This window comes from Mytilus galloprovincialis, chromosome 6, assembly GCF_965363235.1.
Source record: "Mytilus galloprovincialis chromosome 6, xbMytGall1.hap1.1, whole genome shotgun sequence".
NCBI lineage: Eukaryota > Metazoa > Mollusca > Bivalvia > Mytilida > Mytilidae > Mytilus > Mytilus galloprovincialis.
In genome coordinates this window covers 12,967,409-13,028,356 of record NC_134843.1, presented here as the reverse complement: position 1 = coordinate 13,028,356, position 60,948 = coordinate 12,967,409, and the positions used below count along the sequence as shown (strand labels likewise).

Here is a 60,948-nt window from a genome sequence, read left to right as displayed (position 1 = left end):
ACCAAAATACCAAATATATTTAATGTCAAATATAACCTACCAGTGGTTTTATAAACCAAATGGTGCATGCTGACCTACTGGCCTGGGTAACAAAGAAAAAAAAGTCACAGTTTTAAATGAATTTGGTATGTTTCCTGGGCTTACCCAAGATGAATTAGTTGTCACCTTTGAGATGAATTAAAATTGACCTTAAAATTTCACAAGAGAAATAATTCTTGATGACTAACAAAAAGGTCAGCATGACCTCACCTAACAAGAGCATGAGTGAACTTCTTTAAGGTCAATTAGAAGTCAATTGAAAACTGACCCAACATGAGAGGTGACGGACAGACCTGGTAAAGAATGGAAACTTTGATTTCCCTTAATACTGCAGGTTGAACTTTTCAACCAGGAAAGAGTCTTGAATAAATGACCTTTTAACCATGGTGGTTTCTGAGAAGCTGTTACTAATAAGAAGAGTCGGGAAGTATATAATAAAAAATATCAACAAAACCAAATTCATCATTAGTTTATTTGTAATAGAATAATTTGTTAAGAATTTTGCACCATTATAATAAATAAAAACATTTATTTTTTTTGCATCATGAAAGACTTTACATAATATTTAAGAATGTCAGATTTTTCTTCAATTAGATCTTTTAACTGTCATATTTCTTTAATATCACTAGGTTAATTGCACAAATCAAGCATCTTATTAATGAGATTAGCCAGAAATCCAGCAAAGTACATCTTATATAATCTTACCAGGTACATGCTAAAATTTCAAGTTATTATTTGAGAATAACTTACATATTGTCATTGCTTATTGAGGCATTTGATAAAGAAATACAATGAATACATTCCAACCTATTTCTTTCAAATTGCAATTAATAATATTAAAAATATTCATTTGTAAGAGTCCATCTGCTATAAATATAGAATGATTTAACGATAATTGAAACTAATCAAAACACATTTCTTTGTATCAATGTTGTACATTTAAAACATTTTTCAACAGTAAATTGTAACAATCTTACTGCATATCTAAAATGAACAAAATAATATGAAAACAGTCAATCTTAATAAAAAAAGTTATATCAGGTTAAAATTTCAATAAACATCCATACATTTAACTTTACAGTACATGATTGGAAAATGATCAGACATTTCAATAAGATATATCATATTTGAAACTTACATTGCAGCAATAAAATCACTGAATATCTAACCTTATTACTTTAACATGTTAAAAATATTGTGTCAAACTGCAGTTCTGTGGTATATTACAGAAAAAGAAAATTTCAAAAATTTACTGTAATATTTTCCCTCTGTTCCATTGATATCAATTCACATTAAGACGGCCATTTTCCATGAGATAATTCATTGCACATTCCAGAACAAGATTCCACTCATTTCATCTATAATTCTCCAAAACTAACATATACTACTACTAGTGAAGATATTCAGCATGAAAATTATTCTAATTTGATTTCAGTTCTGTTGCTTATAATTATAATTAGCCACAAGATTAAATTCTCGTAAAAGGTTAGACAGTTTACACTATATTGATCTATGCATTGACTGTAACCAAAGATTAAACCATAAACAAACAAGTTTCCAATAACAGAAACTGTTAAATTAGAATAAAAATAACTTTAAATAATGCATGCTCAAATAATTTTTCCTCCAAATTTATTTCATAAAAAAAACCCAACATATTTAAACATTTCAAAAATTAATGCACTGACAATTTAAAATGTCCTAAATTAGAAGGCAAAGAGATTAGTTTACATAACTTTTGATGTAATTCAAATAAACAACAACAATAGAAAATGATAAAAATGACTGGAATCTTGTGTATTACTTTAACATGAATAATTGAAATTTGTATACTACAATTACATACATCAAGAAGCAGCACCTATTGTTAAATTGTCCTTGTGAGTAATTATTCCTTTCTGTATTAAGTCTGGTACTTCTACGGCTAACCATGGTCCAAGCTGAAGTAAAATAAGTAAAATACAAATAAAGTCATATGATTTCTACCTACTGTACAATCACTACTGATATAAAATATAAAAAAAAAACTTTTTTACCAATTGTTAATTTTTAATCAATCCACTGTGGTGCTGAGAATTTAAATAATGCATTAAAATCCATTAAAATTTCAAACTCATAATTGGTAAAAAAAAAAAAAAAGTATAGAAAATAATCAAATAAATAAAATTTTTAATCCTGACACAAAGAGGAGAAATATTTTTTCTGATGCTAAGTTCACACATTTTATTCGAATTTGATTCGCATTAACTGATTCTAATAAGTTTAATTCGCATTTGAAATGTTTTACGTCCAAACGTAAATTTTAATTCGATTTGCAATGCGCGTCAAATTCACTTTACTGTCCAACGTTAACTTTTAATTCGTATTCCCAAAAACGAATTTCTAATGCGAATTGGATAATGCGATATAGCCACTTTGAATCAATTCAAATTAAAAAAGAGGGGTGTGTAAAAGCGATTAGCAAATTTGATTTGCATTTAATTCAAATTAAATGTACCTGTGAACGAGGCATAAAATAGTTATCTAAACAACTTACCCCTAATGCCATGGCATGTGCTATTCCAAACTTGGGTACATTTCTGGCCCATAATGGTTTAAAATGGTCTGTTAAACAAATCTTTCCACCTCTGAAGTATAACAGAATTTCTTCAATTTATTTTTGTTTTTTTATTAGAATAATTGATAGAAATGTACAGTGAAGAATAGTTAACAATAGTGTTAGATATGGCATGCTGTAAACTCTTGCATGAATATAAGAGATAGTGAATTAAACCATAAATCAATTACATATTATAAGTCAAACGATATGAAGTGTGCACTGTGTGCTGTTTCCTAAATGTAAACCAAATTTTATTATTGAATCAAGATATTATTAGAATATGTGACAAACCTGTTCCTATTCTGAAAAGACACAGAGAAGTTTCATATTGTAAATTATAACACAATTATGTTAACCTTCAAGTTTAATTTCTAATGCATATACATATTGTTTTTGTTGTAATCATCTCTCATAGATCTGTACAGATTGGCTTATATATAATTATATCTTTTATGATTGTATTGAATAACTGAATGCATAAGATGATCACAAGATGTAAGTAAAATATTGAATTGAATTGAATACAAAGACTGCAGAAAAAAAACTAAAAACTATTTGACATAAACAGTACCTGTACATTTTGGCTGTTTTACCGTCTAATTCGGGGATTGCTAATTCTGGCGCTGTGGTGGGATACATAACTGGAACCTGAAATGTACCAAAAAAGTGCATAGTTTGTTACAGTTGATTCACACACTTATCATATTATTTACATGTATCATAATACTGTAATAATTATCTAGAAACTTTCATAGCAAAAGTGTAAAAGTCATGATAAAAACTTTATTCAACATAATTTTTCACTGAAATTTGAACTTTAGTTAGCTTTCCAGATAAAACTAAAAACAGGTGTTTTAGAGAAATAACATAATATTAAATGTAATATCATTATAGCAAACCTACTTCCAACATGTTTAAAAGTTATGATGAAATGCATGCATCTTGGAGATATTTCAAGTAGCTTTCTGACTCATAAATGGAGAGTGTATGAAAAACTAAATAAATATCACATCATAGAGTTGGTGTATGATTAACCAAATATGTAACGGAGTCATACATTGTCATATGTCATGTATGTGCTTACAACACTGAGCAATGTTCATCAATTTTCTTTTATCATCTTTTAATCTTAATTTTCTGCATCCTAAGGAACAATATTTTCAATAACCTTTTACCTATAATAAAACCACTTCTAAACTACAGTTCACTTACATCAAATTCTAGATCAAATTCATACTTGAGTAACTCATGTATATACCAACACTTTCCAAACCATCTGGTGCCCTCTTTATTAGACTCCAGTCTAAACCAGTCATTATCTGCTCCCTTGTTGTTCTGAACATACTGCAAATATATAATGCATCAGAATAAACTACATGCAATGCAAGAATTATATGTATTTACTCAATCTTATAATAGATTTATTTGTCAAGTTAAAGTCTTTAGTACACTTATAAATCCATTGAATTTTGGTTGTGTACCGATTGATATTTTAGTTTTAGATGCTTGATTTTTTATGTTAGTTGTTATTGGCCTCAAACTAGCTGTCAGTAACTGTGAGTAATCTCAGATCTGTATTGTTGATGGGTTTTATTAATGGGTCAATATTCGCAATTGATTCTCCAAAGGCACTTTTCTTCTGTACATGTAGCTCAGTCAATGTCATGTCTGATGGCTCGTTTGGAAACTGGGACATTTTCACATATGTGGTAAAATTCAGGATATCAACATGACCAAGTGTGATTCTTTTTTCTGTAAATTACAATACCCTGAAAACCCTTTCGTGATGCAGCTTCGTATGGTTAAAAAATCCCTTTTTTTCGCACAATAAGTTTTTTGAAAATTAAATACATAAAATACATTTTATATCTCCATAGTTTTTAAACATTTATTCTACAGTCCTCTACTTTCCAAATAAACACTAATAGTTAAGCGCAGTCATTTGTTAAAAATAAAAACCTGTCCGTTATCACTACTCAGAGATTTTTTTTGTTTACACACAACTTTTCATTTCCTCATTCACTTGAAGTGCATTAGGGATATTGACCTAAATACCCTGCCATAACCAGTCTATTTTTAGATAAAAAAAAATCAGCTTTGTATCAATCTGTTGTGTTAAGCCCATTTCAACTAATTTTTTTTTCGAACCTATGAAATTGATTTTGTGAAAGCTAGACATACATGTAGCAATCTTTGATTCCGTTATCAGCCTCAGCAACATTTAAATCTGTGGATAATTTTTGTTTAAACATCAACCTGCATGCATCATATGGGTTATTATGAACATTTGACAGAAGCTGATCTTCAAGACTATGAAATACATGTAGCATCTGAATTCCAGAGCTCCTATTCTGAAGACAAAATTTTAAATGGATAATATTTGTGGATTAATGAGTCAATGATACAGTTTTCATTGGAAACTGAAAGGAGTGAAACACATGATATAAATTCATCACCTCTTATTGCAATTGCAAGATCTTTAAGTTCCAATTCTGATTTTGACCATCGATACTGAACACTTATTTTTTGTCATGATTATATTTCAGTTGTTAAAAAAATTAAAATGATTTTGTGTAAAATTAAACTAGAGGCTCTAAAGAGCCTGTGTCGCTCACCTTGGTCCATGTGAATATTAAACAATGGACACAGATGGATTCATGACAAAATTGTGTTTTGGTGATGGTGATGTGTTTGTAGATCTTACTTTACTAAACATTCTTGCTGCTTACAATTATCTCTATCTATAACAGTACTTTCTGTGGAAAATGTTATTGAAAATCTTCAAATTTTAAGAAAATTGTTAAAAATTGACTATGAAGGGCAATAACTCCTTAGGGGGTCAATTGACTATTTTGGTCAGACTGACTTATTTTTAGTTCTTACTTTGCTGTACATTATTGCTGTTTACAGTTTATCTCTATCTATAATAATATTCAAGATAATAACAAAAAAACAGCAAAATTTCCTCAAAATTACCAATTCAGGGGCAGCAACCTAACAACCGATTATCCGATTCATCTGAAAATTTCAGGGCAGATAGATGGTGACCTGATGAACAATTTTACTTCCTCTCAGATTTGCTCTTAATGCTTTGGTTTTTGAGTTATAAGCCAAAAACTGCATTTTACCCCCATGTTCTATTTTTAGCCAAGGTGGCCATCTTGGTTTGTTGGCCGAGTTACCGGACACATTTTTTTAACTAGATACCCAATGATGATTATGGCTAAGTTTGGTTAAATTTGGCACAGTAGTTTCAGAGGAGAAGATTTTTCTAAAAGATTAATATTTACGAAAAATGGTTAAAAATTGACTATAAAGGGTTATAACTCCTAAAGTGGTCAACTGACCATTTTGGTCATGTTGTCGTATTTGTAGATCTTACTTTGCTGAACATTATTGCTGTTTACAGTTTATCTCTATCTATAATAATATTCAAGATAATAACCAAAAACAGCAAAATTTCCTTAAAATTACCATTTCAGGGGCAGCAACCCAACAACGGAATGTCCGATTCATCTGAAAATTTCAGGGCAGACAGATCTTGACCTGATGAACAATTTTACTGTGTGTCAGATTTGCTCTAAATGCTTTGGTTTTTGAGTTATAAGCCAAAAACTGCATTTTACCCCTATGTTTTATTTTTAGCCATGGCGGCCATCTTGGTTGGTTGGCCGGGTCACCGGACACATTTTTAAATCTAGATACCCCAATGATGATTATGGCCAAGTTTGGTTAAATTTGGCCCAGTAGTTTCAGAGGAGAAGATTTTTCTAAAAGATTTCTAAGATTTACGAAAAATGGTTAAAAAATTTACTATAAAGGGCAATAACTCCTAAAGTGGTCAACTGACCATTTTGGTCATGTTGACTTATTTGTAGATCTTACTTTGCTGAACATTATTGCTGTTTACAGTTTATCTCCATCTATAATAATATTCAAGATAATAACCAAAAACAGCAAAATTTCCTTAAAATTACCATTTCAGGGGCAGCAACCCAACAACAGAATGTTAGATTCATCTGAAAATTTCAGGGCAGATAGATCTTGACCTGATGAACAATTTTACTGTGTGTCAGATTTGCTCTAAATGCTTTGGTTTTTGAGTTATAAGCCAAAAACTGCATTTTACCCCTATGTTCTATTTTTAGCCATGGCGGCCATCTTGGTTGGTTGGGCGGGGCACCGGACACATTTTTTAAACTATATACCCCAATGATGATTATGGCCAAGTTTGGTTAAATTTGACCCAGTAGTTTCAGAGGAGAAGATTTTTCTAAAAGATTACTAAGATTTACGAAAAATGGTTAAAAATTGACTATAAAGAGCAATAACTCCTAAAGTGGTCAACTGACCATTTTGATCATGTTGACTTATTTGTAGATCTTACTTTGCTGAACATTATTGCTGTTTACAGTTTATCTCTATCTATAATAATATTCAAGATAATAACCAAAAACAGCAAAATTTCCTTAAAATTACCATTTCAGAGGCAGCAACCCAACAACGAAATGTCTGATTCATCTGAAAATTTCAAGGCAGATAGAAATTGACCTGTTGAACAATATTACCCCCATGTCAGATTTGCTCTAAATGCTTTAGTTTTTGAGTTATAAGCCAAAAACTGCATTTTACCCCTATGTTCTATTTTTAGCCATGGCGGCCATCTTGGTTGGTTGGCCGGGTCACCGGACACATTTTTTAAACTAGATACCCCAATGATGATTGTGGCCAAGTTTGGTTAAATTTGGCCTAGCAGTTTCAGAGGAGAAGATTTTTGTAAAAGTTAACGCAGGACGACGACGGATGACGACTACGACGACGGACGACGACGGACGCCGGACGCCAAGTGATGAGAAAAGCTCACTTGAGCTAAAAAGGGATTTTGGTTTTTTACTTTTGAATAAAGGGTATACACTGTACATGTATGTATGTATCTTTTTTATTTTTTTTTCATACCTGAGTGTACAATTAAAGAAACAGTTCAAATTCAAAGCTGTACAAGTTTATCATTTCTTGTGGGTCTGAAAGTGCAAGTTTGTCAAGGCAGGTTATTATTTATTATTATTATAATTATTTACAATATTTATATAGTGCATTATCTAAATAAAATTACTGTAAGCGCTTAACATAAAACAATAAATGCAGTTAATAAAAAGGTGTTAAACATTAAATCAATCAATGCAGTGAATGAAATAAAATTTTGAAACACATATAAAAAACAAAAGGAACAGAATAGTTAAAAAATAAATAATCATAATTAAAAGGCATTATACTACAAGGAAAAGAACATTTAGTTAAAAAGTCATTGTCAGTATAAAAAGTTACATGTAATCACTGAAAGCTAGTCTAAATAATGGGTTTTCAAATTTTTCTTAAAAATTTCGATTGAGTGCTCATGTCTTAGATGGGACAACATCCCTAATGCACCTCGAAATGAGGAACTCAAAAGTCACGTGTAAAGAAAAAATCTCTGTGTAGTGATATTGGACATGTTTCTATTTTTAACAAATGACTGAACTTAATTATTTGTGGTGATTAGGAAAGTAGAGGAACATAGAATAAATGTGTTAAAACTATGGAGCTATTGAATATGTTCAAAGTATTAAATTTTCAAATAACTTATTGTGTTAAAAAGGGGATATTTTACCACAAGGAGCCGCATCACAAAAGGATGTTCGGGGTTTGCTAATTTACGGAAAAAGTAATCTCACTTCGTACCCCGAAAATTTAACCACATATGTGAAAATGTCACAGCTTCAAAACGAGCTATCATACATATTCAAGTTTACGATATGGACTGAACTACAGGAAAAAAACGTTACCATTACCACCTATGTAAAAACAATTACAGATATTGACCCAAATTACAAGAAGATTATCAGAAGTTTTCAGAGTGATCTATGGATGATTTCACCTTGTACACCAGAGAAAATTGTGAAAATGATGGTTAGTACTTTTTTATTTATACCTAAATGTCCCAGATGTTTTTAGATAAACATTATCGATAAATACCAGCAAATACTCAATGAAATTTTCGTTTTTAAAATGCATTACTGGCACGGGGCTGAACACTTTTTTTAGGCACAATTCTAACTTTGTTTACACCCCGAGAGATCCGAAAGGAATTTGTTTATTAATTGAAAAAGGCATGAACTAACATAATATAGTTTTAGCTGTAAGTAAACATGACACAATACAGTCTTTGTTATGTAATTATCACTTCGGTTTACAGGAATAACTGATAATCAAGGGAGATAACACACTTCATACGAGTAAAGTGAGATACATCATCACATGTGCTTTTATCCAATAATTTGACCCCTGGTCAGCAGATATCATATGCAAATGAATAAACAGAAAAACATGTACATGTATTAATAAAATCATGAATTATTATTTCTAATGCACACTAGCAAATCACAAGATATTGTCTTTTCTCAGTGAAAAAGGGGGAGGGTCAAACCTTTTGAAACCCAACATTGCTGCACCTTTTCAACTATTAAGCTAGTTAGCTACCACTCATTGCTTCTAATATAAAAGATTTAAATGAAGGTTGATAAGCCACAAAGGAGAAGCATTTTTCTATATAAAAATTTGCGATAAAACTGTCAAGAATTTGATTTTTGCTCTCTCAATAATACTTATGTATCTAAACCAAATAATAACACAGCCTGAGTAATTTTTTTGTCTTATTTCAGTTCCAGACATATCATTACTTTTTAATCTGAGATGGCAAACCAGAGGTTTTAAAAAGTCCTGATAACTGGTTAGCATTTTGTTTTATTTGGCAAGCTCTAAATTGTTTATTTATGGTATTCATGCAATAGAAATTACAGTCAGTATGTTAAAAATATACTGATAAGAAAACTGTTGCTATGGTCTTGGTATTAAATGAAAATGCTTGGTTACTGATCTTTTTCTACTCCATATTTCAAGTTAAACCTTGCGGCAACTGTTCCTCATGTAACACTGCAAACTATAATTAGCATTATTTTGATATGTCGTTATTTAATGACGCCATATTACGTGTGATGTCACAATGTTTCCTTTAAAACCTCATGTCGATTTCTCACTGATAAAAGATTTTCACTGAAATACATGTAAAAATCATTTTTTCTCAAATAGAATTATGTGAAAGAACAAGTTTTGAAAATTTGCACTTCATTGCACTCTAATTATATGATTCAAATGACTTTTACAGTAGTTTATAGTGGTTTCTACAGTATAAAATACCAGGTTTCCACTGGCTAGAATAATCAAGTATTTTGGTGGGTTTTTTTTTTTAAATCTTCTTTTTTGCATTATTTCTCTGTCAAAATGCACTTTTCCGCATTAGAAAATTTTATTGAATGATTTAACAGGATCTGTGTATTGTAATTTAAGGTTACATTCAGATGTTTTGTCCTTCTTTTGACTAGTGAAGGTATACTGGAAGAAATTAATTATGCATACACATTGTATTCAAAATAAATAAATATAGCGATAAAAGTGTCATTGCCTTATACATGTAGTGCTGAAACAACTTTATTTTTTTTCAGAAATGGACAAAAATACACAGATTTATTCAGAATGTCATACCGATGAAGATCACATAAAAATATTTGGAAAAATCAGAACTATGGATTTCAATATGGGACAACATCCCTAATGCGCCTCGAAATGAGGAACTCAAAAGTCACGTGTAAAGAAAAAATCTCTGTGTAGTGATATTGGACATGTTTCTATTTTTAACAAATGACTGAACTTAATTATTTGTGGTGATTAGGAAAGTAGGGGAACATAGAATAAATGTGTTAAAACTATGGAGCTATTGAATGTGTTCAAAGTATTAAATTTTCAATAGCTCCATATATTTTTTAATTTGGGCTGGATTGACGTGTGGCTGAATCAACATGAAAGCGGTGAAACATACATAACTGAAGAGATAAATGAAAAACAAATTGAGGCCTGATATAGATGGATCCAAGGCTGTCAGTTGGATCCAGAAGCCTCAAAGCAGCGCATCCATTACAGTGTTCCAGCTAGGCCGTTTTCAGAGGGCGCGGCGCCCGCCCTTTTCCGAGTGGCGCCCTGTGCCCTTTTTACAGTTTCCAGGGCGCCCTGCCTTTTTTGAAGATCGATTGCATATTAATTTGCGTATTGGTATGATACGCTAATTACTAAATTTTACCTGGGGAAAAGATTATGACTTTGTTTACCACCCCAAGCTAATCAATGGTTACAACTGGTGTCATAATCTGTTGTTATAGGTAATCCGTTGATCGGATGGGTCATTATGATCATCAACATTAATTCGTTCAAATAGAATCGGTCAGTCGGCAATTATCTTTGAAGAAATGTGCATACAACAACTTGGGCACAATTTGCGATGTTTACCATAGTTTCATGGAAGAAACGTAATGACAGAAAGTTGGAAAACCATTATAAACTCGTTGAAGACATTGTTTTACTTGTTTTCTGTAAAATAAACAGAAAATTCAGACGTATTTGTCATTGACTGCCTTCATTTTTGATACGAAAATAACAAAATCATCCGCCATATTGTGATCATATTTACATCATATTTACGTACTGTTTATAATCCTCCAAAGAAGGAGCACACCCGAATAAAGAAAGATAACTCAATCTGATTTTTTTCCTAGCATTAAGTAACCCATTTACATATTCTAAAATGTGTCTCCATACTTCTTGCTTGAGAATATATATGTTTAGGTATTTATTTTGAGTTATGGGAAAAGTTAAAGAGGGTCTTAGTAGCAGTGTTGGTAGGGTGCCTTGGTCATCTTTTTCTGTAGTCTTTATTTTTGATACTATTTTTCACTGTTGCTTTATATCCTAAAATTGTGAATTTACTGAGCACAGCTGTTTTGTGCTGTATTGCCATCAAGCACAGCAGGGGTAGAAAGGTGAAACTGGTAAAATGTGGTAGACCATAGAAACAGTATGAAACAGATCTCCTTTCAAAACATACTGCATATAAAGTTCAACTGTGCCAAGCAATGATAAAAAAACTTGTGTGACAAGCTGCTTGACAAGTTTTTCAGCCTTAAAAGTAGAAAGATAGAGTTCTATATGGGCTAAAGATGTTGTTCTTGTATAACCTGTGATTCAACGAATAAACACAACTGTTTGATTAACATCTTTTATTAAAATATGCCCTTTTCATATTATTATATCGCGCGTTAAATGCCCTTTTTCGGGATTGGCACCCTGCCCTTTTGAAAACCTAGCTGGAACACTGCATTATGGACAGGCAAATATCTCCTTTTAGATATTGGACGAGCTCTGACGCCCCCGCGTGTCTCCCAATACAGCCATCAGATGTCAGTGTAATCTCAGACTATCATCACATAATTATAAATTAATATTCATAGATATCGTTTCTTTGTTTTACATTGTAAATTTAGTACTATTCAAAATTGCAAATAACAAACACATGATATGTTTCCATATGGGGCACAAACATGAACAATATGCCCGACATATGGAATGGTCTTGGTCAGTTCAGTAAGGGCTGTAAGTGAATACTTTCTCAGACCTGTATAAGGGACTGGTATTCTTCTTTAAGTCTTTGAACCCAGAGTTCTCCATCTCTTGGTCCAGCTTTAGTTTTCAGAAGAGGAATCTGAGCAAGAGTTCGCTTCGTGGCTTCGTCCACCATGATGTTTGTTTTTAATTTGTAAGTCAATTGAGCGCTTTTTTATCCAGAAATTTACTCGTTAGTGTCAAGCATCAATTAGAAAGGAATTTCATAAACTGGTTTCTACCTATAAAAATTAACCTTTTGAGCAAAGGATAAAAAGAACAAATACCAAAACCAGGCAATAAAATAAGTAAACACCAATCAAAATATTACTTGACTTTATGTGCGTGACTGTTGTGCGTGTTTGACAACACCGTCAACAGTTATCTGTAGTTTCAAAAATGCCTCCCAAAAAGAAGAAGGGGAAGGGGAAAGGCAAAAAGAAAAAGAAGGATGGTAATTAAAGGTTCATGACCCCTTCTATAGGACTGTACATAGCGAAATTTTAAGTACAAAAAATACCATAGGGAACCACCTAAAAAAAGGGGGGGTATATGTTTTTTTTTCCCTTAACAATATTCTGAAAAACTAAGAAACACATGTATATATATTAAAAACATTTTTGATCTTTTTTTGTAAATAGACATTACCAGCACTATAGTAGAAATAATATGACGTCTTGAAAGGCTTTTATATAAATCTGATCCGTTCGCCCCAAAATATGTTTGTGCTCATACACGTTAGCCCTTTCACTTTCACGTTCAAGCTCAAAGTCCATTCACACCATTTTTATTTTTTTTAATAATTTTGTAATCGATTTTTCGGCAGGTGTACACAGGCACTTGTTTCTGTCAATGTGGGGTTTCATACCTGCCAAGGGTTGAAAGTGCCCATGGGGGTTTTAGTGCGCGACAACAATTTCAAAGGTTAAATTCTTTGCGCGTGCTGTTTTGTGGTCTTAAAAAAGCGTCATATTTGTATGATGATTGAGCTAATTACAAATGTACAAGCCTTTTTAGCTCACCTGGCCCAAAGGGCCAAGTGAGCTTTTCCCATCACTTGGCGTCCGTCGTCCGTCGTCCGTCATCCGTCGTCCGTCGTCGTCGTCGTCGTCCGTCGTCGTTAACTTTTACAAAAATCTTCTCCTCTGAAACTACTGGGCCTAATCAAACCAAACTTGGCCACAATCATCATTGAGGTATCTAGTTTAAAAAATGTGTGGCGTGACCCGGCCAACCAACCAAGATGGCCGCCATGGCTAAAAATAGAACATAGGGGTAAAATGCAGTTTTTGGCTTATAACTCAAAAACCAAAGCATTTAGAGCAAATCTGACAGGAGTGAAATTGTTTATCAGGTCAAGATCTTTCTGCCCTCAAATTTTCAGATGAATCCGACAACCCGTTGTAGGGTTGCTGCCCCTGAATTGGTAATTTAAGGGAATTTTTGCTGTTTTTGGTTATTATCTTGAATATTATTATAGATAGAGATAAACTGTAAACAGCAATAATGTTCAGCAAAGTTAGATTTACAAATAAGTCAACATGACTAAAATGGTCAGTTGACCCCTTTAGGAGTTATTGACCTATATAGTCAATTTTTAACCGTTTTTCGTAAATCTTAGAAATCTTTTACAAAAATCTTCTCCTCTGAAACTACTGGGCCAAATTAATCCAAGCTTGGCCACAATCATCTTTGGGGTATCTAGTTTAAAAAATGTGTGGCGTGACCCGGCCAACCAACCAAGATGGCTGCCATGGCTAAAAATAGAACATAGGGGTAAAATGCAGTTTTTGGCTTATAACTCAAAAACCAAAGCATTTAGAGCAAATCTGACATGGGTTAAAAGTGTTAATCAGGTCAAGATCTATCTGTCCTGAAATTTTCAGATGAATCAGACAACCTGTTGTTGGGTTGCTGCCCCTGAATTGGTATTTTTAAGGAAATTTTGCTGTTTTTGGTTATTATCTTGAATATTATTATAGATAGAGATAAACTGTATGCAGCAATAATGTTCAGCAAAGTAAGATTTACAAATATGTCAACACGAACGAAATGGTCAGTTGACCCCTTTAGGAGTTATTGCCCTTTATAGTCAAATTTTAACCATTTTTTCGTAAATCTTAGTAATCTTTTACAAAAATCTTCTCCTCTGAAACTATTGGGCCAAATTAAACCAAACTTGGCCACAATCATCATTGGGGTATCTAGTTTAAAAAATGTGTGGCGTGACCAGCCCAACCAACCAAGGTGGCCGCCATGGCTAAAAATAGAACATAGGGGTAAAATGCAGTTTTTGGCTTATAACTCAAAAACCAAAGCATTTAGAGCAAATCTGACATGGGGTAAAATTATTTATCAGGTCAAGATCTTTCTGCCCTCAAACTTTCAGATGAATCCGACAACCCGTTGTAGGGTTGCTGCCCCTGAATTGGTAATTTAAGGGAATTTTTGCTGTTTTTGGTTATTATCTTGAATATTATTATAGATAGAGATAAACTGTAAACAGCAATAATGTTCAGCAAAGTTAGATTTACAAATAAGTCAACATGACCAAAGTGGTCAGTTGACCCCTATAGGAGTTATTGACCTTTATAGTCAATTTTTAACCATTTTTCGTAAATCTTAGAAATCTTTTACAAAAATCTTCTCCTCTGAAACTACTGGGCCAAATTAAACCAAACTTGGCCACAATCATCTTTGGGGTATTTAATTGAAAAAAATGTGTCCGGTGACCCGGCCATCCAACCAAAATGGCTGCCACGGCTAAAAATAGAACATAGGGGTAAAATGCAGTTTTTGGCTTATAACTCAAAAGCCGAAGCATTTAGAGAAAATCTGATGTGTTAAATTGTCTTTCAGGTCAAGATCTATTTGCCCTGATATTTTCACATGGATCGGATAGCCTGTTGTTAGGTGACTGCCCTGAGTTGGTAATTTTAAGGAAATTTTGCCATTTTTTGTTATTATCTTGAATATTATTATAGATAGAGATAAACTGTAAATAGCAATAATGTTCAGCAAAACAAGATCTACAAATAAGTTTTCATGACCAAAATAGTCAATTGACCCCTTAAGGAGTTATTGCCCTTTATAGTTAATTTTTAGCATTTTTCATAAATTTTTGTAAATTTTTAGAAAATATTTTCCACTGTAATTACTGGGCCAAGTTCATTATAGATTGAGATAATTGTACCAATAAGAATGTTCAGTAAAGTAAGATCTACAAACACATCACCATCACCAAAACACAATTATGTCATGAATTTATCTGTGTCCCTTGTTTAATATGCACATAGACCAAGGTGAGCGACACAGGCTCTTGAGAGCCTCTAGTTCTTAAGTTTATTTGCATGATTCTAGTTATTATATCAGTAGAAAAGATGAACATGTAGCTATAGACCAGGATTTATTTTCATGTGTAAAGATATTAAATGATTGTTGGCTTTTCCAATTTAAAATTATGCACAAAGAAGGACCTTTATCAAGTTGGGAATCAATGTAAGGCCATTAAAACCCACTTTTTAACAAATAAGCACATATTCATACTATCTGAAGAAATTTTCCCATTGAAAGAACTACAAATGTATGTATACATATTTGATCTACATCTGGTATTATATGGTTAACACATGTACAATAATTTTGAAATGTTCTCAGACTTAAAATAATTGGACCCCTCATTTAGAAAAGTTTTTCCAAATATAATGAATTTTCCCATTTTTAAGTTAAAATTTTCTAAATAACACTGTAATTTCCACTGGAATTCCAGTGATTATCAGTGGAATAATTTGGCTGGAATTCCAGTGAAATAACACTGGAATTTTAACTGTAATTCCAGTGGAAAGCCAAAGTAGTTCCAGTGGAATTCCAGCCAAATTATTCCACTGATAATCACTGGAATTGCAGTGGAAATTACAATGGAATATTAGTGGTATTCCAGTGTAATTCCACTGATTTTTTACTTTAGGGTTGGTCAGGTACATGTACATGAAGACTAAATGATCTAAACTTTAAATCAAATCTTTAGATTCAGACACTAAATTTGATTAATGTTTAGAATATAGGTGTCCATGCATTATACAGAAAAAGAAAGAAATAAGGGATTCTGATCAATGTGGAATATTATAAATGATAACATACAAAAATGCTCCAAATATGAGTACCTCAAAACCTAGTGGATGTGGATAAGACAGTTTTTATCTTAGTCCAAATAAAAAGATGTGTATTTCCTTTTGCCCTATTTTCTAAGCTAAAAAATAGCCTACATGTACATGTACCATAGAGTTTTTTTTGTTTTTTTTCCAATAAGCATATACATGCATGCATGGTTAAAGTCAGAATGTGCCTCGTGTAGACTCAATGTAAAAAAATGGTAAAATAAAAAAAAATCCCTACCTACATTTGTACATGTACCTACCATATTTTTTATAACAGGATGTAACAAGAAATACACATTATTTTTTTTTGGTCTAATAAAAACATGACAGTTTTACAGTTTTATGCTCAGACAGTAAGCAACAGGGACATTAAGTGCTGCACCTGTCCTGTCCATCCATCCTTTTGTCTATCCAAAATTTAGATTCAACACTCTAACTTACACACAATGCTAAGATCCCCGACATATAGAAAGAACTTCAATTTAGATTTTGAGTAATACACTTTTTTAACTCGGGGAATATTTCAAAGCTTGAGTCTGTCTTTTATTTCTTGAATATATATGAATGTTATTTCCTAATATTTTCCCTATTATTGACAGATCCCATGGCAATGGAGCTTGATGACAAATACAAGAAGACTGTACATGAGATTGAAGCTTTAAAGGACCAGTTAGGTAAATATTGATAGTACATTTGTATCTGTTACATTTAATTACTTTTCTTTCTAGAAAGTTATATGTAAGCTTCAAGTATCAGCATGATCATCAATATTATATAGATATAAGAAGCATGGCTTTCAAAACGTTACAAATTCCAGACAATTGTAATTTTACCAGACATTGTCAAAAGGAGTAGGTCCGGTAAGGCCCCTTTTTGGCCCAAAAATATAACAGTTTTACAAAATTGTTAAAATGCAAACTTTTAGTTATTTATTGGACAGTTGAATGCTTCTGCTACATAAATATGGGCTGTTTTTGACAATACAATGCACATATATGGGGTTGTAGCACCATTAAGTCATGCTAAATTACTGAAATCTTCAAAATTCTATCATTTTAGTTAAATTTTAGACGGTTTCCGTGTAAAACGAAAGTGGCCGCATTCGTGTTCATCCTTAATATTGCAATGTAAGTTGTATTTTATGATAATACATAACATATATAAAGGTTGTGGATGAACACAGATGCGGCCACTTTCATTTTTGACAAAAACCATCTGAAAAGTGACGTTTTTTGGCATATTTGAGAGATTTTTCATATTTGAGCTTCAATCGGTCATCGTTTTTAATGACTTAATCAGTTAAAATCTTTCACATAAACTAATTGAATCAAGTGAAATAGACACTTAAGTGTTTAAAAAGTGGTCAAAATATTTCGTCAGATGAAACTGAAATTTGAGGCCAAAATATGTCCTTACCGGACCTACTCCTTTATATCAAAGTGGAGTTTTAAATATGATAATTTTTTTAATGTCAATCATTTGTTACATAGGATGACCAACTGATTACCATAATTGCCTTTTGTTACTTGGTCTTAAGAGATGGATTAAAATAGGGTTAATTAAGACATAAATGTCCATCTGGCTCAAATATTTTTTTGCAGCCCTGACAAGAAGATGTGGTATGAGTGCCAATGAGACAAAGTTACCGCAATTATACTCACTACCTTAAAATTATAGTCATTACACTTTTAAGAAAACTCTTATTTTATGACTTTATTTTTATAGAATTGTTCTAACATAGTGCAAACTTAAAATATAAGGCATTCAGTATAATAAAAAAACCATAATGCCAATGGATGAAGGTGTAAGGATGATTAACACCCTCTGTGAAAAATTCCTCTTGGATGATAGTTTTTTCTCTCATGTGTTATATAATCTACTGTAACACCTTCGTCCAAGGACAGCATGTTTAAAAAAGTTTATTTTTTTGAATGACCGGATTATGCATTTGTATTTAAGTGTTAGATTATATCTGAATTTCTTGATCATGAATAAAAAATATTGTGAAAGTCAATATATTATTTTTATAACAATTCTTCAAGGATATGTTTTGATTATTTTTCAGCTGTAAGGAAAGAATTAGCTCGCCGTGGACAAGGGGATGGTGATGCTATGAAAGCAAAGATGAATGAAACAATGGTGGAATTAGAGAAACACAAAAATGACCAAAAAGACATTACTGCTGGTAAATATTAAATTACTGCTGGTAAATATTAAATTATACTCCATTACTGCTGGTAAATATTAAATTATACTCCATTACTGCTGGTAAATATTAAATTACTGCTGGTAAATATTAAATTACTGCTGGTAAATATTAAATTATACTCCATTACTGCTGGTAAATATTAAATTATACTCCATTACTGCTGGTAAATATTAAATTACTGCTGGTAAATATTAAATTACTGCTGGTAAATATTAAATTATACTCCATTACTGCTGGTAAATATTAAATTATACTCCATTACTGCTGGTAAATATTAAATTACTGCTGGTAAATATTAAATTATACTCCATTACTGCTGGTAAATATTAAATTACTGCTGGTAAATATTAAATTATACTCCATTACTGCTGGTAAATATTAAATTACTGCTGGTAAATATTAAATTACTGCTGGTAAATATTAAATTATACTCCATTACTGCTGGTAAATATTAAATTATACTCCATTACTGTTGGTAAATATTAAATTATACTCCATTACTGCTGGTAAATATTAAATTACTGCTGGTAAATATTCAATTAAATGTTTAACTTGATTCATACTCCATTACTGCTGGTAAATATTTAATTAAATGTTTAACCTGATTCATACTCCATTACTGCTGGTAAATATTAAATTAAATGTTTAACTTGATTCATACTCCATTACTGCTGGTAAATATTAAATTAAATGTTTAACTTGATTCATACTCCATTACTGCTGGTAAATATTAAATTAAATGTTTAACCTGATTCATACTCCATTACTGCTGGTAAATATTTAATTAAATGTTTAACTTGATTCATACTCCATTACTGCTGGTAAATATTAAGTTAAATGTTTAACTGGATTCATACTCCATTACTGCTGGTAAATATTAAATTAAATGTTTAACCTGATTCATACTCCATTACTGCTGGTAAATATTAAATTAAATGTTTAACCTGATTCATACTCCATTACTGCTGGTAAATATTAAATTAAATGTTTAACTGGATTCATACTCCATTACTGCTGGTAAATATTAAATTCAATGTTTAACTGGATTCATACTCCATTACTGCTGGTAAATATTAAATTAAATGTTTAACCTGATTCATACTCCATTACTGCTGGTAAATATTAAATTAAATGTTTAACTTGATTCATACTCCATTACTGCTGGTAAATATGAAATTAAATGTTTAACTTGATTCATACTTCATTACTGCTGGTAAATATTCAATTAAATGTTTAACTTGATTCATACTCCATTACTGCTGGTAAATATTAAATTAAATGTTCAACTTGATTCATACTCCATTACTGCTGGTAAATATTAAATTAATTGTTTAACTGGATTCATACTCCATTACTGCTGGTAAATATTTAATTAAATGTTTAACTTGATTCATACTCCATTACTGCTGGTAAATATTAAATTCAATGTTTAACTGGATTCATACTCCATTACTGCTGGTAAATATTAAATTAAATGTTTAACTGGATTCATACTCCATTACTGCTGGTAAATATTTAATTAAATGTTTAACTTGATTCATACTCCATTACTGCTGGTAAATATTAAATTCAATGTTTAACTGGATTCATACTCCATTACTGCTGGTAAATATTAAATTAAATGTTTAACTGGATTCATACTCCATTACTGCTGGTAAATATTTAATTAAATGTTTAACTTGATTCATACTCCATTACTGCTGGTAAATATTAAATTCAATGTTTAACTTGATTCATACTCCATTACTGCTGGTAAATATGAAATTAAATGTTTAACCTGATTCATACTCCATTACTGCTGGTAAATATTAAATTAAATGTTTTACCTGATTCATACTCCATTTTACATTATAACTTCAGATATCAAAATTAAATGTTTTACCTGATTAATACTCCATTTTATATTATAACTTCAGATATCAAAATTAAATGTTTAACTTGATTCATACTCCATTACTGCTGGTAACTATTAAATTAAATGTTTTACCTGATTCATACTCCATTTTACATTATAACTTCAGATATCAAAATTAAATGTTTTACCTGATTCATACTCCATTTTATATTATAACCTCAGATATCAAAATTAAATGAAATCAGTTTGTTAATTTCTTGCATTTTAATAAATCTTTGAGTATGATTAAAATATATATTGTTAATAAACATCATTGAATTCCAAAACAGGTTCAGACCTGCACCACAAATTGACATGTAAATACATAAAGACAGCCAATTCTGAACATTTGAGCTCTCTATTGCAAATAGTTAATCAATTCAACATGAACAACTAAATGAGTTTATTTACTCTGAAAGAAGTTGACCTTAGATGAATTCACTATTCTTATTAGGTCTTATAACTGACCTCACTAATTTAGTTATCTTTATATATCCTTAATTGTATTTTTTGGGGATTTGATGTTTCATGATGAATGTAAATTTAGGAAAATTGCTTTAAATGTTCCAAATTTATATAGTGTTATTTTCATAAATTAATGATAAATATTTACGTTGTAAAAATTAAATAAAAACACCTTTCCTTTTTAAGACATGACAAGACAATACAAGTACATGATGACAGGGCTCCAGTTAAAACTTCATCAAATGGAAAGAGACTATCAGATAACACAGAAAGCTCTCAGTAAGTATAGACCGGACCCCAGTTAACTTCATCAGATGGAATGAGATTTTATTTCATCATTAGCTATTAAACAGAACACTATCAATCTGATACTTGTATATGTGTCAGTCAGATCCAAAGAGTGCAGAACATACAAAGTATCAGACCACACCTATCTTCATTTATTTATAGACCCTGTGTGAATGCCAATATAAATTCTCCTAGTAGAGTGGGGTGCTCATTTTCGCCACATCTTTCCATGTTTTCTACAGTTTATGTTCAGGTCTGAATGTTTTTGAAGTATACTGATATTTCTATATGAAGATAACTTCAAATGCAAAATATACTTAAGCTTGAAAACCGGTTTGTTTTAAGAAAATCATCTGAAAAGTTAGATTAAAGGGTGTTTGAAATTTCTGGATGTTTTGTCAATGGGGGACACATATTCGCCGTTTTTTCACATCTATTTAAAACCAAATAACCGCAGCTTTTAACAATTTTTATCAAATCAATTGCATTAAAGATGAATAGCAGACATTTCAAAGGTATAAAAAAATCAAAATTAGGGCATTCAGTCAAATATTTACTTAGAAATACTTCTTTGAAATCGTGTTTTTTATTCAGGAAATTGTGAAATCGTTGTCCGTTTTTCGGTCATTTTCGGTAGGACCCGCAATTTTGTGTCAGTTTAAAAAAATATTATATTTGTTATAAAAATATAATTTACGGGTACATTTCTTCCATTTCAGCCATCCTTTGAAGTTTTTACACCTCAAAATCCTTAAACGGCGAAATTGTGTCCCCGGCGAAAATGAGCACCCCACTCTAAATAAACTGAGGATAAATCAAAGTTTTGACTTTTAAAAATTTTAGAAACCCTGTTCTGATGTTAGAATCAGAAAAAGTCCATAAAAAAGAGAGACACAATCTTAGAACAACCAACAATGTAAAACTAAGATCTACGAAGCCATCTTTCAAATCCAATATTTTTTTTTTAATTAGACATCCTTAAATTGGCTGGGGCTTAAAAATATTTTTAAGTGACACTTTGTACTCTCTAATGACGATGAAGCTACAATAAAGCTGTAAAATTGAGTTCTGCAACTTTGAATCATAAAAAATTCTATGTAAGGATTCACTCTTATGAAAATAAGAAAATGTGGTATGATTGGCAATGACACAATTCTCCACTAGACACAAAAATGACAGAAATTGACAACTGTACTGTACTCTGTAGGTCACTGTACAGCCTTCAACATTGAGCAAAACCCATACCACATAGTCAGCTATAAAAGCCCTGAAATGATTAATGTAAAACAATTCAAATGAGAAAAAAATATTATACACAGCAATAAACAACAACCACTGACTAGTTATATTGGTCTAATGACAGATCTGGAACAGTTCTAGAATATTCTGTGAGGATATATCTCACGAAATTTGTCCCTATTAGCAAAATAACTATATAGATAAGTAACTGGCATTCCCTGTTATCAGGTATATATGTTTGTTGTTTAGTGGGTCAACTAGCATTATTTTTTTTAAATAAATCCCCTTGTTATTTATAACTTAAAAGTCAAATTTTGTACATTTGGGGTTCTCTTGTTAGGACTAGTTAAAAACAGTTGAATGATAAATAATGAATGAAAGCAAGAGATCACATAACCTTTAAGAAGTTGAGCTTAACATTAAATATTGTTAGATAATGCATGAGGTATATGTATTATTTTTTTTTCAGGAGATACAGAACAGAAACTTAAAGAAACAGAAGAAGAAAGAGACCAGATAATAAAAGACAAAGATGAAAAGATTGATGAATTGAACAAAGAGATACGCAAAATGGAAAAGGATTACAAAAGAATACTTGATGTAAGGCATTATATAATAGATGTATAGTAATCTAAGTAATAGTAAATTTCCACAGTGTATTATAATAATTCTTTTATTTTGTACATTGAATATTACTGGCAATTAAAAAAGATGAAAAATTACAATTTACAAGAGTATCATAAATACTATTATTTATATTTAGGAATTATACACTATGTCTCAAAGTCAAAAGTGTCCATCTATGTCATCTGATATCATCCTTAAATAAAGATAATCCTACACAAAAAAACTTTTATTATTTGTTGAAATTACAGTTGGAACCCTGAGAGTCCTTGAATAGGGGAGATAATTAAACTGGATATTACTGAACATCGACAAGTTCTACTCATTTTTGTTTACAGAACTGAATTATGTCTCTCAATCAGTGTAACAATTTTGCATATATTTTTTTTTGTTTTATGTACACAAAATATATTTTCTCCCTATATAATCTATATAATATTGTTTAATTTTGAACCTTGTATTTTAGTAAAGTAAATTAATTAATTCTAATTTTAGTGTCTTTCAACCTTAAAAAAAGAGAAGAGTTGAACAAAGCACAACTAATTTTACATGAACACTGTAAAATCACAGTAAACCTATAGTCAGACATGTTAACATAATAAAAACAATTACAAATTTAGTGCTTCTTCATATTTTATATTGCTTCTCACTTTTTTACAGGATGCCTTAAATAAACTGATAGACAAATTAGAGGAGGAGAAAGATAAATGGGAAAAGAAAGCAACAATGCTACAAACAGAAAATGTCAACAATTTACGTGAATTTGGTCTGACTGACCAGTGGACATTCCACAGTGTTAAACCAATGAGAGGCTACAGTGGACCAACTAAAGGATTCTAACTGAAAGAGACTATAGTTTACATGTACTCAAGATAACAGTGTTAAATAAAAGATTCCTATTGATGGATATTATAGATTTAAATGCATTCACATGCTAAAGTGACCAATTAAAAATTATTTGAAGAACAAATTTATATATACCCTTTTATATCAAGCTTCGTTGAAATATTTTACATTAAATACTAGTTTCTCTCAATTTTTATTCAAAATAGCATTTATTTGTTTGACTGTGATATATTTAATTATTTATTTACATTAGATGGTTTTCTAAGCTATTAAAATGTTTGTATTCATGTATTCTTTTAATCTTTTGCAAATTTTAAAATCCTCACTTTTAATCTACCTAAGCAAATTGCTAACCATTACTATCTACTATGTTGGTTTGTTCTTTGGTGTAACCTGTGAATACTGTTGCAGATGCTAGACCATAGAATACTTAACCATCATTGCCACTATACTTTTCTTTCGATATATTGCAAATTCAGGAGGTAGAAGAGCTATATCATACATATTTGCTATGCAGATCATGAGATGTCTAAAGATCTGAATTCTTTTTTACCCTATGATTATGGTTAAATGTATCTTTAAAAAACTTTTATTTTGTATCACTTTTTTTAGGATTTATGAATAGTATGACAATTATTTGTGGTTTGTAGAATCATTTCAAGGCATATATACATGTACCTGTCAGACATGCTTCACCAGTTTATGGTTCATTGATCAACACAAATTTTTTATTGTATAAATCTTCCTTCTTATATGATACATTAAACTTATCGTCTTGTTGTGTAGAATAATTGTATGGTTTACACATCCTTCTTAATGTTAATCTAACTGTGTCTTCTTTTTCATGTTCATAGGTGCCCTCGGAAGTGCATACTGTCATCTGGGCAGAAGGCTGGCTTGCTGCGAAACAGTGTTTATGCATTTACTCATGAACTGTTCAACCAAAGCTATTCAAATTTTAATATGTTGTTACTGATGACAAAATGGAGGTCAAGGTCAATATTGACGATTTTAACTTTCACTGTTCAGGATTTATGGTTCTTGAAAGATTGAAAAATGATCTTTCCAGTCTAGTCCTTGCTTTAACTAATGAACTTTTCAAACAATGTTTTTCAAATTTTAAATGTTGTTACTGATGACAAATTGAGGTCAAGTTCAATATTGATGATTGTCACTTTAACTGTTCAGGAGTTATGGTCCTTGTGATATTGTAAAATGCCAGGACACAATTTTAAAATGTTAAACAATCTAGTTTGCTGTCGCTCTTACAGCCTCTTGTTGTGATTAGATCTGTTTTTTAGATACTAAAAGTATTCAGATATCTATAATTGGTGCATTAATGATTGTTAGGTGATCACCTTTGTCAGAAATGTTTCATTAGATCTTAAATTTATTTTCATGTTTATTGATAAGTTTAGGGATTGTGATATTTATGGTAACTCCATGAAACTATAAAGGCTTTAAAAACAAATTTCAATTATAATCAGTAAAAAAGAGAGACAATTCAGCATTTGATATTATGTTCTTTTCATTATTCAGATGTTTTTCTGTTTTAATATTTAGGCTTATGAATAGAATTACATGGACTTTCCTTTTATTCATTTACTTCATTACTATTTTAACCCTTTTTAGTTAAAATAGAGGAAATATATATTCTGACTGAGAAATACTGAAGAACTATACTGATAGAATGTTCTACTTCCAGTTTTGGACCTCCATGCAAGGGCTTAAATATTTTGTTTAAAAAGTCTGGAATAAATTTATTATGAATTTAACTAATTTGCAATCAAAAATTTTTTTTTATAAAAAAAGTCTTAAATTATCTCAACTGATCCTTGATAAGGCCAAATGAATAAATACATTCACTAGGCGTTTCTGTCCTCATTTTTCCACCTGGTCTTAAACTTTTGATTAGATCTTCTTATCCTTATGAACTCATGTTAACCAAAATTTTGGTTTATGACTTTAGGATATATTTAGTCATGTTCTTTTATTTTTGTTATGTCAAAATAAAAGAAATAAAAAGACGAACAATAGTCTGCAAAACATAGCATAGACAACTAAAGAATGGCAATATTAACCCCACCCCCAAAAATGGTGTAAATGCCCAAAAAGGGTACACAGATCCTGCTACAAATGTGGCAAAGCAGTATTGCTCATGTAAATACAAATGTTGTGCTCAATCGTCTCTGTGATATCACATTCAAGAGAAAGAGGACGGGATTGTTGTATCTATAAACCGGGGCCGCGTTCAATATTGTACATGCTACGTTGTGCTACGTAGATTTTGACTATTGAAAGTGTAGCTATAGACTAGCTGCTTCATAAATATTGATAGCAGATACGCAGCTGCTATGATATTGAACTCAACCCTGATATTTCATATCGGTAAACTCGATGGCGTTTTAAAAGCTTCCTTGTAAAATATATCACGAAATCATGATCTGAAATGAAAGCTCTCAGGCAGGCCTGAATATCATATCAACTGGGAGATTTTCTCCATATGCAGATGATCAGCCTGATGGAATGTTGCTACATAGAATTGGGAAGCTAAATTCATCTCTTGTCGCAAATTTTTGTCACAACCAACCCTCATTATACAAATATATGGAGATGTTGGATGATGTCAAAATCGGTAGCAATTGGCATAACACAACAGATTGTTCCGAGATACAAAACTACCAACAAAAAATTTAAACACAAGACACTGAAATATGAGGACTTACAGTTACTGGACCTTATTTCAAGGCAAGTTACAACAACGAACCAATCAATCGGGTTCCCCTAATCTTAAAAATCCATCAGTTCACATCCAACGGATTTAGGAAAAAGGAGTCATAAACGTTGTCAATTTCTAGATGTTAGTATGAGGCAGACTTAACTATATATAATTATGGCCATAATAAAAATTAATTATTAGTATCCAAAATAATTTATTTGAGGAAAGGTTATTTTCCTCATAATGAGGCCATGATTTAACATTCCTTACAGATGCAGTTTAATATTTTGTTTGTTAGAGACTTGAAAAACTAAAAAAAACCACACCAATGGTATAAGGATATATGCCAGGATTAATTGGCTATTCTGCAATATAGTCATGTTTAACTAGTGAGGGGGGATAGGAGGGGTCATGATCCCGAAATCCCGGGCTAAAAAACACGAAATCCCGAGGTCCCGAATTTAAATAAATAAAAATCCCGGATCCCGAAATTCGAAAAAAAGAATTCCCATGCGCGTAGCTACGTTTACGCCAAAACGCCCGGGCGTACACTTGAATTTGGTAAAAAAAAAATATATTTTCATCTAAATAAAAATGAAAGAATTGGTTAACAGTACATCAACCTTCTATGTCTTTCTTCAATTGCTTGTAATTGCGAATAAAAGTGACGAAAATTAGTGTCGTATTTTATATATATTTGTTCATTTTCTGTCGAAGTCTTAATCTACCGTGAATTCTACTTCACTTTCCTTTTTATACGACCGCAAAATTTGAAAAAATTTTCGTCGTATATTGATATCACGTTGGCGTCGTCGTCCGAATACTTTTAGTTTTCGCACTCTAACTTTAGTAAAAGTGAATGGAAATCTATGAAATTTTAACACAAGGTTTATGACCACAAAAGGAAGGTTGGTATTGATTTTGGGAGTTTTGGTCCCAACATTTTAGGAATAAGGGGCCAAAAAGGGCCCAAATAAGCATTTTCTTGGTTTTCGCACTATAACTTTAGTTTAAGTCAATAGAAATCTATGAAATTTTGACACAATGTTAATGACTACAAAAGGAAGGTTGGTATTGATTTTGGGAGTTTAGGTCCCAACAGTTTAGGAATTAGGGGCCAAAAAGGGACCCAAATAAGCATTTTTCTTGGTTTTTGCACCATAACGTTAGTATAAGTAAATAGAAATCTATGAAATTTAAACACAAGGTTTATGACCATAAAAGGAAGGTTGGTATTGATTTTGGGAGTTTTGGTCCCAACAGAATAAGGGGCCCAAAGGGTTCAAAATTAAACTTTGTTTGATTTCATCAAAATTGAATAATTGGGGTTCTTTGATATGCCGAATCTAACTGTCATGACTGTGTATGTAGATTCTTAACTTTTGGTCCCGTTTTCAAATTGGTCTATATTAAGGTACAAAGGGTCCAAAATTAAACTTAGTTTGATTTTGACAAAAAATGAATCAGTTAGGTTCTTTGATATGCTGAATCTAAAAATGTACTTAGATTTTTGATTATTGGCCCAGTTTTCAAGTTGGTCCAAATCGTGGTCCAAAATTAAACTTTGTTTGATTTCATCAAAAATTGAATAAATGGGGTTCTTTGATATACCAAATCTAACTGTGTATGTAGATTCTTCATTTTTGGTCCTGTTTTCAAATTGGTCTACACTAAAGTCCAAAGGGTCCAAAATTAAACTTAGTCTGATTTTAACCAAAATTGAAATCTTGGGGTTCTTTGATATGCTGAATCCAAAAATGTACTTAGATTTTTTATTATGGGCCCAGTTTTCAAGTTGGTCCAAATCAGGATCTAAAATTATTATATTAAGTATTGTGCAATAGCAAGTCTTTTCAATTGCACAGTATTGCGCAATGGCAAGAAATATTTAATTGCACAATATTGTGAAATAGCTTTTTTTTTTTAAATTAGAGTTATCTTTCTTTGTCCAGAATAGTAAGCAAGAAATATCTAATTGCAAAATATTGTGCAATAGCAAGATTTTTTTTTAATTGGAGTTATCTTTCTTTGTCCAGAATCAACTTAAATCTTTGTTATATACAATATACAATGTATATTCACTTTTTACTACCAACTGATAAATTAAAATAATCTTTACCATTCAGTGATAACAAGCAGTTTTTTTTACATCTTAATATTTTATGATGTATTTAAATGAGTAGTTATTGTTGCAAACTCCATTAGAAATTTGAATTGAGATTAGTTTTGGAATAAGGGAAAGGGGGATGTGATTAAAAAAATTGGGTTCAATTTTTCTCATTTGAAATTTCATAAATAAAAAAGAAAATTTCTTCAAACATTTTTTTGAGAGGATTAATATTCAACAGCATAGTGAATTGCTCTAAGAGAAAACAAAAATTTTAAGTTCATTAGAACACATTCATTCTGTGTCAGAAACCTATGCTGTGTCAACTATTTAATCACAATCCAAATTTAGAGCTGAATCCAGGTTGAATGTTGTGTCCATACTTGCCCCAACCGTTCAGGGTTCAACCTCTGCGGTCGTATAAAGCTACGCCCTGCGGAGCATCTGTTTTTTTTTTTTAAAGCAATCCATTATGTGCTAAGATTCGATATCTGGTTTGAATTTTTTGTCGAGTCATTGACATTTATGTCACGAAAGAGACATTTCGGTCCAAACTTTCGTCGGCGGTGCCAATAATATAACTATATATATATATATATATGTACATGTAGGTTCATTGCGCGGTTAAAGTTTGAAAGTATCAATAGCTTTGTCAAACCTTCGTAAAATTTTACGGTAGCTGGACAAAAACTGTTTATGGTCAAACGAGTTTGTTTTTTTTTTTGGGGGGGGGGGGGGTCATCATTTCTATATTTCTTTGTTCTGTCATTCTTTTGGTCATTCTTGTCTATTCAGTCATCAATATGCTTATTCTTTAAATTATGTGTCCCTTTTGAATTTGCCACTGTACTATACAAATGAAACCATTAATCAAATTTTATTAATATCTGATTGAAAACAAACACAGAAAAATATAAATATTTCGATTTATTATTTATTTTTATGATAAATTGGATATGAGGGATAACAATCAATAGATCAGCTGAAATTAGTTATGTCACCCTGATGGAGGTCGGGTGACATATTGTTATTGTACGATTCTTTTTTCCTTCAGGACCCTCATCGAGGTTCGGGCGTACACGTAAAAATGGCCTAGCTACGCCACTGATTCCCGGATCCAAATTGTGTAAATCCCGAAATCCCGAGCTTAAAAACACCCGATCCCGGAGTCCCGATAAAGGTCCTATCCCCCCTCACTAGTGGCAGATAAACATTTTTCTAACTCTATGGAAACTTATCCCTTTCGGAACCCATTGCACATAAAATTTAATCAACGTGTGGTTGTCGGTGATCTCAGAAGATGATTGGATGAGTCATAATCTTTATAATTATTTAAAAAAAAAAAAGCTCTACAGAGCTTATGTTTGTATTTAATGTAACCCGACTTAAAATAAAATTTCTTATCACTTCACAAAATATACTATCAGGTATCAGAGACATATAAATACGTATAGGGGAGATTGGGGTAAGTGGACATGTGGGGTAAGTTGTCTACGCGTTAGATATTTCCGGTGGCTGTCTTTATGCGAGTTTTCTCCCGTCGGACCCGTAGCTGATCAACACAACGGACAAAGTCAAAGGTAAATTGAAGGTCAATGCAACTTAGCAGTAAATATTCAGGCATATTATTTGTTTTGCTGGTTGCGATAATGGAAGTGAGAGATAATTAGTAGTTCTAATGAATCATACGTTCGTTTTAATAACATAACACACAGAAATCTGTCCCGTTCGGCGACAAACGTTCGTGAATGCATACTTGAGATTCTTAAAACGACCAATATCGCCTTAAAATGAGACTTTCAATGATTCTTTTGATAGTACAATGGCATAAAAAATGCACAACTAGCTAAATAAAAACATCCTGCTTCTGCAATATGGCGGCGTACATGTCGTATACCCGCCGAATATGTACGTTCTCAAAATTGTCTTTTACAATAAATGTATGTGGGATTCCGTTGAAAATAACTTGACTTGATCTAACTTGGATATCAAGGATTACGATTCAAACCGTCAAAGACTTATTTATCTGTGTCGAAAATTGCTGCTTTGAGTAAAACAGAAGAAGCGGTGCCGTGTTGCAAGTAGCTTTCAATATGACGTCATAGCATTCATTATTAATAAAAAAAAAAACAGAAATTTGCATAAAACATATCCTAAAGCAGATCAGTGCACACACACCCCTTTATGCTTTAATAGTTATAATTCAATAGCCACAACAAATGCATCATAATAAAATGTATCACTTTAAATGGTCGACAAGGAATAAATTTGTTTCCGTTTCTTGAAAAACACGACTGTCACAACAACCGACCACTTACCCCATTACCGTGGGGAAAGTGGACAACTCGTATTGTTAAAAAATAAACATACTTGGTAGGGAAATTCGCCTAATTGCGGAGAGTTTCTGTATCCCCCAGAACCGAGAGTTCCATTACGCTAATTGCGGACATGTAGATGGTACAAGTGCATCTATAGTCTAGAGGGGTTGCAAATGGATGATTTCCCGCTATTTAAAGCTCGTTTAATTTCATTGGTTGGTATATAATTGTGAGGAAACGCAAACATGTGGAGTAGTGTTGATGCGGACAGTAGGTGTATAAATGCGGACAGCATGTCTGTCAAATGCGGACATCTGTTATAAACACTGAAATATGACTAATTCTTTAGTTTAATGCAAATTGTGACTTGCAATAATTGTTACTTACTGTACCACATGTCACATCTCAGCAATTCATCATGATTCAATCATGGCGATTGCAGTTTAGATAAAATAATAAACTAAAGATCTCATTATTTTTGTATTTTTTGTATTTTTTGGGGACTGCCCTAACGCAATTTTGATATGAGAAAACGTATTAAAACGGTTTCCAAGGACAAAATTGTAATATCAACATATTCAAAAGTACTGATAAACACGTTCCTCGAACACGAGGTGCAGTGGAGGATCTAGTGGATGAGTCATTTGGTTGCAACCCCCTTATTATTTTTTTTTACCGTTAATACTTTTGAATAGGGAAGTATGATCTATTGTAGGAATACAAATGGCTAAAAAAATCGTCCTTGTGGTATTGCGTTTTGGTTAGATACGACGGTCAATTAAGAATCATCTCATGTGTGATATCAATTACATAATCACTTTATATAACTTATCCGAATGTATATATTCCCGTTTGAATGGTTTTACACTTGCATTTTATGGGTCCTTTATAGTTTATTGTTCGGTGTGAGAAAAGGCTCCCTGTTGAAGGCCGTACCTTGACCTATAATTGTTTACTTTTATAAAGGGTTACTTGGAAAGTACCACTCATACCACATCTTCATATACATATAGAACAGCACGACGGATGTCACCTGTGGAGCAGAATAAATGTTACATATCGAAGCCCATCGTTTCTGTTGAGTTTCTTGGTTTTTTTTAAGCTGTTCTGAAGAGTTCTAACTTGCTTGTCCTAGTTTGTTTTTCGGTATTTTTTTTTGTAATGGCATTGTTTTTTTTCCGACTTATAGTTTGGCCTTAATTCTCTTTACCGGTAGTATACTAATTCCGTGTCTCTTTCGAATTATGATGTTGGACAGTTTTTACACCCAAAAAAATATTTTGACCTTGAAAAGAGTCATATCTTCAAGAATAGAATTTTAACTGAAAATTGTCAGTTTGTCTGGACAAATATCGGTATCCAATTTGTTTTTCTAATTTATTCCACTGTATTAGCGCACTAACTGTCGGTATTTCTGCATGAACTAAAAGGTTATCATGATATATTTATCCAAAAACGAAAACAGGAATAAAATATGTAATATTACAGTTCATACTATAAAGCTCCTCCTATGATGACTTATTTCGGTATATGCAGGCTACTATCTTGTCTAACTAAATACACAAAAGCCGTTAATTTGAAATCATCAAAACCTTACTTGTACAAGTATAACTTTAAATCTTTACATGGATGAAATAATTCATCACTGTACCTGTAAAGGTACCAGCCAAATGAAATTTACACCTATGAAACCAGTAATTTTACAACAAAAACAAGACGATCAGAAACAGCCAAATTTTGAAGAAAATAAAACAACATTGACTTTGAATAACAATATTCATTTTCAGAATATTGTATAGGATTAAAATTCATTTATTAACTTTTTTGTCCAATGTTTGTTGATCAGGTAAGTTGCAAATATTAATTATTCCAACTTGGGTTTTTTGCATTTACTAATTTTACATTGATTGCTCTTTTTAAATACTTGTTCTACTTTCTTCATTTCTCTTTCAGCTTTTTTTAGTTTGTTTTCAAGTTTTTTGTTTTCTTTTTCTTCTTTTTTTTGGCAAGCAACAGTTTTTCTTGTTCAACCTCCTCACTTGTCAGCAAACGATGAGATTGGTGTGACGCAGTCTTTGTCTTTTTGACTTCAGTTGGTTTTTTATTCTCACTTACATTGCTGAACGGTAGAAATAAAGAGGTCACCTCTGCATTCCACATATCAGAGACTGCTGCAACTCCCTCCTCATTTGCATTAGCCACTACCTCAATTTTGTTTTGTAATATTAACTCTAGTAGATGTTGCGGGTCGTCTATTTCAGGCTGTTGTAGACTATCAGTAATATCGGCAATTAGTGGTAATATCTGGCTATGGTTGACATTTGAAACCGGTCCATCACCAGATGGAACCATTGTCTCTATAGCTTCAATTTCCGTTGACGTCCCCAAGGCAGAGGCAGAGGTGCTCGGCAATTCAGCTTCAGTCGATTTCATGACCGAGTTGCTTTGTTCAGTATATTGTGAAGGCTCACTTGGTAAGTAAGCACACTCTGGAATTGCTAGCGGATTGAAGGGGTAAATTCCGCAAGCTCGGAATCCGCTTTTGATGTTTTCATTTGTTAATGCAGAATTCCATGCTGTATGGAACAAAGTTGGGAAAGTCCACTTATCCACTTTGTGCAGTATATTTTGTTGTAGAAATTCCGAGCACGCTCTGTCATACTGTTTGCTAAAAGGACCAAATACATTTCTGTCGAGTGGTTGTAAATAGTGTGTAGTGTGCGGCGGCAGTGACAAAACAACTACATCTTCTTTGATTCCCTCTTGTATTAGTGCCAATGATTCATGTGAGGAGTGCCCATCCAAAATTAGAATCTGTGGCCGATCGTTACCACATTGTTTCAAAAATATTTCCTTAAACCCCCTTTCTCCTATCCTATCATCCATCCACCCACTTTCCTGGTAATCCCACATGGTCCCAGATGGAGCCTCTTGTGTATTGAAACCAAATATCGATCTTTCTGTTTTACCTTTAACAACCAACAAAGGACTCATCTTATCCCCCATAGCATTGACACAAGCAACTATCGTCACATGTGTGCTGATAGCGCTTGTGCGTCCTGGTACATTTTTTGCACCCTTTTCTGCCACTACTTTCACCGGGTTGTGTTCAAAAGATTTTCCGCATTCGTCCATATTCCATATCATTTTTGGTTTCTCTAACAGATTTTTCTGTGTTAGGATTAATCCTAAGTCTTGGAAGTAGGCCTCAACTTTTGCCGGTTCATCATTCGGCACCGTAGGGCACCTGTTTTTTTCTGGTTTCATAATTGTTAAATCTGGGTGTCTTTCTTTAAGGCTTTGCCACCAGTCTTTACCGGGCGTTGAGTTCTTGAACGGTGTTTTTATTTTTAATTTTTTTACCAGTGCTCCAGTTCTTGTAAGAAGTTGTTTACGTGAAAGTGGGAAGCTCTCTTAACTGACTGGACAATTGACTTCTCTAACTCTAGAGGCAGTGCTGGTTTCCGTCCCCTGCCGACTTCCAAATCCCTCTTCCCAGTTACTCGATCCCCGACTGTAGATTTAGGAACATTAAAATGCTGTGCCGCTTTTCTTACAGACATTTCCCCCGATTTTACACTCCTTATAGCATTTTCTAAAGCTGTTATATCATATTTCAATTCTTTTGACTTAGTTTTTTTCACCCTTAACATTCTGAAAAAAAAAGAACAAAAACATAAGATAATAGAAAACCACTTTATTTTCTTGCATATAAATTAAGTGAAGCATTTAGTAAGTGTAATTCTAAAATAAATCTTTCAAAAGAGTCTCTACATAAAATTGTAACTCGTCTGTTTCTGCTTGCGAGATTAAACATGTGCCTCTTCGTACCAGTGTTCTTGCCACAAATACAATACTTCCGATGTTTTATCTTCTTCTATTATATCAATTAAAAGCTTTGCGATGTATTTATTTCTCGATAAATCGAACAGTTTAAAGCATAGTAAGAATGTCTGGTCAGTGTCAAACAAACATTCATTTTTGACACATTCTTTCAATTTGTTACGGGCTATTAAAGTTGACAAATTGGATTTTATCCCTATTTCTCGTTTGAACAATTCTGAGCATGTAGACATTCTGGAGAAAAAAAATCAACAATGTACATTTAAAAAAAATGTATTTCAATCTTATTCAACCACCACGGTTCGAATTGTGTATATGGATAGTGTGACATCATCACCATCATTCTTATTTGTACGGATATGTATTACTTTTTTGATAGCCTGTTCCGTATTTGACTTGAAAATTTTATTTCATTTGTGCAGTGTAAATATCAACAGTGCAAGGTTTGTATCTATTTTCACGATATATACATTTTTGAATGAGTAAAGAATGTGATAAAGTTGACATCTATACATATCATATGAAAGTACTTCCATGAGGTATTTACTTTTCTAGTGTCCGCATTTAAACTACCCCCCAAAAAAGGGTGGTGCAAATGCGGACATCCAATAAATGACGTTTTTACAGAAAATATGTGAAGAAAAATATAAATCAGTAATTATTTTAAATCTAAATATACTTGAGTACACCATTATTCATTTCATCTTAAATAAATAGCCATACTTACGTGGAAAAGTGTAGTAACTGTGTAGACTGTCAACTATGTAGCAAAAATTCTGTATTTCTTTTTGCTAAATTTGCAAACCATTTCTGAAAGGCAGAGATAGGCACTGAATTAATAAAAAGTAACATGCTGTATGAAAAGCTAATAATGTTGGTTAATATTAGCATCATGCAGTTGGCAGTCGGAAGTTGGGCGCAAATACATTTTTTTTATGATCAATCAATCTGACCGAGTTCGGAGGTAGGAATAAAAGGTGGAATCGAGGCGATTAACCCAAAAAAATGGACTTAGAACACTTCTTTTACATTTACCCGTTTATGACCAGTTACCCCAATACATGGGGTAAGTGGTCCTTTTTGGCTGTTTGATCTAGTCCTTGATTTCCAACAAGCCCGTGATAGGAACGGAAAAAAATGCCTTAAAATATGAAGAAAGGTCTACACATAATTTATTGGAACGGAGGTGGAAAATATCATCCATGTCCCAGCGAGCTGAAACGTGTGTATACGCTTAATGTGTCCACTTACCCCATTCTCCCCTATATGTCTCTGCAGGTGTTAATGAAATTGACACCTTTGTGGAAAGTCGAAAGCACTCGATTGTGATTTAGTTAAGCAAAAAAGGAAACTTTTTTTTAATCATTAGAGAAACAGATTCTTACATAGTTACTCGTGGATTATTGGATTTATCCAATATCGATAGTGAAATGATACATTGTAACGTCCTACCAAGTATAAATCCGTTAATCCACTGGTATCAATGTAAGAATCTATATTTATCCCAACAAGGCAATAACTCATCCTTAATTTTTTCAATCCCATTTTCCAAAAATATTTTTTTAACAGCTTTGATTCAATTAATCATCTAATCTCTAAGTGTGCTGCAATAGCGTAAAAATTCCCTACAGCGTCCGTATATAACGTCCGTAACGTCAGAACCCCCGAGTCCCTACTCTTTATTGCATGAACTTAAACGTATTGCAATGGTTACATTAATATGCTTAATGTATCCCATTAAATTATTTATTTTCCCTATGTATGTCAAAAAACGAAATAAAAAGCGTATTATGGATCGTTACACTCATTGAGTTTCATTATGAAATAGTGGAATTCAATTAAAATACTTCCTTAATTGACCAGCGACGCCATAACGTTCCTCCTTGTTGTGAACGTTAAATATCGCGGTAGTACCTTTTTGTAAACGTAACGTCGTTCCCGGCAAATTTGACAGTTGCCGATTTAACGTTACGAAATTCCGCCAACATGTGGCGTTCGAATAACATCTTTTAAATTCTCCCTCGCCCTGCTCGTCCGAATTTAAAGCATTTAATTTCTAATTCAATAGGCTATAAACAAGACAAACACAGATATAGGATTAGTTGCTCGCAGTAACATCTTATTCTCTCTTGCGATACCATATTTTATTTTACTGAATTGTACATATTTCTTCAATCGAAACATTATATAAACACATGACATATAACATTGTTCTTCTTTTGCATCGTTTCTTTTCCCCCGGCTAATGCCTCCAACGCCTGTACGTACAATAAACATAGCAGCAACTGCACATTTACCTATGTGACCAACTTCAATCCGACGTAACTGCGAGCACCTTCGATACTAATACATTTAATTAAATCCCAAACTTTATATAGTACCTACCCCACCCATAAAAACCGCCAAAACTTTCCTCGTGCCTCCTGCACCTTACATCAAACCTATATAGAGTACATACTGTTACAAAACCAGTATCCGAACTAGTTATACTAGTTCCCATCTGTAAATATTAACTACAAATAGCAAACGGTAAAAACCCTATTTCAAACGAAATAAAATACTAAAATACATTGTTTTCTAGCTTGTTATGAATCCTACATTTCTTTAGTTACTTGTATTTACATGCTTTATATCGTTGAATCGGAGTCGAGACGTACGAAATTATGCTTGCTTTCTTTATAATTCATATGTATGTACGTACTGACAGTTATTTACATGATTTAACCTTGACCGGCAACGGACTATATTCTTACACGCAAGGATAAGGCGTGCTAAGTCTTATAAAAACCGGATTTTTAAAGCAATTGCTTTTATGCTATCGCGTATGGCCATCTTTGTGACCCAGATCAGAGACTCCGCCCATATCAAGCCATAGTATTTTGTTAAACAGGCTCCTGGTCTGTCATTCTTTAACACCTATGTATGTTTTCTAATGCAATACATAGCTTGAAACTTAAAAAAAACGTTAGTGGATTTAAGAAGTTTCAGAATATGTTCTTGTAGATGTATTTTTGTATTTTAAGGGTCAACCGTTTGACTATCAAATAACATAGAAGTCCGAGTGAAAAAAAGTACATTTTTATAACTGCGATTCCGTTTTCCGCCGTTCGTACGATGTTTCAACAAAATATGGATTCATTTCAGTTGTTGATTTAGTATTGAAAATTTAACTGAATTATCTCCTATTAAATACGGTTTTATATGTTTAATTTGTGTTTCTTTAAGAGGTCAGGTGCTCTTGTTCATTCATAAAATTATCGTTCATTCATAAATTAATCGTAAAATCAAAATCACTACACAGGTTAATGCGTAGTGTCAAATGAATACCTGTAATCTAAAAATAGACAAACTTTGTTTGCGCAAATAATTTAGCGGAACGAAACCCTTGTTGAAAACACATAACAATAAGTTCGTTTTCCTTTTCTGTCAAACTCCGTAATATTTATCGATCACCTTACTAATGAAATGGACCCGTCCAAACGTAGTAGATGCCAAGTCGGTCCAGATGAAGAGATATTTCAATTTGGAATTTTCTAGTTACATAGATTGAAAAAAGTACGTCTTTTTAAATATCATGATCAAAACTGGGAATGCATAACAAATGTCAGATGAAACCATTATCCTCGTCTTTTCAGTGAACAAGTCTACTACGTTTGTTGACACTCGACGGTCCACCGTGTTAGCAATTTTATTTCACATGTTTTCGAAATATTGAAGATCATTTTTCGCAATGTTTCCTGAAAATTGATAAATGTCAAAGCAACGTAGAGCTGTTTGTTCTTGTTCGTATAATAAAATTGAGAATGGAAATGGGGAATGTGTCAAAGAGACAACAACCCGACCATAGAAAAACATACAACAGCAGAAGGTCACCAACAGGTCTTCAATGCAGCGAAAAATTCCCGCACCCGGAGGCGTCCTTCAACTGGCCCTAAACAATACATCAGTGATAACGATTTAATGTCATGTTTGTCTGTGATGACCCCCCCCCCCCTTTCGGGATTGCATGAGAATTATAGTTATCTCGTACCCACATGCACTTGTTTCTATCCATAGGAAGGTCGGCTATCCATATAAAACTATTTTGGATAGAAACAAGTGCCTGTGCTCGTACCGCATCAGAAGGACACACATGTATATCAAGACAACTGAGCAATAATGTTTGGAACTTAGTTTTAAAAATGATGACAAAGTACCATTATGAAAATATTTTTATTAAGCTGAAATATATATTTATTCTTTACATGTTTATGTCTTGTAAGATATTTTATTTCTTTCCCGTTTTTTAACATTTGCGTCTGGAAAGTTGAAATGTTTTAACTTAATCATTTGTGTTAATGGTTAAATATAAATTGATAATGAAAATTGTTAAAATTAAATCAATAAAGGAAATTATTGCCCAGTTACAAACACTACCAGGGGATAATCCATGATGATTTCTTTTTGAGTTATATGTTTCAGCACATGTATATTTGACCCCAACTTTAGCCTGGTAAACGTGTTGTCTCCTTGTGAAATATAAAACATATTAAAAATGACTTTCTGCTAAAGTCTTTTATTTATATAAAGTTAAAACCTTCTTACTTCTAACTAGACAACACTCATGTCAGGTTTAATTATTATATATATGTGGATGAAAAATAAAAGTCCCCAAACATTAACATGACAGCAATTGCTTTTACAGCCTTTAAGGCTTTGATTCTTATAACGAAACGAATTTGAACCAAGCTTGAAAGAATACAAGAGGTAATAACGCATACACGAAAAACACATTCAAACGTTTTAACATATTGTATTTCATTTACTTGTATTTATTATTATTGACAATAATAATCTCTGATACTTTTAAAAGTTGTTTAGTCATTATTTAATATCCAGAAACCAAAGATATTGTTTTTAAATTAAAGATTGGCAACAATCTTTACACTCCTAATCGTTTATTGTTGAGAAGATTAACATTTGAGTATGTTTAACAGATTATTACTGAGAAACTGAAGTCAGTAGGATTGTATCTTTTTTGTCATTTAAGTGATAAAACTAAATGCAAATATTATTTACTAACCTAGTATATTGATGATCAATAACAATTACTTTATTAGTTAAAGTATAATACAAGGACGTATAACTAATATACGTCCTTGTATGATATAATAAGCATAGGATCATTTTGACATAAAGACATCAGTCTAGAAAATGAAAAAACAATTTACGCAGTACCAAATGACAAATGATATCAGAATACACATTGAAAACTGTGTTATTTGTACTAGTAAAAACTGTAGAAAGTCAAAGGCGTGGCTGGATAATTATAAAGCAGATTACTCTTATAGAAAGTGTAAGTATTTGTGTTATTGGACCCTTATCATAAATACAGAGGAGAATCAGATATTTATTGGGGATTGCATCCAACTTCTATCGACGGATGGCGATTTATTCTTTGCCACACCGAAACTCTGACATTGTTGCATATACATAAGTTATTGAATTTATGTCGAGATTTAGGATACCTATAGGATTGCACAGTGAACAAGGCAGTAATGTTTAGAGCAAATTGCTTAACTCAGTCTGTGGCATACTAGAAATAACAAAGACCAGGACAACACATTACCATCCTGCCTCAAATGGGCTTATAGAGAGGTTCAATCTGACTCTGGCTAGAAAGATCACACGTTTCATTAACAAAAAGGCTTCAGACTAGGATGTGAACATAAACCTGTAACTAGCAGCTTATCGCAGTACATCACATCCTGCTACATGCTTCTCCCATTATTTTCTAATGCTAGGTCGAAAAATAGTATACCGTTTAAACTGATGTATCCGTTTCCAGACTAGAAATATGAAGGGCACAATTAATTTGGTTTGTTCTCTAATATATAGGATGTGTATCAGATTGCCAGGAAACATCTTAAGGCCAGTGCTTAACGACTCAAAATGATCCTCGACACTAGACTTCAACATATCAATATAAAAAGGGGAATCGGGTATATAAATTTGACAAAATAATTAAAAAAAAAAAAATCCCCATGGCCTTATCCTATTTCAATGTTTTCAATTCAATTCAATTCAAAGTTTTATTGCCATATACACTTTACAGTTTGTGACATATAACAACAACAAAAACAAATAAAGACAATAACTAAGTAACTCAATATATATATACAAATTCAGGTAAATATCAAAGGATCCCCTGTTCTCAGTTCCATTGACTTTTTTTTTATAAAGGATCCTAGTTTATTCACTTGTGTTGGTGTTGATGGGTTAAGTATATATATAACTTTGTCATTGTCAGGGAGATTAGCAAATGAATTATTTTCTTTGTTAATGCAATTAAAAAATGTTAATCTAATATTTAAATTGTGAGAACAATTTTTTAAGAAATGTTTCTAATCATCTAGTTTTTTGCAGTATTTGCAAAGTCTCTCTTCGCGAGGAATTTTAAAAAGCCTTCCTTTTTCAATTAATAATGAATGGTCACTGATTCTTAGTTTTGTAATTAATTTTCTAAATTCAAAGTTTGAGTTAATGTTTCAATAGATTTGGATGAAGTCCTTTATAAAAAAAATAATTTACTTTTATCATCAATAGATCTCAACTTATCCATCAACAGGTTGTTGTAGTATGAGTTTATTTGGGGTTTACTATAGTTTTTAATATTTTTTAATTGTTTTAAATTATCACAGGTTTTTATTCTATCTATATCAATGTTAGATTCAGAAAGAATATCTTTTGCAGAAGTGAACCATGAATAGGACCCACTAGAATCCAAAGTTTTGGTTAATTGAAAAGATTCATGTAATAAGGGATTCAATTTTGAGGTGAAAAGCCTTGCTAAATACCTAATAGTTTAGGTTTTTATTTGACATTTGATAGGCAGTCTTCCCAATTCATTCCTTGTACCAAAATTTGAGGTGCTATTGTTAGTGCCAAGTTTTCTATTGGAGTCTTGTCAATAAAATTAAATGGGTCCACATTTTTTCCAGAAACCAAAGTTCTTTTTTTAGCTTTGAAATATGTTATATATGAGTCTAAATATGTTATTTCAGAATTATAATAAAATTGAGAATGGAAATGGGGAATGTGCCAAAGAGACAACAACCCGACCATAGAAAAAACTAGTGTTGTCAAATCGTACACTTTTGCCTAACCGGTTACTCGGATAATCGTTCGACCGATTAACCGGTTAACCGGTAGTTTGAGTTGGTGCTTGCAAGCCTTATCAATAGTACCCTACACATAGATATAAGATGTGGTATGAGTGTCAATTTGACAACCTTTCATCCAAGTTATAAATTTACGCTTTTAGAATTGAAGTTTGTCCTCTGGCATTATCAGGCTTGTCTGTGAGGATTCCTGGCGAAGTTTGACTTTTAATAATCAACTACACCGTATCAACTATAGCGTTTGTACCAATTTCAGATTGAAAAATAAAATAAAAAAAACTTCTTGATATCGTAGAATTGAATATGTCTGAAACTGATTATTCTTTCCTTTTCACTTGTTGTCTCCGAAAATGATGTGGAGGGATTCATTTTGAGTGATTAATTATAAAAAAGAAGATGTGGTATGATTGCCAATGAGACAATTCTCCACAAGATATCAAAATGAAACAGAAATTAACAACTATAGATCACCGTACGGTCTGTTTCTTTACTTTGTTTGCATGTTACTCGTACTATCACGTATACATTGAGTACATTCACATTGGTTTGCATTTCACAATTTTTGAGTTAGCCTTTCGTTTAAAGTAAGACTAAGCCTTGCACGACGGAAGTTATACATTTAGGTGTAGGTTTACACAATATAAGATCAGAAACGAAAAAATTAAGTTAATCGTAAAATTTAATCGCATTACTGATTAAGAGTTACTGCTTAAAAAACATGTCTACTAATTATGTTTCTTTAAGATCCTGCCCCGAGCTGAGAGACAAGTTCTGATTAATTTTATGTTTATAGGATTAACAATAGCAATCAGTTTACTGGACAACTGATCTGTCAAATTAATTACCACGACGACATTTTTAAAATAAAACCTAACTTTTTAATGAATTCAATACAAATTTATATAAAATCTATCAAAATTGAAAAAAAGTCCGGTTAACCGGTTAGCGTTTTTGGTATTCGGTATTCGGTCGTTCGACATTGTTTTTTTTTAGTGTTGTCAACGGTTAACCGTTGACAACACTAAAAAAAACAATAGCAGAAGGTCACCAACAGGTCTTCTATGTAGCGAGAAATTCCCGTACCCGGAGGCGTGTGATAATGAACGCCATACTAATTTCCAAATTGTACACAAGAAACTAAAATTAAAATAATACAAGACTTACAAAGGCCAGAGGCTCCTGACTTGGGACAGGCGCAAAAATGCGGCGGGGTTAAACATGTTTGTGAAATCTCAACCCTCCCCCTATACCTCTAGCCAATGTAGAAAAGTAAACGCATAACAATACGCACATTAAAATTCAGTTCAAGAGAAGTCCGAGTCTGATGTCAGAAGATGTAACCATAGAAAATAAACAAAATGACAATAATACATAAATAACAACAGACTACTAGCAGTTAACTGACATGCCAGCTCCAGACTTCAATTAAACTGACTGAAAGATTATGATTTCATCAAATGAACATCAGGCACAATCCTTCCCGTTAGGGGTTTAGTATCATACCATCATAAAATATATGAGAAGAACATAACCCGTGTCATGCCAACAACTGGTTTTTGAATAAATGTGTTTAGATCCGATGCAAAGACCCTATAAGTGAATCAATATTAACGCTAAAATATGCAATCTTTAATGACCTGACAACAGTATCGTAACTATATCCCTTCTTGATAAGTCTATTCAAAGGTTTTGTTAGTTTTTGAGATGAATACTGACACCTTTGTGCTTTATAAAGAATATTTCCATAAAAAAATTGGATGTGAAATACCTGAACGTATAAGAAGTCTGCATGTTGAGCTATATATACGAATGATGTCCTTATACCGATGATAAAATTTAGTAAATGTTTTGACTAGTTTGTGATATCGAAAACCCTGGTGTAATAATTTTTCAGTAATACATAAATTTCTCTCGTTAAAATCTAAAACATTGTTACATACACGAGCGAATCGTACAAGTTGAGATATATAAACACCGTCCGATGGTGACAAGGGAACGTCACCATCTAAAAATGGATAATTAACGATAGGAAATGAAAAATCATCTCTTTTATCATAAATTTTAGTATTCAGCTTTCCGTTAGTGATATAGATATCAAGATCGAGGAAACGGCAGTGGTCATTGTTAGTATTAGCTTTATTTAAAGTAAGTTCAACAGGATAAATTTCTTTAATATACATACTGAAGTCGTCATTATTGAGAGCCAAAATATCATCCAAATATCTAAAAATATTATTAAATTTGTTTATCAGATGTTGTTTCGATGGGTCTTTGCTTATTTTTGTCATAAATTGTAACTCATAGCAATACAAAAACAGGTCCGCAATAAGTGGTACACAGTTAGTCCCCATTGGAATTCCGATAATCTGACGATATACGGAATCCCCAAAGCGAACAAAAATGTTTTCTAGTAAAAATTCAAGGTCAATATAGGTCTCACTAAGATGTCAAATAAGTTATTTGACACTCTGATAGGAAGGCTGCCAAGAGAAATAGTACATGTTTTAATAGAAAACAAAACCTTTTTTGCCTTTTTAGCTCACCTGGCCTAAAAGGCCATGTGAGCTTTTCTCATCACTTGGCGTCCGTCGTCGTCGTCGTCGTCGTCGTTAACAATTTTTCAAACATCTTCTCCTCTGAAACTACTGAATGGATTTGAATGAAACTTAACATGATTGTTCCTTAGTATATCCTGCACAAAATGTGCGCTTCGATTTTTGATCCGTCAAAAAACATGGCCGCCATTACTTAAAATAGAACATAGGGGTCAAATGCAGTTTTTGGCTTATATCTCAAAAACGAAAGCATTTAGAGCAAATCTGACATGGGGGTAAAAATGTTCATTAGGTCAAGATCTATCAGCCCTGAAATTTTCAGATGAATCAAACAAACCATTGTTGGGTTGCTGCCACTTAATTGGTAATTTTAAGGAAATTTTGCAGTTTTTGGTCATTATCTTGAATATTATTATAGATAAAGATAAACTGTAAACAGCAAAAAAGATCAGCAAAGTAAGATCTACAAATAAGTTAATATGACCAAAATTGTCAATTGACCCCTTAAGGGGTTATTGTCCTTTAATGACAATTTTTCACAATTTGTTCATCATATTTGCTAACTTTAAAAAATCTTCTCCTCTGAAACTACTGAATGGATTTGGTTAAAACTTAGCATGATTGTTCCTTAGATTATCCTGCACAAAGTGTGTGCTTTGATTTTTGATCCGTCAAAAAACATGGCCGCCGTTACTTAAAATAGAACATAGGGGTCAAATGCAGTTTTTGGCTTATATCTCAAAAACAAAAGCATTAAGAGCAAATCTGACATGGAGTAAAAATGTTCATTAGGTCAATATCTATCAGCCTTGAAATTTTCAGATGAATCAAACATCCAATTGTTGGGTTGCTGCCACTTAATTGGTAATTTTAAGGAAATTTTGCAGTTTTTGGACATTATCTTGAATATTATTATAGATAAAGATAAACTGTAAACAGCAAATATGATCAGCAAAGTAAGATCTACAAATAAGTCAATTTGACCAAAATTGTCAATTGACCTCTTTAGGAGTTATTGCCCTTTAAAGACTTTTCACAATTTGTTCATCATGTTGACTTACTTTAAAAAATCTTCTCTTATGAAACTGCTGTATCAATTTCAGCCAAACTTAGGCTAAATGAGTTTCAGAGTTTCAGAGTATCTAGTATAAATTTTATATTTCATTTCCTTGTATGTCAAGAAACATAGCTCCTATGGCTAAAATAGAACATAGGAGAAAATGATTTTTTTTTGCTTTTGAAGAAAAAAGGACGATTCAAAGAACATTTAAATAAATTGAAAAGCCAAAATAATCATTGATGAGAGATTAAACCAAAAAAATTCAGGTGAGCGATTCAGGCTCTTGAGAGCCTCTTGTTTGTTAATTCAGTTGAACTATGACTGAGATTACCATTTGATTTAATCAGCAGACCTAAGTAAAGATATTCTAAAACATTTTCTATTTTTGTTTGTTTTTATATACAAGTATAGATGTTCCAGGCTTTTGCTTTGTTGTTGAAAAGACCATACTTTTTGTTTTATTTATGTTTAGAGAAAGCTGCCAGTTTTCACAAAACATGGAAACATTATTTAGACTATTTTGGAGACCCTTCTTAGATTCTGATAGTAAAAGCAGACCATCAGCACACATGAGGGAGCCTACTTCACTATCTTTAAGCTCTAATGGACTTGAGTTGTCATCTTCCAAGCCTTTAGTGATATCATTTATAAAAATATTGAACAAAGTAAGACTTAATGAGTCCCCTTGTTTCACACCTCTAGTAATGTCAAAATAGTCAGAAATGTTATCTTTATATTTTAAAGAGGATTTTTTATTTAAATATTGTTGTTTTACTACTCTGTAAAAAGACTTTCCTACCCCCATTTTGCATAGTTTATGTAGAAGGTCTGTCCTCCATACAGAGTCAAATGACTTTCTTAGGTCAATGAAGCATGCATAGATTTTTTTGTTATTTTTGTGTATATATTTATTAATTAAAGACTTCAATACGAAAATACTGTCAGCAGTTCTGTGGTTTTTTCTGAAGCCAAATTGACAGTTATTCAGCTGTTTATCCACAACTGTGATTAGTCTATTATTGAGTACAGCATTGCATATTTTAGGAAGATTACTGATTAAAGATATACCTCTGTAATTATTGGGATCAGATTTGTCTCCCTTCTTATGAAGTGCGATTATATACGAGTCCTTCCATGATTTTGGGTATATACCCGTTTTTAGAAGTAAATTAAATATTTTAACAATTGACTTAACTATTACTTGATTTGAGGTTTTAATTATTTCATTTATAATTCTATCTGGTCCAGCAGACTTTTGAAGTTTAAGTCCACTGATTACCTTTTTTACTTCTGAACAAGATATTGGAGTATCTGTTTCAGCTTTGAAGTCTATATTATTTTCTAATAGCTTTAATTGTGATTCAATGTCTATCATATTCATAAAAGCATTATTTATAGATGAAGGTTTACTTGTTAGAGGACAAGACGTGGACGAATCATAAAAACAAGACATTTGATCGATTTCTTTAAAAATTAGCATCCTGTAGACTATTTTTGCATGAGGCAGAGTGAGAGACAAAAGAAAGGGGTTGGGAGAAAGGAGAAAGGTACCCCCCGTTCCGCCCCCTCAACTATGTATATTCAAGATTAGTTGGATCAATAAGTTTTTATTACGACAATAGTATTTAGTGAGTAATAACAATAACATTAACGGTACCAATTTTTCTGCACCAGATGCGCCTTTCGACAATACATGCATGTCTCTTCACATGCTTCAGTGATGTCTAGTGATGCTCGTGGCCAAAATATGTAAAATTCAAAGCTTATATAAAACTTGAAGAGCTAAAATCCAAAAGTTCCAAAAAGTATAGCCAAATCCGTGAAAGGAATCAGAGCTTTGCATGAGGGAGATACATTCCTTAATTTATAATAATTTTTAATATTTTGTAACAGCAAATTAAATAACACAAAAAAATGAGGTTTGTCTCGTCCGTTTTTTTACTGAATTTTCACGGTCACGTGACTCTATTGTTGCTGATAAACTTGGGGTCAAACAGTGACCTGCTTTCCAACTGTTGCATGAACTTAAAAGTATTGCAATGTTACATTATTACTTCTAAATGTATTCAATTAAGAATTTTTGTATTTTCATATTGCCCTATACAGAGGCGGATTTTTTTTGGGGGGGGGGGGGGGGCGGCAGGGTGCCCGCCCCCCTTTTGGGGAAAAAGTTGGTTGCTTATATAGGGAATCACTGAAGCGTGACTTGAGCGGGCCCCCTCTTAGGCAGTCTGTGGCCCCCCACTTATGAAAATTTCTAGATCCGCCAGTGCTATACAATTAAAATTGAAAAATAAATGACCTTCCCATATATCTTGGACATCGGACCAATAATACACTGATCGACTGACTTTCTTCATGCCATTCTGATGTATAACCTAAATCAGCAGTTCTCGATCAAACGAAATTATTACGCCATTGATAAACACTTCATAGATACGTATCATTAAATGTTTTAGTCGAAGATAACAACCGTTTTGTTTATGGTCTATTACCTAGAAAAGAAGTATAAAATTTCAAGTTTTTAAAGCGTATTTATGGATCGTTTATACATTGTAAAATAGTGGAATTCAATTTTACTTTACTTCCTATTTTGACCAGCGACGCCATTACGTCTATTGTTGAGAAGATTAACATATGAGTATGTTTAACAGATCATTACGGTAAAATTGAAGTAAGTAGGATTGTATCTTTTTTGTCATTTTAGGTAGCACAATACAAAGATTTTGTCACTCCCAATCAGACAACTTTAAACTGATGTAATTCATTTCATCCTTCTTTATATTTTATAAATGAGGTACCAAAAGAAAGAAGAAAGATTAATCTTTCAAATTGTGATAATTTCATTATGACATAATTATTACGTAATTAATTATTATGTAATTAGTTGCAATATTGTGATGTCCACACTTGAATGAATTTAGCTTCTTTGTTCTTCATAGCATCCCAAAATATTTTATATATTCTTGTACAACACAGCTTGACCTCCAAAACTTTGTCTCAGATTTCTAAAAACATCAATAGAACAAATTTTATACCCAATTGAATTTAGTGGTCTCTTATGAATTGATGTTGCAAACTTCATTGAAGATTTATGAGAGAATGAAATACAATAGGAAAAATCTGAGACACAGTTTTGGAGGTCAAACTGTGTTGTGCAAGAATCTATAAAATATTTTTGGATGCTATGAATAACAAAGAAGCTAAATTCATTCAAGTATAGACATCACAATATAGCAACTTATTACATAATAATAAATGATGTAATAATTATGTCGTAATGAAATTATCACAATTTGAAAGATTAATCCTTCTTCTTTCTTTTGGTACCTCATTTATAAAATTTAAAGAAAGATGAGTGGAATTACATCAGTTTGAAGATGTCTGATTGGGGATGAAAAATCTTTGTATTGTGCTACCTTAAGTGATAAAACTGAATGCAAATATTATTTGCTAACCTAGTATATTGATGATCAATAACAATTAATAATTTATTAGTTGAAGTATAATACAAAGACCTATAAATAACATACGTCCTTGTATAATATAATAAGCATACGATAATTTTGACATAAAGACATCAGTCCAGAAAATGAAAACAATTTACACAGTACCAAATGACAAATGATATCAGAATACACATTGAAAACTGTGTTATTTTTACTAGTAAAATCTGTAGAAAGTCAAAGGCGTGGCTGGATAATTATAAAGCAGATTACTCTTATAGAAAGTGTAAGTATTGGTGTTATTGGACCCTTATCATAAATACAGAGGAGATTCAGATATTTATTGGGGATTGCATCCAACTTCTATCGACGAATGGCGATTTATTCTTTGCCACACCAAAACTCTGACATTGCTGCATATACATAAGTTATTGAATTTATGTCGAGATTTAGGATACCTATAGGATTGCACAGTGAACAATGCCGTAATGTTTAGAGCAAATTGCTTAACTCAGTCTGTGGCATACTAGAAATAACAAAGACCAGGACAACACATTACCATCCTGCCTCAAATGGGCTTATAGAGAGGTTCAATCTGACTCTGGCTAGAAAGATCACACGTTTCATTAACAAAAAGGCTTCAGACTAGGATGTGAACATAAACCTGTAACTAGCAGCTTATCGCAGTACATCACATCCTGCTACATGCTTCTCCCATTATTTTCTAATGCTAGGTCGAAAAATAGTATACCGTTTAAACTGATGTATCCGTTTCCAGACTAGAAATATGAAGGGCACAATTAATTTTGTTTGTTCTCTAATATATATAGGATGTGTATCAGATTGCCAGGAAACATCTTAAGGCCAGTGCTTAACGACTCAAAATGATCCTTGACACTAGACTTACAACATATCAATATAAAAAGGGGAATCGGGTATATAAATTTGACAAAATAATTAAAAAAAAATAAATCACCATGGCCTTATCCTATTTCAATGTTTTCAATTCAATTCAATTCAAAGTTTTATTGCCATATAAACTTTACAGTTTGTGACATATAACAACAACAAAAACAAATAAAGACAATAACTAAGTAACTCAATATATATATATACAAATTCAGGTAAATATCAAAGGGTCCCCTGTTCTCAGTTCCATTGACTTTTTTTTTTTTTATAAAGGATCCTAGTTTATTCACTTGTGTTGGTGTTGATGGGTTAAGTATATATATATAACTTTGTCATTGTCAGGGAGATTAGCAAATGAATTATTTTCTTTGTAAATGCAATTAAAAAATATTAATCTAATATTTAAATTGTGAGAACAATTTATTAAGAAATGTTTCTAATCATCTAGTTCTTTGCAGTTTTTGCAAAGTCTCTCTTCGCGAGGAATTTTAAAATGCCTTCTTTTTCCAATTAATAATGAATGGTCACTGATTCTTAGTTTTGTAATTAATTTTCTAAATTCAAAGTTTGAGTTAGAGAGGTAATGTTTCAATAGATTTGGATGAAGTTCTTTATAAAAAAATAATTTACTTTTATCATCAATAGATCTCAACTTATCCATCAACAGGTTGTTAAATTATCACAGGTTTTTATTCTATCTATATCAATGTTAGATTCAGAAAAAATATCTTTTGCAAAAGTGAACCATGAATAGGACCCACTAGAATCCAAAGTTTTGGTTAATTGAAAAGATTCATGTAATAAGGGATTCAATTTTGAGGTGAAAAGCCTTGCTAAATACCTAATAGTTTAGGTTTTTATATGACATTTGATAGGCAGTCTTCTCAATTCATTCCTTGTACCAAAATTTGACGTGCTATTGTTAGTGCCAAGGATAAACTTGCAATGACTAAGATGCAAGTTTTCTATTGGAGTCTTGTCAATAAAATTAAATGGGTCCACATTTTTCCAGAAACCAAAGCTCTTTTTTTAGCTTTGAAATATGTTATATATGAGTCTAAATATGTTATTTCAGAATTATAATAAAATTGAGAATGGAAATGGGGAATGTGCCAAAGAGACAACAACCCGACCATAGAAAAAACTAGTGTTGTCAAATCGTACACTTTTGCCTAACCGGTAACTCGGATAATCGTTCGACCGATTAACCGCATTGCATTTTACAATTGGTGAGTTAGCATTTCGTTTAAAGTAAGACTAAGCCTTGAACGACGGAGGTTGCACATTTAGATGTAGGTTTACACAATATTAGATCAGAAACGAAAAAATGAAGTAAATCGTAAAATTTAATCGCATTACTGATTAAGAGTTACTGCTAAAAAAACATGTATACTAATTATGTTTCTTTAAGATCCTGCCCCGAGCTGAGAGACAAGTTCTAATTAATTTTATGTTTATAGGATTAACAATAGCAATCAGTTTACTGGACAACTGATCTGTCAAATTAATTATCACGACGACATTTTATAAATAAAACTTTTTAATGATTTCAATACAAATTTATATAAAATCTATCAAAATTGAAAAAAAAGTCCGGTTAACCGGTTAGCGTTTTATGTATTCGGTATTCGGTCGTTCGACATTGTTTTTTTTTAGTGTTGTTAACCGGTTAACCGTTGACAACACTAAAAAAAACAATAACAGAAGGTCATCAACAGGTCTTCAATGTAGCGAGAAATTCCCGTACCCGGAGGCGTCCTTCAGGTGGCCCCTAAACAAATATATACTAGTTCAGTGATAATGAACGCCATACTAATTTCCAAATTGTACACAAGAAACTAAAATTAAAATAATACAAGACTAACAAAGGCCAGAGGCTCCTGACTTGGGACATGCGCAAAAATGCGGCGGGGTTGAACATGTTTGTGAGATCTCAACCCTCCCCCTATACCTCTAGCCAATGTAGAAAAGTAAACGCATAACAATACGCACATTAAAATTCAGTTCAAGAGAAGTCCGAGTCTGATGTCTGAAGATGTAACCAAAGAAAATAAACAAAATGACAATAATACATAAATTGAGATATATAAACACCATCCGATGGTGACAAGGGAACGTCACCATCTAAAAATGGATAATTAACGATAGGAAATGAAAAATCGTCTCTTTTATCATAAATTTTAGTATTCAGCTTTCCGTTAGTGATATAGATATCAAGATCGAGGAAAGGGCAGTGGTCATTGTTAGTATTAGCTTTATTTAAAGTAAGTTCAACAGGATAAATTTCTTTAATATACATACTGAAGTCGTCATTATTGAGAGCCAAAATATCATCCAAATATCTAAAAGTATTATTAAATTTGTTTATCAGATGTTGTTTCGATGGGTCTTTGCTTATTTTTGTCATAAATTGTAACTCATAGCAATACAAAAACAGGTCCGCAATAAGTGGTGCACAGTTAGTCTGACGATATACGGAATCCCCAAAGCGAACAAAAATGTTTTCTAGTAAAAATTCAAGGTCAATATAGGTCTCACTAAGATGTCAAATAAGTTATTTGACATTCTGATAGGAAGGCTGCCAAGAGAAATAGTACATGTTTTAATAGAAAACAAAACCTTTTTTGCCTTTTTTGTGAATTCAGTTGAACTATGACTGAGATTACCATTTGATTTAATCAGCAGACCTAAGTAAAGATATTCTAAAACATTTTCTATTTTTGTTTGTTTTTATATACAAGTATAGATGTTCCAGGCTTTTGCTTTGTTGTTGAAAAGACCATACTTTTTGTTTTATTTATGTTTAGAGAAAGCTGCCAGTTTTCACAAAACATGGAAACATTATTTAGACTATTTTGGAGACCCTCCTTAGATTTTGATAGTAAAATCAGACCATCAGCATACAGGAGGGAGCCTAGTTCACTATCTTTAAGCTCCAATGGACTTGAGTTGTCATTTTCCAAGCCTTTAATGATATCATTTATAAAAATATTGAACAAAGTAGGACTTAATGAGTCTCCTTGTTTCACACCTCTAGTAATGTCAAAATAGTCAGAAATGTTATCTCTATATTTTAAAGAGGATTTTTTTATTTAAATATTGTTGTTTTACTACTCTGTAAAAAGACTTTCCTACTCCCTTTTTGCATAATTTATGTAGAAGGTCTTTCCTCCATACAGAGTCAAATGACTTTCTTAGGTCAATGAAGCATGCATATATTTTTTTGTTATTTTTGTGTATATATTTATTAATTAAAGACTTCAATACGAAAATACTGTCAGCAGTTCTGTGGTTTTCTCTAAAGCCAAATTGACAGTTATTCAGCTGTTTATCCACAACTGTGATTAGTCTATTATTGAGTACAGCATTGCATATTTTAGGAAGATTACTGATTAATGATATACCTCTGTAATTATTGGGATCAGATTTGTCTCCCTTCTTATGAAGTGCGATTATATACGAGTCCTTCCATAATTTTGGGTATATACCCGTTTTTAGAAGTAAATTAAATATTTTAACAATTGACTTAACTATTACTTGATTTGAGGTTTTAATTATTTCATTTATTATTCTATCTGGTCCAGCAGACTTTTGAAGTTTAAGTCCACTGATTACCTTTTTTTACTTCTGAACAAGATATTGGAGTATCTGTTTCAGCTTTGAAGTTTATATTATTTTCTAATAGCTTTAATCGTGATTCAATGTCTATCATATTCAGAAAAGCATTATTTATAGATGAAGGTTTACTTGTGAGAGGACAAGACGTGGACGAATCATAAAAACAAGACATTTGATCAATTTCTTTAAAAATTAGCATCCTGTAGACTATTTTTTCATGATGCAGGGTGAGAGACAAAAGAAAGGGGTTGGGAGAAAGGAGAGGAGGGGCGGGAGAAAGGAGAAAGGTACCCCCTGTTCCGCCCCCTCAACTATGTATATTCAAGATTAGTTGGATCAATAAGTTTTTATTACGACAATAGTATTTAGTGAGTAATAACAATAACATTAATTAACGGTACCAATTTTTCTGCACCAGATGCGCCTTTCGACAATACATGCATGTCTCTTCACATGCTTCAGTGATGTCTAGTGATGCTCGTGGCCAAAATATGTAAAATCCAAAGCTTAAATAAAACATGAAGAGCTAAAATCCAAAAGTTCCAAAAAGTATAGCCAAATCCGTGAAAGGAATCAGAGCTTTGCATGAGGGAGATACATTCCTTAATTTATAATAATTTTTAATATTTTGTAACAGCAAATTTAATAACACAAAAAAATGAGGTTTGTCTTGTCCGTTTTTTACTGAATTTTCACGATCACGTGACTCTATTGTTGCTGATAAACTTGGGGTCAAACAGTGACCTGCTTTCCAACTGTTGCATGAACTTAAAAGTATTGCAATGTTACATTATTACTTCTAAATGTATTCAATTAAGAATTTTTATATTTTTATATTGCCCTATACAGAGGCGGATTTAGGGGGGGGGGGGTGGCAGGGGGCCCGCCCCCCCTTTTGGGGAAAAAGTTGGTTGCTTATATACGGAATCACTGAAGCGTGACTTGAGCAGGCCCCCTCGTAGGCAGTCTGTGCCCCCCCCACTTATGAAAATTTCTAGATCCGCCAGTGCTATATACAATTAAAATTGAAAAATAAATTACCTTCCCATATATCTTGGACATCGGACCAATAATACACTGATCGACTGACTTTCTTCATGCCATTCTGATGTATAACCTAAACCAGCAGTTTTCGATAAAACGAAATTATTACGCCATTGATAAACACTTCATAGATACGTATCATTAAATGTTTTAGTCGAAGATAACAACCGTTTTATTTATGGTCTATTACCTAGAAAAGAAGTATAAAATTTCAAGTTTTTAAAGCGTATTTATGGATCGTTTATACATTGTAAGATAGTGGAATTCAATTTAACTTTACTTCCTATATTGACCAGCGACGCCATTACGTCTATTGTTGAGAAGATTAACATTTGAGTATGTTTAACAGATCATTACGGAAAAATTGAAGTAAGTAGGATTGTATCTTTTTTGTCATTTAAGTGATAAAACTAAAAGCAAATATTATTTGCTAACCTAGTATATTGATGATCAATAACAATTAATAATTTATTAGTTATAGTATAAAAAAAGACCTATAAATAACATACGTCCTTGTATAATATAATAAGCATAGGATAATTTTGACATAAAGACATCAGTCCAGAAAATGAAAAACAATTTACACAGTACCAAATGACAAATGATATCAGAATACACATTGAAAACTGTGTTATTTGTACTAGTAAAAACTGTAGAAAGTCAAAGGCGTGGCTGGATAATTATAAAGCAGATTACTCTTATAGAAAGTGTAATCTTGTATTGGTGTTATTGGACCCTTATCATAAATACAGAGGAGATTCAGATATTTATTGGGGATTGCATCCAACTTCTATCGACGAATGGCGATTTATTCTTTGCCACACCAAAACTCTGACATTGCTGCATATATATAAGTTATTGAATTTATGTCGAGATTTAGGATACCTATAGGATTGCACAGTGAACAATGCAGTAATGTTTAGAGCAAATTGCTTAACTCAGTCTGTGGCATACTAGAAATAACAAAGACCAGGACAACACATTACCATCCTGCCTCAAATGGGCTTATAGAGAGGTTCAATCTGACTCTGGCTAGAAAGATCACACGTTTCATTAACAAAAAGGCTTCAGACTAGGATGTGAACATAAACCTGTAACTAGCAGCTTATCGCAGTACATCACATCCTGCTACATGCTTCTCCCATTATTTTCTAATGCTAGGTCGAAAAATAGTATACCGTTTTCAAAAACTGATGTACCCGTTGCCAGACTAGAAATATAAAGGGCACAATTAATTTGGTTTGTTCTCTAATATATATAGGATGTGTATCAGATTGCCAGGAAACATCTTAAGGCCAGTGCTTAACGACTCAAAATGATCCTCGACACTAGACTTGCAACATATCAATATAAAAAGGGGAATCGGGTATATAAATTTGACAAAATAATTAAAAAAAAATAAATCACCAAGGCCTTATCCTATTTCAATGTTTTCAATTCAATTCAATTCAAAGTTTTATTGCCATATAAACTTTACAGTTTGTGACATTTAACAACAACAAAAACAAATAAAGACAATAACTAAGTAACTCAATATATATATACAAATTCAGGTAAACATCAAAGGGTCCCCTGTACTCAGTTCCATTGACTTTTTTTTATAAAGGATCCTAGTTTATTCACTTGTGTTGGTGTTGATGGGTTAAGTATATATATAACTTTGTCATTGTCAGGGAGATTAGCAAATGAATTATTTTCTTTGTTAATGCAATTAAAAAATGTTAATCTAATATTTAAATTATGAGAACAATTTATTAAGAAATGTTTCTAATCATCTAGTACTTTGCAGTTTTTGCAAAGTCTCACTTCGCGAGGAATTTTAAAATGCCTTCCTTTTCCAATTAATAATGAATGGTCACTGATTCTTAGTTTTGTAATTAATTTTCTAAATTCAAAGTTTGAGTTAGAGAGGTAATGTTTCAATAGAATTGGATGAAGTCCTTTATAAAAAAAAAAATTTACTTTTATCATCAATAGATCTCAACTTATCCATCAACAGGTTGTTGAAGTATGAGTTTATTTGGGGTTTAATATAGTTTTTAATAGTTTTTAATTGTTAAAAATTATCACAGGTTTTTATTCTATCTATATCAATGTTAGATTCAGAAAGAATATCTTTTGCAAAAGTGAACCACGAATAGGACCCACTAGAATCCAAAGTTTTGGTTAATTGAAAAGATTCATGTAATAAGGGATTCAATTTTGAGGTGAAAAGCCTTGCTAAATACCTAATAGTTTAGGTTTTTATATGACATTTAATAGGCAGTCTTCTCAATGCATTCCTTGTACCAAAATTTGAGGTGCTATTGTTAGTGCCAAGGATAAACTTGCAATAACCAAGATGCAAGTTTTCTATTGGAGTCTTGTCAATAAAATTAAATGGGTCCACATTTTTCCCGAAACCAAAGCTCTTTTTTTAGCTTTGAAATATGTTATATATGAGTCTAAATATGTTATTTCAGAATTATAATAAAATTGAGAATGGAAATGGGGAATGTGCCAAAGAGACAACAACCCGACCATAGAAAAAAACTAGTGTTGTCACTTTTGCCTAACCGGTTACTCGGATAATCGTTCGACCGATTAACCGGTTAACCGGTAGTTTGAGTTGGTGCTTGCAAGCCTTATCAATAGTACCCTACACATAGATATAAGATGTGGTATGAGTGTCAATTTGACAACCTTTCATCCAAGTCATAAATTTACGCTTTTAGAATTGAAGTTTGTCCTCTGGCATTATCAGGCTTGTCTGTGAGGATTCCTGGCGAAGTTTGACTTTTAATAATCAACTACACCGTAAAAACTATAGCGTTTGTACCAATTTCAGATTGAAAAATAAAATAAAAAAAACTTCTTGATATCGTAGAATTGAATATGTCTGAAACTGATTATTCTTTCCTTTTCACTAGTTGTCTCCGAAAATGATGTGGAGAGATTCATTTTGAGTGATTAATTATAAAAAAGAAGATGTGGTATGATTGCCAATAAGACAATTCTCCACAAGATATCAAAACGAAACAGAAATTAACAACTATAGATCACCATACGGCTTGTTTCTTTACTTTGTTTGCATGTTACTCGTAATATCACGTATACATTGAGTACATTCACATTGGTTTGCATTTCACAATATGTGAGTTAGCATTTCGTTTAAAGTAAGACTAAGCCTTGAACGACGGAGGTTGCACATTTAGATGTAGGTTTACACAATATTAGATCAGAAACGAAAAAATGAAGTAAATCGTAAAATTTAATCGCATTACTGATTAAGAGTTACTGCTAAAAAAACATGTATACTAATTATGTTTCTTTAAGATCCTGCCCCGAGCTAAGAGACAAGTTCTAATTAATTTTATGTTTATAGGATTAACAATAGCAATCAGTTTACTGGACAACTGATCTGTCAAATTAATTACCACGACGACATTTTTTAAATAAAACCTAACTTTTTAATGATTTCAATACAAATTTATATAAAATCTATCAAAATTGAAAAAAGTCCGGTTAACCGGTTAGCGTTTTTGGTATTCGGTATTTGGTCGTTCGACATTGTTTTTTTTAGTGTTGTCAACGGTTAACCGGTTAACCGGTTAACCATTGACAACACTAAAAAAAACAATAGCAGAAGGTCACCAACAGGTCTTCAATGTAGCGAGAAATTCCCGTACCCGGAGACGTCCTTCAGGTGGCCCCTAAACAAATATATACTAGTTCAGTGATAATGAACGCCATACTAATTTCCAAATTGTACACAAGAAACTAAAATTAAAATAATACAAGACTAACAAAGGCCAGAGGCTCCTGACTTGGGACAGGCGCAAAAATGCGGTGGGGTTAAACATGTTTGTGAGATCTCAACCCTCCCCTATACCTCTAGCCAATGTAGAAAAGTAAACGCATAACAATACGCACATTAAAATTCAGTTCAAGAGAAGTACGAGTCTGATGTCAGAAGATGTAACCAAAGAAAATAAACAAAATGACAATAATACATAAATAACAACAGACTACTAGCAGTTAACTGACATGCCAGCTCCAGACTTCAATTAAACTGACTGAAAGATTATGATTTCATCATATGAACATCAGGCACAATCCTTCCCGTTAGGGGTTTAGTATCATACCATCATAACATATATGAGAAGAACATAACCCGTGTCATGCCAACAACTGGTTTTTGAATAAATGTGTTTAGTTCCGATGCAAAGACCCTATAAGTGAATCAATACTAACGCCAAAATATGCAATCTTTAATGACCTGACAACAGTATCGTAACTATATCCCTTCTTGATAAGTCTATTCAAAGGTTTTGTTAGTTTTTGAGATGAATACTGACACCTTTGTGCTTTATAAAGAATATTTCCATAAAAAAAATTGGATGTGAAATACCTGAACGTACAAGAAGTCTGCATGTTGAGCTATATTTACGAATGATGTCCTTATACCGATGATAAAATTTAGTAAATGTTTTGACTAGTTTGTGATATCGAAAACCCTGGTGTAATAATTTTTCAGAATTACATAAATTTCTCTCGTTAAAATCTAAAACATTGTTACATACACGAGCGAATCGTACAAGTTGAGATATATAAACACCGTAAGATGGTGACAAGGGAACGTCACCATCTAAATAAAGGCAACAGTAGTATACCGCTGTTCAAAACTCATAAATCCATGGACAAAAAACAAAATCGGGATAACAAACTAAAACCGAGGGAAACGCATTAAATATAAGAGGAGAACAACGACATAACACTAAAATGTAACACACATAGACAAAATCTCACGAGAATAACAAATATAACATATATATATAACATCAAAACCAAATACATGAATTTGGGATAGACAAGTACCGTGACACGTCTTATCGCAATGTGAATTTACACTCAAAAATAAGAGAAAACAAACGACACAACGTTATAATGTAATACACACAGAAACGAACTATAATATAACAATGACCATATTCCTGACTTGGTACAGGGCATTTTTAAAGGAAAAAATGGTGGGTTGAACCTGGTTTTGTGGCATGCCAAACCTCGCACTTTTATGGCCATATGAAATATAACATCAAAATGACAACACAGGACTACAATATAAATAAATTGGAGAACACAATTGACAAAGAATCACACGAACAACAGCCAACAAAAGGCAACAAGTTCAAAATTTTTATACGCCAGAAGTGTATTTTGTCCACACAAGACCTATGTGTGACGCACAGATACAAAAGTTTGAAAGCCGAAACGAGTAAGACACAAGTTGGTTCCTTTTTCCTTTTTCCTTTTTCGATATTCAAATTTTGAAAATATTACAAGTCCAAACTGAATTTTTTTTTCCTTCAAAATTTTTTTTCCTCAAAATTTTTTTTTCCTCAAAATTGTTTTTCCTCAAATTTTTTTTTTCCTCAAAATTTTTTTTCCTCAATTTTTTTTTTCATCAATTTTTATTTCCTCAAATTTTTTTTTCCTCAAATTTTTTTTTTCCTCAAAATATTTTTCCTCAAAAAGTTTTTCTTCAAATTTTTTTGTCATTTCCTTATTCGTTTTCTTTTCCTTTTTCGATTATCATCCTTATTTGATTTCCATTTCCTTATTCGATTTTCATTTCCTTATTCGATTTTCTTTTCCTTATTCGGTTTCTTCTTCCTTTTTCAATATTCATTTCCTTTTTCGGTTCCTATTTCCTTATTCGGTTTCTATTTCCTTATTGGATTTTCATTTCCTTATTCGATTTCCATTTCCTTATTCAATTTTCATTTCCTTATTCGGTTTCTTTTTCCTTTTTCAATATTCATTTCCTTATTCGGTTTCTATTTCCTTATTCAGTTTCTATTTCCTTATTGGATTTTCATTTCCTTATTCGATTTCCATTTCCTTATTCGATTTTCATTTCCTTATTCGGTTTCTTTTTCCTTTTTCAATATTCATTTCCTTTTTCCGTTTCTATTTCCTATTCGGGTTCTATTTCCTAATTGGATTTTCGTTTCCTTATTCGATTTCCATTTCCTTATTCGATTTTCATTTCCTAATTTGGTTTCTTTTTCCTTTTTCAATATTCATTTCCTTTTTCGGTTTCTAGTTCCTTATTCGGTTTCTATTTCCTTATTGGATTTTCATTTCCTTATTCAATTTCCATTTCCTTATTTGGTTTCTTTTTCCTTATTCGGTTTCTTTTTCTTTTTTCAATTTTCATTTCCTTTTTCGGTTTCTATTTCCTTATTCGGTTTCTATAACCTTTTTCGATTTTCATTTCCTTATTCGGTTTCCATTTCCTTTTT

General features: G+C 32.1%; 2 protein-coding genes across 2 annotated transcripts; one reads left to right on the top strand and one right to left on the bottom strand.

Moving 5' to 3' along the window:
- Positions 1-1,450: 1,450 nt before the first annotated feature.
- On the bottom strand, positions 1,451-12,335 carry LOC143078975 (ubiquitin-fold modifier-conjugating enzyme 1). Its single transcript, XM_076254053.1, has 5 exons — positions 12,177-12,335; positions 3,851-3,982; positions 3,210-3,286; positions 2,576-2,666; positions 1,451-1,979 (listed from the first exon to the last, which is right to left on the bottom strand). The coding sequence occupies exons 1-5, from the start codon at positions 12,297-12,299 to the stop codon at positions 1,887-1,889; spliced, it is 516 nt and encodes a 171-aa protein (XP_076110168.1). The 5' UTR covers positions 12,300-12,335; the 3' UTR covers positions 1,451-1,886.
- A 123-nt stretch (positions 12,336-12,458) lies between these two features.
- LOC143078974 (uncharacterized) lies at positions 12,459-24,172 on the top strand. The gene is made up of 6 exons (XM_076254052.1): positions 12,459-12,617; positions 16,920-16,994; positions 18,386-18,505; positions 21,075-21,167; positions 22,885-23,015; positions 23,700-24,172. The coding sequence occupies exons 1-6, from the start codon at positions 12,563-12,565 to the stop codon at positions 23,877-23,879; spliced, it is 654 nt and encodes a 217-aa protein (XP_076110167.1). The 5' UTR covers positions 12,459-12,562; the 3' UTR covers positions 23,880-24,172.
- Positions 24,173-60,948: the final 36,776 nt, after the last annotated feature.

Bases quoted from the DNA above. Each gene is read 5' to 3' on its own strand.
- LOC143078975 (XM_076254053.1), bottom strand. From the start codon at position 12,299: ATGGTGGACGAAGCCACGAAGCGAACTCTTGCTCAGATTCCTCTTCTG. The intron at 3,287-3,850 runs GTAAGTGAACTG...GGTACATTTCAG, and splicing joins AATTTGATCTAGAATTTGAT to GTTCCAGTTATGTATCCCAC. The intron at 2,667-3,209 runs GTACTGTTTATG...GTTATACTTCAG, and splicing joins AAAACAGCCAAAATGTACAG to AGGTGGAAAGATTTGTTTAA.
- LOC143078974 (XM_076254052.1), top strand. From the start codon at position 12,563: ATGCCTCCCAAAAAGAAGAAGGGGAAGGGGAAAGGCAAAAAGAAAAAG. The intron at 16,995-18,385 runs GTAAATATTGAT...ATTATTTTTCAG, and splicing joins AGCTTTAAAGGACCAGTTAG to CTGTAAGGAAAGAATTAGCT. The intron at 21,168-22,884 runs GTAAGTATAGAC...TTTTTTTTTCAG, and splicing joins GATAACACAGAAAGCTCTCA to GAGATACAGAACAGAAACTT.